At 45.8% G+C, this 70180-nt stretch overlaps 1 protein-coding gene across 35 annotated transcripts, besides 5 other annotated features; it reads left to right on the top strand.

Annotated features, from left to right (window-relative positions):
* Positions 12500-13244: an enhancer, noted in NCBI's record as "H3K27ac hESC enhancer chr7:30517896-30518640 (GRCh37/hg19 assembly coordinates)". NCBI's record gives its function as "activates a minimal SCP1, AML or CMV promoter by ChIP-STARR-seq in primed H9 embryonic stem cells {active_cell/tissue: H9 hESC(primed)}" and the evidence as "EXISTENCE:reporter gene assay evidence [ECO:0000049][PMID:30033119]".
* Positions 12612-12851: a silencer, noted in NCBI's record as "silent region_18067". NCBI's record gives its function as "represses an Ori minimal core promoter by ATAC-STARR-seq in GM12878 lymphoblastoid cells {active_cell/tissue: GM12878}" and the evidence as "EXISTENCE:reporter gene assay evidence [ECO:0000049][PMID:35858748]".
* Positions 12740-66997, top strand: NOD1 (nucleotide binding oligomerization domain containing 1). 35 transcript variants are annotated; one of them, XR_007059981.1, is made up of 16 exons: positions 12740-12918; positions 27826-27915; positions 31483-31623; positions 32284-32372; positions 34482-34803; positions 36213-36387; positions 38484-40308; positions 43143-43226; positions 44474-44557; positions 45300-45383; positions 53868-53951; positions 55443-55526; positions 58345-58428; positions 62067-62150; positions 62915-63020; positions 65814-66997. XR_007059981.1 is itself a non-coding variant. In XM_011515079.1 (16 exons), exons 6-16 carry the CDS (start codon positions 34603-34605, stop codon positions 65884-65886), a joined length of 2862 nt encoding a protein of 953 aa, XP_011513381.1. In that variant the 5' UTR covers positions 12740-12918; positions 15536-15676; positions 27826-27915; positions 31483-31623; positions 32284-32372; positions 34482-34602; the 3' UTR covers positions 65887-66997. The 35 variants fall into 35 exon arrangements, 31 of the variants coding, with proteins under 31 accessions (XP_011513381.1, XP_047275710.1, XP_011513385.1 ...); XM_011515079.1 differs by lacking the exon at positions 62915-63020 and adding an exon at positions 15536-15676; XM_047419754.1 differs by lacking the exon at positions 62915-63020 and adding an exon at positions 15536-15676 and having other exon boundaries at positions 27826-27988; positions 44474-44509.
* Positions 41498-41998: an enhancer, noted in NCBI's record as "H3K4me1 hESC enhancer chr7:30489142-30489642 (GRCh37/hg19 assembly coordinates)". NCBI's record gives its function as "activates a minimal SCP1, AML or CMV promoter by ChIP-STARR-seq in naive H9 embryonic stem cells {active_cell/tissue: H9 hESC(naive)}" and the evidence as "EXISTENCE:reporter gene assay evidence [ECO:0000049][PMID:30033119]".
* Positions 45526-45685: a silencer, noted in NCBI's record as "silent region_18066". NCBI's record gives its function as "represses an Ori minimal core promoter by ATAC-STARR-seq in GM12878 lymphoblastoid cells {active_cell/tissue: GM12878}" and the evidence as "EXISTENCE:reporter gene assay evidence [ECO:0000049][PMID:35858748]".
* Positions 57102-57241: an enhancer, noted in NCBI's record as "active region_25812". NCBI's record gives its function as "activates an Ori minimal core promoter by ATAC-STARR-seq in GM12878 lymphoblastoid cells {active_cell/tissue: GM12878}" and the evidence as "EXISTENCE:reporter gene assay evidence [ECO:0000049][PMID:35858748]".

Raw genomic sequence — 70180 nt, 5'->3', positions numbered from 1 at the left:
CAATATAGGCAATTTGGAAGTAAAAATGATGGAAAAAGATATACAATGCAAACATTAACCAAAGGAAAAAACAAGTGGCTATATTAATATCAGATAAAGTAAACTGTAGAGCAAAGAAAATTACCAGAGACAGGGAAGGGTATATGGTAACCCCCAACAATTCATTTAATGAAACTTGCATTGTTCTGATACCAAAATCAGAGACAATATAAACACAAGTAAACAAAAATAAGCCAACGGATCAATATCTCTATAGATGCAAAAATCGTTATCAATATATAAGCAAACAATTCAGGAGTACATAAAAACAATTATACATCATAACCAAGTGGGGTTTATTCCAGAGATGCAATGCTGGTTCAATACTTGAAAATCAATCAAAATATGCCACTTTTTTTTAACAGGCTAAAGAAGAAAGGCTATATGATCATATCAACTGGTGCAGAAAAAGCATCTGGCATAATTCAACACCGATGCATGATAAAAGTTCTCAGAAAAATAGGAATAGAGGGGAATTTCAACAATTTGATTAAGAGCATCTATAAATTACCTAGATCTAACATTATATTAATACATAATAATAAAAGACTGAATGATTTCTACCTAAAATTGAGAACAAGACAAGGATGTTTGCTCTCACCAGTCTTTTTTTTTTTTCTTTTCGAGACACTCTGTCACCCAGTCTGGAGTGCCGTGGCACAATCATAGGTCACTGTAGCCTCAAAATCCTGGACTTCAGCAATCCTCTTGCATCAGCCTCCTTAGTAGCTGGGACTACAGGTGCACACCACCACACCTGGCTAACTTTTGAAAAAATGTTTGTAGAGATGGGTCTCACTATGTTGCCTACATTGGTCTCAATCTTCTGGCCTCAGGCAGTCCTCCTGCCTCAGCCTCCCAAAGGAGTGGGATTACAGGTTTGAGGCACTGCACCCAGCCTGCTCTTACCCATCTTATTCAACATAGTGCTGGAAGTTCTAGCCAGTGCAATAAGGTAAGAAAGGGAAATAAAAAGCACACAAATCAGAAAGGAATAAATGAAACCATCCCTATTTTCAGATGACATTATTGTCTATGCAGAAAATCCCAAAGAATCTACAAAACATATCCCCTAGAACAAGTAAGTAAGTTCAGCAGCATTATGGGATACAATATAAACATAAAAAATCAATTGCATTCCTATATACTAGAAATAAATACATGGACACCAAATTTTAAAATGCAATAACATTTACAATTGCATTTTAATTGCATATTTATTTATAAGATGAAATTAACATAGCAAAATTAATTTTAAAGTAAACAATACAGTAGCATTTAATAAATTCACAATGTTGTGCAACCACCACCTCTACCTACTCCAAAAATATTTTCATCACCCCTAAAGGAAACCACATACCCATTAAGTAGTTACTGCCCATTTCTCCTTTCCCCAGACCCTGGAAACTTCTAATCTATTTTTTGTCTCTATGGATTTAGGTATCCTGGGTATTTAATATAAATGGAACCATACAATATGTGACCTTGTGTATGGTGTCTCTCACTTAGCATAATATCTTCAAGCTCCATCCACATTGTATCATGTATCAGTATTTCATTCCTTTTTATGGTTGAATAATATTCTGCTTTATGGGTATACCATAAATTGCTTATCCATATATCGATGGACATTTAGATTATTTTCACCCTTGATCATTGTGAATAGTGCTGCTCTAAACATTTATGTACATATGTTTGTGTGAGTACCTTTTTTCAATTATAGAGTCATACCAAGGAGTAGAATTACTGGGCTATATGGTAATTCTATGTTTAACTGTTTGAGGAACTCCCAAAATGTTTCCCACATTGGCTGAACCATTTTACATTCCTACCAGCAATATATACAATTGCTTTATTTAAAAAAAAAGAAATACATAAGTGTAACTCTCACAAAACATGTGCAGGACTTGTATGCTAAAAACTATAAAACACTAATGAAAGAACTCACAGAAGATCTAAATAAATGGAAAGGCATGCCATGTTCATGGATTGGAAGACTCAACATAGTAGAGATGTCAATTCTCCCCCAGATTGATATGCAGGTTTAACAAAATTCCTCTCAAAATACCAGCATAATTATTTTTCTAAAATTTATATGGAAAGCAAAGGGAACTCAAACAATTTTTAAAAAGAAGAATAAATTGAGAGGGATCACTCTACCCAATTTCAAGATTGTATGTTATTAGCATAGAGATAAACACATAGATCGATGGAACAGAACAGAGAATCTAGAAATAGATCAACACGAATATACTCACCTGGTTTTTTGGAAAGGTGCAAAGGGAATTTAATGGAGGAGGGACAGTCTTTTCAACAAATGGTGTCAGAGCAGCAATTAGACATCCATAGTCAAAAGAAAAAGACAAAAATAACCTTGACCTAAGTCTCACACCTTATACAAAAATTACCTCAAAGTCCATCTTGCGCTTAAATGTCTGACATAAAACTATAAAACTCCTAGTAAACATAAATAAATAAATAAATAAACATAGTAAAAAATCTTTGCAATCTAGGGCTTGGCAAACGGTTCTTAGATTTGACACCAAAAACATGATTCATAAAGGGAAAAATGGATAAATTAGACTTCATTAAAAAAACAAACAAACAAACAAAACCTTTGCTCTCTGAAAGACCCTAAGAGAATGAAAAGACAAGCTAGGAGAGGGACAAAACATTTACACACCAAATATAGAACTCTCAAAACTCAACAGTAAAAAAGCAAACAATCCAATCAGAAAAGGAAGCAAAAAGGCTGGGCATGGTAGTTCATGCCTGTAGTCCCAGCATTTTAGGAGGCCAAGGCAGGAGGATCACTTCAGCCTAGGAGGTGAAGGCTGCAGTAAGCCATGATCGTGCCACTGCACTCCAGCCTGGGTGACAGAGTGAGACCCAGTCTCAAAAAATAAAAAACAAAAAAAAAAAAAAATGAAGAAAAGCTACGAAGATACATTTCACCCAAGAGAAGACACAGCAAATAAGTGCATGAAAAGATGTTCAAAATCATTATTAGCAGATTAAAACCACAATGATGTATCAGTTGCTCTATACATATATCAGAATAGCTAAAACAAAAAATTATGACAGCACCAAATGCAGGTGAGTATGCCATGAAGTTGGACCACTCATACATTGCTGGTGGAATGTAAAATAGTACAGTCATTCTGGGGAAAACTTTATAAGTTTCTCAACTCAGCAGTTGCACTTCTGGACATTTCCCAGGGAAATGAAAACTTATTTTCACACATAAACTTGTATATGAATGCCTATAGTGGCTTTATTCATAATAGTCCAAATCTGGAGATAACCCAGATGCCTTTCAACAAACTATGGTAATTCACACCTAGCAATACTACTTACAATAAAAAGGAAAGAACTATTGATACATGCAACAGCCTGAATGAATCTTCAAAGAATTATGCTGACTGAAAACAACTATTCCAAAATGTTACATAATGTATGATTCCATTTATGTATGATTCTTGAAATGACAAAACTGTAGAAATGGATAACAGACAGTGGTTGCCAAGTGTTAAGTAGAGGAGGAGGTAGTATAAAGAGCAACATGAAGGAGGTTTGTGGTGATGGAAATGATCTGTATCTTGATGGCATTAATGTCTACCTTCTGGTCGTAATATTGTATTATAGCTTTGCAAGATGTTACCACTGAGGAAAATTGGGTTAGGATACATGGATCTCTCTTTCTTGCAACTGTATGTGAATTTAGAGTGATCTCAAAAGGTTTAAAAACAAACCAAATATATACATGACAGAATACTATTTGTCCATAAAAAGAATGAGATCCTGTCATTTGCAGCAACATGGATGGAACTGGAGGTCATTATGTTAAGTGAAATAAGCCAGGTACAGAAAGACAGATACTGCATGTTCTCACTTACATGTGGGAGCTAAAAATAAGTTAGTCTCATGGAGGTAGAGGGTAGAATAGCATGATAGTTACCACAGGCTGGGAATCGGGGAAGGGCAGGTGGTGGGGTGATGAAGAGCCATAGGTTAATGTGTACAAAAATAGAGTTAGAGAGAAGGAGTAAGTTCTAATGTTCTATATCAGAGTGGAGTGACTATAGTTATTGACAATGTATTTTATGTTTCATAAGAGCTAGAAGAGAGGACTTGAAATGTTCCCAATACACACAAATAATGAATACTCACGGCTGAGTGTGGTGGCTCAAGGCTGTAATCCCAGCACTTTGGGAGGCCGAGGTGGGTGGATCACCTGAGGTCAGAAGTTCAAGACCAGCCTGGCCAACATGGTGAAACCCCGTCTCAACTAAAAATACAAAGAATTAGCTGAGCGTGGTGGTGGGTGCCTGTAATCCCAGCTACTTCAGGAGGCTGAGGCAGAAGAATCGTTTGAACCTGTGATGCGGAAGTTGCAGTGAGCCAAGATCATGCCACTCACTGCAGTCCAGCCTGGGTGACAAGAGTGAAACTCCGTCTCAAAAAAAGAAAAGAAAAGAAAAGAAAGAAAGAAAGAGAGAGAAAGAAAGAGAGACAAGAAAGAAAGAAAGAAAGAAAGAAAGAAAGAAAGAAAGAAAGAAAGAAAGAAGGAAGGAAGGAAGGAAGGAAGGAAGGAAGGAAGGAAGGAAAGAAAGAAAGAAAGAAAGAAAGAAAGAAAGAAAGAAAGAAAGAAAGAAAGAAAGAAAAGAAAGAAAGGAAAGAAAGAAAGAAAGGATAAATACTCCATCTCAAAAAAACAGAAAAAAAAGAAAGAAAGTGGTGGACACTCCAAATACCCTGACTTGATTATTACACACAATCTATGCATGTAACAAAATACCACATGTACCCCATAAAAATACAAACATTATGTCTCAATAATAAATTATTTTAAAAGCAAAAACAACTATAAAATAGTTTTAAAATATAAAATCAACAAAGAAAAGGAGACTATTAAAAATGACCAAGAAAGCTAGAAAGACCAAAAAATATCTAAAAATCCTAGAAAATAAAGATATTATTGTTAAAATTAAGAACTTAAATAGACGGTGTATTACTTTCCTACTGCTGCTATAACAAGTTACCATAAATTTAGTGTCTTAAACAATACAAATTTATTGTCTTAGGGTTCTGGAGGCCAGCATTCCAAAATGGGTCTCACTGGACTAAAATCATAGTGTTGGCAGGTCTGCATTCCTTCTGGAGGGTCTGTGGGAGAATCCATTTCCTTGTCTTTTGCAGCACCAGAGGCCACCTGCATTCCTTGGCTCAGTCTCATTTCTCCATCTTCAAAGCCAGCAATGTCGGCCGAGTCCTTCTCAGGCAAGTCCTTCTCAGGCTGCCATCTCTCTGGTTCTCCCTCTTCTGCCTCCTTCTTCCACTTTTTAGTTCCCTTGTGATTACATTGGGCCCACCTCAATAACCCAGGATAATCCCTCCATCAAGATCAGTTGATTAGCAATCTTAATTCCACCTGCAACTTTAGTGTCCCTTTGCCATATTCACAGGTTCCAGGGGTAGGATGTGGACATCACTGGGGGGAGATTACTCTGCCTGCCATAGACAGGTTAAAAAGCAGATTCAAACATCTACAAAATAATTGCTGAGTCAAAAGACAGAACTGAAGTGACTCAGAATGCAGCCAGAGAAACAGGATAAGGAAAATAGAATGAGAGGTTACGACATGGAAGATAAAGTTCAGAATCCTAGAGGAAAAGAAAAAAAAAGTGTCTAATTTTTCTACCATAGGCTCATATAAGGATAGACTGGAGGAATTAGTATCTGTGAAGGAAAATAAATCTTGGGGCCCCAAAATCACTAAGCTAAAGGGAAAAGTCAAGTTAGGGCAAACCTGCCTCCCATTCTATTCAAAGTCATCCCTCTGCTCACTGAGATAAATGCATATCTGATTGGCTCCTTTGGAAAGGCTAATCAGAAACTCAAAAGGATGCAACGTTTGTCTCTCACCTACCTGTGACCTGGAAGACATCCTTGCTTGAGTTGTCCTGCCTTTCCAGACCGAACCAATGTTCATCTTACATATATCGATTGATGTCTCACGTGTCCCTAAAATATATAAAACCAAACTGTGCTCTGACCACCTTGGGCACATGTCATCAAGACCTCCCGAGGCTGCGTCACAGGTAAGCACCCTCAACCTTGGCAAAATAAACTTTCTAAATTAACTGAGACCGCCTCAGATATTGGGGGTTCACATATCCTAGCCATAATTCTGGTTCTTACTGTCACGCACGTCCGTGTGAAGAGACCACCAAACAGGCTTTGCATGAGCAACTAAGTTTTTTAATCACCTGGGTGGAGGTGGGCTGAGTCCAAAAAGAGAGTCAGCAAAGGGAGTTAGGGGTGGGACAGTTTTATAGGATTTGGGTGGGTAGTGGAAAATTACAGTCAAAGGGGGTTGTTCTCTGGTGGGCAGGGGCAGGGGTCACAAGGTGCTTGGTGGGGGAGTTTCTGAGCCAGGAGAAGGAATTTCACAAGGTAATGTCATCAGTTAGGCAGGAACCAGACATTTTCCTTTCTTTTGTGATTCTTCAGTTGCTTCAGGCCATCTGGATGTATACGTGCAGGCTTGGGCTCAGAGGCCTGCATTCCTGTCTTTTTATATTAATAAGAAAAATAAAACAAAATAGTGTTGAAGTGTTGGGGCAGTGAATATTTTGGGGGGTGGTATGGAGAGATAATGGGCGATGTTTCTCAAGGCTGCTTTGAGTGGGATTAGGGGCAGTGTGGGAACCTAGAGTGGGAAATATTAAGCTGAAGGAAGATTTTGTGGTAAGGCTGTTAGAAGGAACATTTGTCATATAGAACGATTGGTGATGGCCTGGACGCAGTTTTGTATGAATTGAAAAACTAAACGGAAGACACAGGTCCGAATAAGAGAAGGAGAAAAACAGGTATTAAAGGACTAAGAATTGGGAGGACCCAGGACATCTAATTGGAGAGTAACCAAAGGGGTTCAGCATAATTACTTGCTTGGTTGGCAAGTTTTTAGGTTCTATCCAAGTTTTTGGGGTGCAGTTCAAGTTGGGCTGGTATCTGGAATGAGACTGGGGCCTAATAAAAAGGAGTGTCCATACAGGAGCTCAAATGGGCTGTACCCTGTAGCAACCCAAGGACAGGCCCGAATTCTGAGAAGGGCAAGTGGTAAAAGTATTGTCCAGTTCTTTTTAAGTTGGAGGCTGAGCTTGGTGAGGTGTGTTTTTAAAAGACCATTAGTCCATTTTACCATTCCTGAAGATTGAGAATGGTAAGGGGTATTGAAGGTTTTACTGAATATCAAGAGCCTGAGAAACTGCTTGGGTGATTTGACTAATAAAGGCTGGTCCGTTATTGGACTGTATAGAGGTGGGAAGGCCAAACCGAGCAATTATGTCTGACAGAAGGGAAGAAATGACCGCGGTGGCCTTCTCAGACCCTGTGGGAAAGGCCTCTACCTATCTAGTGAAAGCGTATACCCAGACCAAGAGGTATTTTAGTTTTCTGACTCGGGGCATGTGAGTAAAGTCAATTTACCAGTCCTGGGCAGGGGTAAATTCTCGAGCTTGATGTGTAGGGAAGGGAGGGGGCCTGAGAAATCCCTGAGGAGAAACAGAATAGCAGATGGAACACTGAGAAGTGATTTTCTGAGGATAGATTTTTACAATGGAAAGGAAATGAGAGGTTTTAAGAGATGGGCTAGCGGCTTGTAACCTACATGGAAGAGGTTATGAAATGATGACAGAATAGAATGGGCCTGTGAGGCTGGAAAGAGATATTTTCCTTGGTCCTAGAACCATTTGCCTTATGTGGGAAGAGATTGATAAGTGGAAGTTTCAGTGGGACAGTAGGTGGGAGTGACCGAAGAGAAGGATAAAAACTGGCCATGAGGGACAGAAGTTGGAACTCTAGCTGCTTCTTTAGCTACCTTATCAGCATAAGCATTGCCCTGAGTGATGGGATCTGATGCCTTTTGATGGCCCTTGCAGTGAATGACTCCAGCTTCCTTTGGAAGTAAAGTGGTCTTGAGAAGAGTTTTTATTAAAGAGGCATTAATGATGGAGGACCTTTGCGTAGTGAGGGAACCTTTTTCTGCCTATATAACAGCATGGTGGTGCAGGATATGGGAGGCATATTTAGAGACAGTATAAATATTGACGTGTAGTCCTTTTGCAAGAGTGAGGGCTCAAGTTAAGGCAATGAGTTTGGCTTGCTGAGAGGTAGGGGAGCGGGGCAGAGTGGTAGCCTCAAGGATAGATGTGGAAGATACTACTATAGCATAGCCTGCCTTTGCTGGTGAATGGCAATTAGGCCTGGTGGAACTGCCAACAATAAACCAAGTGCGATCAAGGTGAGGAACAGGAAAGAAAGAAATATGGGGAAATGGAGTGAATGCCAGGTGGATTTAGAGAGATACAGTCATGGGGGTCAGGTGTGGTATCAGGAATAATGGGGGCTAGCTAAAACAGTAGGGTTAAGTTATTTGGACAGAAAGGCTACAGGGCACAATCCCAGCTCTTGTGTAAGAATTCTGACTGCACAGCCCTGCACTTCGGCTGTGTGTAATGAAAAAAGGGTTGGGATGAGTTACGGAGAGCTAGTGTGGGAGCAGCTTTTAGGGCTGTTTTTTAAGGAACGGAAAGAGGAGTGGGGAAAGGATTTAGGATTAATGGGGTCAGCTAGGTTTGCTTTTGTGAGTTTATATAATGGTTTAGTCAGGATGGTAAAACTAGGTATCCAAAGGCGGAAGTACCTACCCATGCCTAGGAAGGAAAGGAGTTGTTGTTTTGTAGAAGTGGCTGGGGTTTGGGAGATTAGCCAGTCAGGATCAGCAGAGAGAGCATGTGTTTTTTCATGAAGAATTATGCCAAGACAGGTAATGGATGAGGAAGAAATTTGGGCTTGACTGAAGCAATGGGGGCTGTCCATGAAGCCTTGTGGCAGTACAGCCCAAGTAAGTTGCTGAGGCTGATGGATGTCAGGATCAGTCTAAGTGAGAGCAAAGAGAGGCTGGGATGAAGGGTGCAAAGGAATAGTAAAGAAAGCATGTTTGAGATCCAGAACAGAATAATGGGCTATGGAGGGGTTGTGGAGGGAGGTATTGAGGATAGGAGAGTATATGGGTTTGGCACCACAGGGTGGATAGGCAAGACAATTTGGTTGATAAGGCGCAGATCCTGAACTAACCTGTAAGGCTTGTCCGGTTTTTGGACAGGTAAAATGGGGGAATTGTAAGGAGAGTTTATAGGATTTAAAAGGCCATGCTGTTAACAGGTGAGTGATAACAGGCTTTAATCCTTTTAAAGCGTGCTGTGGGATGGGATATTGGCGTTGAGCGGGGTAAGGGTGATTAGGTTTTAATGGGATGGTACGGGTTGCGTGATCGGTTGCCAAGGAGGGAGTAGAGGTGTCCTACACTTGTGGATTAAGGTGGGGGGATACAAAAGGAGGATGCAAAGGAGGCTTTGAACTGGGAAAAAGGGCAGCATTGAGGTGTGGCTGTAGCCTAGGAATAGTCAGGGAAGCAGATAATTTAGTTAAAATTTCTCGACCTAATAAGGGAACTGGGCAGGTGGGGATAACTAAAAAGGAGTGCATAAAAGAATGTTGTCCAAGTTGGCACCAGAATTGGGAAGTTTTAAGAGGTTTAGAAGCCTGGCCATCAATACCCACAACATTTATGGAGGCAAAGGAAACAGGCCTTTGTAAAGAAGGTAATGTGGAGTGGGTAGCCTCCGTATTAATTAAGAAGGGGATGGACTTACCCTCCACTGTAAGAGTTACCCAAAGCATCTGTGATGGTCCAGGAGGCTTCTGAGGCGATCGGGCAGCGTCAGTCCGAGAAGATCTGTAAAGGAGTCAGTCAGAGAGCCTTGGGCCAGACAGAGTTCCAGGGGCTCTAGCAGTGGCTGCTGGGCGAGTTGGACAGTCTGATTTCCAGTGGGGTCCTGCACAGATGGGACATGGCTTGGGAGGAATCCCGGGCTGCACACATTCCTTGGCCCAGTGGCCAGATTTCTGGCACTTGAAGCAAGATCCTGATGGAGGAGGTCCTGTAGGAATGCTTGACCACTGCGGCTTAGGCATTCTGATGTTCTTGTGTGCTGGAGGTGCGGCTGGGTTTTGTCTTACAGCAGAGGCAAGTAATTGTAACTCAGAAATGCATTGCTGTCTGGCTGCCTCCTTTCTATTATTGTACACCTTGAAGGTGAGGTTGATTAATTCCTTTTGTGGGGTTTGAGGGCCGAATTCTAATTTTTGGAGCTTTATGTAACGTCGGGAGTGGATTGGGTACTAAAATGCATACTAAGACAGCCTTCTGACCTTTCAGAGTCTAGGGCTGTAAAGTGTCTAAGGGTTGTTGCCAAAAGAGCCATGGACTGGGCTATGTTTTCATATTTGATGAAAAAAAGCCTAAATGCTAATTGATTTGGGAGAGGTTGGATAAAGAAAAAGGAGCATTAACCTTGAGGAAATTGTTGGGTAGGTAGGGGAGGGCTAGTTGCGGAACGAAACTGTAAGCTGGACCGGGTGTGAGGAGGTGAGGTGATAGAAGGATTATAGGGTGGGGGAGTGGAGGCAGAGGAAGAATTGGGACCTGGCTCAGCCTGGCGAGGAGCAGCCTGGGGAGGAGGGGAGAGGTTAGATGGGTCCATAGAAAAGGAGGATTCACAGGACTCAGAGCTTGGGGTGGAGACTGAAGGAACAGACAGGAGAGAAAGAAGATTTGGGATGAGTCACATTGGGAGCAGAGATTAGGAAGGGACCAATGTGTAAAAGAATGCCTGGACATCAGGCACCTCAGACTATTTGCCCATTTTACGACAATAATTATCTAGCTCATGTAGGATGGAGAAATTGAAAGTGCCGTTTTCTGGCTATTTGGAACCATTGTTGAGTCTGTATTGGGGTCAAACGGTATTGCAGAAGAAAATAAGGCGTTTAGGTTTTAGGTCAGGTGTGAGTTGAAGAGGTTTTAAGTTCTTGAGAACACAGGCTAAGGGAGAAGAAGGGGGAATGGAGGGTGGAAGGTTGCCCATAGTGAAGGAGGCAAGCCCAGAGAAAAGAAGGTAGAGACCCGGAGAAGGGGGGTGGTGAGCAGCCCTGGGCTGCAATGTGGCTGAGCAGCCAAAGCAGGCGACCCACAATTGACTTGCCACCAAGGGAATGTGGGTGAATGACCAAGGCAGGCATCCCCACGGTGATCAGACACCAATGAAATGTACGTGAATAATCAGGCAGGTGTCCCTGCAGTGATTAAACACCAAGGGACGACTGTTTTCCTGAGTCCGTGACCGGAGCTGGAGTTTTGGGTCCATGGATAAAATATGTCTCCTTTGTCTCTACTAGAGAGGAGAAAGAACTGGAATTGGAAATAGAGGGAGATTTAAGGGTAGTGAGAGAGGCTGGAGAAGACAGTGAAAAGACCGCTTACCCGATTTGAAATTGGTGAGATGTTCCTTGGGCTGTTTGGTCTGAGGACCCGAGGTCATAGGTGGATCTCCTCACAGAGTGAGGGTGAGGACAGGGGACTGGTCTCCTGAAGGAGTCCTCCTGTCCCGGGTCTTCGGCACCAAATGTCACACGTGTCCGTGTGAAGAGACCACCAAAAGGCTTTGCGTGAGCAATAAAGCTGTTTATTTCACCTGGGTGCAGGTGGGCCGAGTACGAAAAAAAGAGTCAGCAAAGGGAGTTAGGGGTGTGGTAGCTTTATAGGATTTGTGTGGGTAGTGGAAAATTACAGTCAAAGGGGGTTGTTCTCTGGTGGGCAAGGCGGGGGCCGGGGGGGTGGAAGGTCTACAAAGTGCTCAGTGGGGGAGCTTCTGAGCCAGGAGAAGGAATTTCACAAGGTAATGTCATCAGTTAAGGCAGGAACCAGCCATTTTCACTACCTTTGTGATTCCTCAGTTGCTTCAGGCCATCTGGATGTATACATGCAGGCTTGGGCTCAGAGGCCTGACACAAGTTGGCACATTTGATCCTATCAACTTTAGTTTGCACTTTCACTTTTGATTTAAGAACATACTTTCTGTTTCTCAGAGGGCAGCCTCTGATGGGAATTTTAATACTCACAAGCATCAGTGGCTATATGATTGAATGTACTTCTTCAGTGTGAGTAAGTGACAACTTTCTGTAGCATGATATCCCTTATGGACACGATCCCCATTCAAAACGTTTTAAAACTATTTTATTGGGGACATTTATTAGCATGTTAAAACTCTTTTACAACCTATTAGAGCATATGCATAGAACATAAAATGTACACTGCCAAGAACAAATTTAAGGATAGGAAGAAAAGCTTACATTTTTTAAAAAGTATAAATTGAAATGTATGCAGTGTAATTTAAATTTGATTACGTTAACCTCCATTTCATCAGGACCACGTGTCGCGTTTTAACAAGAGTTTCCCTATCATGTCCAGGCTTTGGCTCTGGTTGCAGGCGCTGGGTAGGCACTTTTACGAGGAGGGACCTGGCACGATGGCACCACAAATTCCCAAGTGTGTCACCTCTGGGCGAACTTGGGCCTGTCCACTCGGCCCTGCGCGGTGGCCAGGGGCTCACCCTCTCGCACCGGGCGTCCCTCTGCGCGCAGCTTCTCTCGCCCCCCCGCGCCAGACCCGGGCGAATGGCAGCACCGTGGGACCCTGCCTTGACCGCCCCCGCCCTTCGGCGGCCTCTCCCAGCAGCCGGCAGGCTCTTGGGCGCGCCAACAGAGGGGCGCGGCTGCGGCTGTAGTCGCAGCCAGTTCCCGTTCCGGGCCCGCGAGGCAGCCGCCCCGGTCCTGCCCCTCCCTCGCGCTACTGCGGGAGCAGCGTCCTCCCGGGCCACGGCGCTTCCCGGCCCCGGCGTCCCCGGACCATGGCGCTCTCCGGGCTCTTCTCTAGCTCTCAGCGGCTGCGAAGTCTGTAAACCTGGTGGCCAAGTAAGTCCCAGCGACTGGGGATTCGCGCGGGGCAGGCCCTTTCTGAGGTCCTGGGCGCTGCGAGTGAGGAGGCGCAGGGAGGCGGGATTTGCGTGCGGGCGGAACGCAGCGCGGCTCTGGAGGAGCTCTGGGTGGAACCAAGCGGAGAAACCCGCGAGTTTGAAGCATGTAGCGAAAGTTGAGAGGGATGAACTTCACAGTCAGCGGAATCGTTTATCCCACTGTGGTCGAACGCAGGGGTTCTCAATCGTGCCAGCAGCTTAGAACCACCTGGGGAGCTTTTAAAATCCAGATATCCAGGCTGCACCCTAGATCAATTCCATCAGAATCTCACGGAGTCAGACCCAGGCCTCCGTATCTTTTAAAAGCTCCCCAAGTGATTCCAGTGTGCAGCCAGCGTTCGAGGGTTTGTGGCAAAGGCTGGAAGGGCAGACAGGGGCCTTCATGGAGTCCCGCCTGCAGACGGGACAGCAGCTCCCAGTGTCCTGCTTGGTCCTGGAGAGAGGGTGAGAACTTCCCTTGGGTTTCATGCTCCACAAAGTAAGGAAATGAGACAATGCTTGGCAAGGTCGCCTGAATATCACATTCAAAAACGCCTCCAATGTGTGCAGTTGTTTTGGCACATTGTGAAAAACATAGGAAATGACAGAGGTTGATGTCTCATTAGCTCTGCATTCTAGGAAACATTTCGGTTGTTGGTGTTTGAAATTAAGTCTGGGGAAGCTAAGCTAGTAAACCCATGGCCTTGATGACTTCTGGCCTTTCTGCTTTAAGGGTGAAGCCAGGGCCGGGCGCGGTGGCTCACGCCTGTAATCCCAGCACTTTGGGAGGCCAAGGCAGGCGGATCACCTGAGGTCGAGAGTTCGAGACCAGCCTGGCCCAACATGGTGAAACCGTCTCTACTAAAAAAAAAAAAAAAAAAAATTAACCGGGCGTGGTGGCGCATGCCTGTAATCCCAGCTACTCGGGAGGCTGAAGCAGGAGAATTGCTTGAACCCGGGAGGCAGAGGTTGCAGTGAGCCGAGATCGCCCTGTTGCGCTCCAGCCTGGGCAACAAGAGCAAAACTCCGTCAAAAACAAACAAACAAACAAAAAACAAAAAAACGGTGAAGCCAGAAGTCGTGCTTGCCAAAGGGTCGAGTTTGTTCTCCCTCAAAGCCCCTGTTGAAGATTGAACTATCACTTTCAGGGAAGAGTAAAAGAGTAACTCCACGATGCATCTTAGAGAGGAGTGGATTCCCTGTTCTCACCCAGGCTTAGATGCCAGGGGCCAGGTAGCTGAAATCCAGGCAAACCAGGCATTGACAAAGTACAGACTTCTACCGAATATGCCAGACAGATAAGCAAGCTGTGTTTAAAACAAACAGCAGAGTGGTAGAAGAGGGCTCTTTCAAATATTGTAAGAAGAGTAGGTTTTATTTTTGTGGAGTGGAGAAATAAGTTCACGCTTTGGAACCCATCAAATCTGGGTCAAAACTCGGATTCTGTCACTTCTATGCTGTGACTTTGGGCAAGTTCCTTGACCTCTCCAAGCCCCTGTTTTCCCACCTGTAAAATAAAGAGCAACCCTCTCCTGAGGCTAGCATAGTTCAGCGAGATGATGTGCATCACACACCTGGAAGGTGGTGGCGCTGGCAGGTGCTCTGGCAGAGGTAGTTATTAGACACTGGAGTGGCAGTTTGTGCCCGTTAATTGTTTACTTAGTACAGCCACTATGAGGGAGAATGTCTATAAAATGTTCCCTTCAACGCTCCATTCCTTCTCCTGCCCTGCTGCCCCGCTCAGGGCCTTAGCGGGCTTTAAGTCTGAAATCTTAGGCTGCAAATCCCCTCAGTCCCCCAGGGCGTATTAATGGCTCTGGAATACAGTTTTACTGCATGTGATAGGAATGAATATTTTGACACACACACACTCAAAAGCTGTTCTTAATCTTGAGACTTCCTCCTCTCTGTTGCCACATATATATCTTTTAAATGGCTTTCCAAGAAAGCTGGGCTGTGCACAGTGTCTCAGAATTAGTGTATGTGCACACACACGCACGTTGCTCCCTGCTGACAACATCCTCAGACCATACCCTTGGTGTTCCTGTTTTGCTCCTGACTCTTGGCCTAGGGACAGTGAATCTTTCTTGAATGACCAAGGACAGTCAGGGATCTGAGGAAGGGAGAACCCAAATTCTACAATTGCTGATGCCTGCGTCCCAGCTGGAACTTTACCCTGGTACGTGCTCTGTGCATCATGGATGGTCACTTTGATCCTAACAGCAGTGCTGTTTAGATTAGACATCAGAAATAGAAACAGTAAGTAATATAGGCATAAAGATCAAGTGTTTTTCTAGTGTATGTGTGATCACTGATATTTGCTTACACAAGACTATCAAAGTCTTATCTCTTATTCAAAGAAAAGGATTCAATATTTGTTCAAAATCTAAGATATGAACGTAGGATTTAAGGTTTAAGTTACTAGTTTCTTCTATCATTCTTATTATTGGGGGGATTTTTTTTAGGCAAGAAGAAATTAGAAAAGCTAAAATGTGTACTTATGCTGAATTTTTGTCATGCAGAGGCTCTAGGTATTTTGCAAGTTTTCAGAAGTCCCATTTTCTTTTATCTTCTAGGGACAGTCAGTTGCATGTCACACAAGGGGCCTCCTTTGATTTATCCAAAAGGTCTGACCTGGTTTCTGGAAAAACTCTTTAGCGCATCAAATACTCGTTGAGGGCAAGTGTTGTTTCTAAACTTGACTCTTGTGGTGAGAGGTGAGTAGTCACTGGCATGTCAGTTAGCTGACATTTTTTACCCACGCTAGAAAGTTCATTCAGGCAAGACTTCCTGGCTTGAACTCTTATTTAAACATGTGTTTTATCTGGAACTGCCACAGTCCAAACTGTGGGCAGAGATTCCTGTGCAGAGTTGGCTAAGGCAGGCATGCCACCGGCCCTTCTCTTCGCCATCCTCCCTGTCTCTGGAGCCATTGAGCCAACCGGGGATGATGCCACTCTGAAGGGATCTCACCTTGGTCCTCTAATGGGGCAGAGTTCCCTGATGAGGGATGCACGTCCTTAGAGCCAACAAGGCAATTTTGTATTATACTGCATGGAAATTAAAAGTTACTCTCCAGTAAACTGCCACTTTAGAATTTGTTTTACTGAAGCGTCCTTTTCCTCTAAATTATAGAGCACTGTAGTAAGGGCCCAGATAATTTCAAAGTGAGCACCAGATTAGTGCCAGATTTTGGCAGATTAAGATTTTAATAAAACATGAACATTCACCTTGATTACATTTGTTTCAGAAAGTTGATGTCCCTTGGCCTTCTGTTCTGTCATTGCCACCATACAGGTTAGGGTCAGAATTGGGAGAATGTAGTCATTTGGTAGATATTTTCAGAGCCACATGCAACTGGGCCTGGCAGTCACATATTGCTAAGGAAACGCCTTACATGATAGCAGAGCTGAGAGCAGATGATGATTTACTTGGGAGAGTATTCGTTTTCTAATTCCCAAAAGATTAAAAGTCTAATGAGTAAGAACTTCCCCTGCTTCTTGTAACACATGCCCAGATTGCTGCCTATGACCTCAAAACCAAACCTTCTTGGAAGGAACTGGGGGAAAGCTAGGCTTTTTTGGCAGGGGATATCCTAACTCCTTACAACACAGGCCCCTTCAGTGAGTGGGTCATTTCTGGACTCCATTTAACAAAGCTAGTGTTTCATACTTAATATGAAAACAGGCGTGTTGATGATTTCAAATAGAGATGTTGGGTCTATAAAGTATACCAGACATGCAGGGCTGAAATGGAAGAAACAATGGGTTTTGGAGTCAGAACCAGGATCCAATTCCTGTTTTATTCCTTACTTCAGGGGTCCCCAATCCCTAGGCCATGGACCAATACCAGTCGGTGGCCTCTTAGGTGGGCCGCACAGCAGAAGGTGAGCAGCAGTGAGCAAGCATTACCGCCTGAACTCTGCCTCCTGTCAGATCAGCGGTGGCATCAGATTCTCATGCGAGGGGAACCCTATGGTGAACCGCACACGCGAGGGATCTAGGCTGCACATTCCTTATGAGAATTTAATGCCTGATGATCTGAGGTAGACAGTTTCATCCTAAAACGATCTCCCCTGTGCCCCTACTCGCCGCTGTCTGTGGAAAAATTGTCTTCCATGAAACCAGTTCCTCGTGCCAAAAAGGTTGGGGATCACTGCCTTAACTAACTGTGTGACCTTCACCAACATACTTAACCACTCCAACTCTGTGTCCTCCTTTGTAAACTAGTTACAATAATGCTTTCCTTGCTGGGCAGTTTTCAGTATTTGATGAGCTAATCTATGTAAAGTGCTTAGCACATCACCCAGCTTCTAGTAAGTCATGATTATGATGATAAAGATTATGATGATTACTTTGGTTCCAGGGCTGGTCTTTCCTTCTCCTAGTTGTGTGACTTCAGATAAGGTTTTTAATCTTCTTGAGCCTTGGCTTTTGAATCTGTAAAATGGGCTAACTCTACCTATCTGGAAAGATTGCTTTGAGGCTTGATTTGATTAAATGAAATGATGACAGGCCTGATCTGGTAGACCCTAAATAAGAATAGCATTTACATAGACTTCCTGTGTCCCACACTGGTCTAAGAGTTTAGGGTTTTTGTTGTTTGTTTTTAGCTCATTTTATCTTCCCAGCGCCCCTGTGCAGTGGTTATCATTTCCCTTGTTTTATAGAGGAGACAACTGAGGCTCAACAAGATTAAATAACTAGCCCAAAGTCTATCCCAGGACTTGAAGCAGAGTCCCTGTTCTTAACCACTGCCCCAGCTGCTCAGTGAGTACCCCCACCCCTGCTTATTCTACCTACCTCCTGATGCCCATCTCCTGCCATTAACAGTCAGATGTGCTTATGCTCTGTGTAGGGCCATATTTCTGGAAACAGAGCCCCTGCTTCCAAAGAGCAGCTTACTTAGGAAGTGAAAGTGGCAGCTCACTCCTCCTGTCGCCTCCTCCCACTTCCAGATAACATTAAACCTCATCCATTGCTTAGGCTGGTTAATATCAACTGGAAAAAAAAATCTGATACCGATATTGACTAACATTATTAGAGTGGGTTGCAATGTTAGTTTTGAGATAAATGTCATCTCGATGCACTGAGATTGTTAGCCTGTGTGTAATAAAACATGCCTTCACCCAGACAGATGTGGGGGGTGTTTGGAAGACAGAAACCAGGCCTAGGAGATCCCAGGTTGAGACTCAGGTGGACAGCAACAGTATTGAAAATAATATTACATCAAAGGTGCAGTGGTCTGTTCTAAGTACACCACCTTTTCTGACATTCCTTACTCATCCTCCCTCTCCTTTACCCCAGTGGCTTTGGCCTCTTCTTGAGTTCTGGCAATCTTCCCTGAGGTCTGGGTCAGTGGAATTTGGGGGCCCAGAAAGGCAAATTCTCAGTTGAGTGAGGTGTGGCTTCTTTAGCATTCCTGATAATGAGGTAGTAATTGCTTTTCTGGCTTTCTGTGTGTGTGAAGTGCTCTGCTGGCCCCCTACCCTGGTGTGGAAGGCTGTTAGAAAGCTATTTATAGCTCTTGGTTCCTTCTGGCACTTTGGGGCTTCAATTCTGCAACATGTTAATTCAACAAATATTATCAGAAAGTCTTGCTGGTGCCAGGAGTCTACTAAGTACTTGGATTACAGCAATGAATGAAACAGACCCTGCCTCTGGCCATATGGAATTTGGAGGCTGCCGGGTGGAGAGGATGTCTTAGTCAGCTTGGGTTGCTAAAACTATCACAGACTGGGGGACTTAAGCAACAAACATTTATCTCTCACAGTTCTGCAGGCTGGAAGTGTGAGACCTGGTTGCCAGCATGGGAGTTTGGTGAGGACCCTCTTCCTGATTTGTGAAAGAGGTTTCTCATGTCTCTTGCTATAAGGGCACTAATCCCATCATTGGGGCTCCACCCCCACGACCTCATTTAAACCTATTCACCTCCCAACAGCCCTATCTGTAAACACCATCAAATCGGGGGTTCTCCCTCACCATGTGAACTTTGGAGGGACATAAACATCAGTCCATAAGTAGGAGGTTAGGGCAGTAAGCACACAGGTAAATACATAATTGTAACTTGTGGAAAGTGCTTTAAGTGAAAACAACAGCATGTCATGAGACAGGAGATCAGAGCAGAACTAGAATTAGGAGAGTCTGGGGACGCCTCTCAAGGAATGAGCCTTTTCAACTAGGACTTGGGATGAAAAAAAGAGTGAAATCATGCTGGATGCAGAGAACAGTGGGTTCAAAGACCCAGAGGTGAATGGGAAGGATGTGGGTGTGTTGAGTGGCTGGTGTGGTAAGGCCCAAGCCCAGGAGGGTACAGAGCTAAATAATGAGACACACTCAGGCCAAGTAGGGCCTCCTGGGCTGGGTAAGGATTTGGGATTTTATTCTGAAGTGCGGAGGGAAGCTTTGGAGGAATTTCCCCTCCTGACTTTTTCCTGTCATTCATAATATACAAGAAAAAGATCATTAGTCACTTCTATTTATTCAGATAATGAACAATCTCTACTTCTTAAGCTATATAAACCTTGTCTTAGTGTGTGAAACAATTCTGGAGTGTCTAGTTTTCAATCTCCAGATGAGGGAACTGAGGCTCAAAACAAAGTGAAAGAAGGCAGAGGCAGGATTTGGAACCAGGCCTGCCCAGCCCACGGCACATGCTCTGTAGTTTTCTGGGACAGATGAGTGTAAATGCATATGGGCCTCCTAGGCACCCGGCATCCTTCATCAGGAGCTTCAGTGGATGGACTAGGGTGGAGTCCAGTCCTTCCTGGCTCTTTAGAAACAGGAACAAAAGACCCCGAAGAGTGGAGGGAGGTTGGGCATGTACAGGTCAGGGGGTCAGAATCTGTAGGCACCAAATGTCAGGGCCCCCTGGCTATGGGAAGGGCTGTCAGTTTTTCACGCTAGTCTGTTCTGCTCCGCCTAGCTGTTGCCCAGAAATCCCAAAGAGGGTGCCTTCCCAGCTCTGTTCACCTTTGAAAATCTGAATTCATCATTTGTGTGCACTTGAGAGACCCAGGGTTTGGTAAAAACAAAATTCTTTATTGGGTGTTTTCAGGTCACAGGAAAAGCCTCCACTGTGTGGGACCCACATCCTTAGCACTGCATGCTGGCTGCTTCCAGGCATCTGCACTGACCCTGTTTCTCCTTCCTTGCTGTGAAGCGGTCATGAGGTTGCAGTGCCAGATGTGTTGCAGGCCAGGTGTATCTCGGCTGGTTGGGCAGGCCTTCTGCTTAACATGGGACCTCACTTAGTGAGGGAAGAGAGCAGTCCTGGCCCAAGGGGTGCAGTGTCTGGGGCAGATGCTTTAGGGGTTATGGCTCTATCATCTTCTCAACCTCTTAATGCCACTCAGGGTCACCACACATAAATCCCTGGGTACTCTCCCACTTAGCTCTGTGACAGGTTTGTGTCCTAGATGCTTGCTGACTCTGTATACATGTTCAATGGGGTTAATAAACGTCTTCAGCTAAGCATTTTGGCCAGCGATCAGCAGAGTGTTTATTTGCTGTGGGCCCGGTTTCAACTCCCACTTTGGTGGTGACTAATATATTTTGTTCTTGTGGAGTGCTTTTCACTTGATAAGCCCCAGACACTTTCTGTGTCAGTCCTAAATGCCATATCCAGATGTCCTCCAGCTTCCAGATCGGCCACTTCTGTGGCACTTTCCTCTGCATAAACACTTCAGCCCTCTCGCAGAGTGGAGTTCCAGGAAACCGGTTTCCACTTCAAGGCTCTGTTGTTTTCTGCTGGCTTTCTTCATTAAGATATTTTTATTCACTGGCCCCTCAGAGATGAATATCAAGTGCAGTGTTTTGGGAACTTTGTTTTTCAAAGCCTGGATAAAACCAAGAAAATGTCAAGCAGTAGGTGATTAAGTACCAAGTGGTCGCACAGGCAATGCTTTTGACATTGACAGCTGGGCTCTGGTTAACCTTTTAAAGACAGCAGCGAAGATAAATGCCTTAGAGCAACAGAAACTATTGGTGATGGAAAGTTGAATTTATTCACCAATAAACTTGGTAAGTGACATTCCCTAAGTGAGCCTGTGAATTATGGAAATCCACGTATCAGTGGACATGATGAAGCACCTGCTATACGCAGTGCACCCGGCCAGATTCATTCATTCGACGGTTCCTATCGAGCACCCTCTATGTGCTGGAGATACGGTGACTCACCAGATGGTCGCCCTCCCTTGTCATCAGTGCTGGCCTTGAAGATGACAGATGGAAATGCTGGCCTAGGCTGCCCTCTTGTAGGTCACGGCCGGTGCTTACTATGTGACCAGTGCTGTTCTAAATACCGTATGTACGTGTATTAACTCACTGCATGCTCACAGAGATCCCTACATGGAGTAGGTGCAGTTATTATCTGTACTTACAGAGAAGAAAACAGAAGCACAGAAGAGAGCATTATTTGTCCAAGTCACATAGCTGGTGATTGGAACCAGATAGCCTGGCTTTAGAGTCTGTGTCCTTCACTGCCACTACCAACCAATGTGAAAGGAAAATAATCAACTTAGGACACAAAGTTGCACGCCCTCTGAGAGAGGCGGGGATAGAATACCATGGGCCTTCCCAGCAGGGAGAGATGGGCTTAGGGGAGAAACAGAGTAAGGTGGGAACCCTACCCTTTTCCCATTCTGACAGGTGACATCCCCGCTGGGGGGATGGAGGAAATGTTTGGCTACTGAGGAGGCTACTCTGGCCAGAAGTAGACAAAAGAAGCAACTGTCTCGCAGCCAGGAGACTTGGATGCTAGTTTTGATTGATCCGGACAAGTCCAGGGCCCTGCCCAGGGCCTCTGTTTTCCCATCTCTAAAATAGGTGGCTTGGACAACATTCTGTTTGACCTCAGGAGCCCAGGATTTCAGCAGAGAAGGGAGGAGCTGGCTCTCTGTGCACTCTGAACAGGGTTTCCTGACCAGAAGAAGATGTTTGGCTCTGAGAGATGTGGGGGCAGGCATTGGACTTCCCAGAAGGCCTTGGCAGCTGTGAAAGGATGTATGCGTTCCACTGTGGTCCCACCCCGAATGCTGACGTTGGCTGTGTCTGCATTCCTTTCTTTGTAGGCAGGATGGCAGTGTCTGTGTGTCTGGAGCTCACACTATAAGGTACTTTGTATGAGAGACAGAGGGAGCTAGAGGGAGGGAAGAGGGAGTAGGGAGGGGAAGGAAGCCGGGAGAGAGAGAGGTGATTCCGGGAGGGACTGACTTCCATCTGCTTTCAAATTCTGAGGGATTAAGTGCTTTCAGATACTTAAAGTCAGTGAGTGTCAATGGAGTTAAAAAGCTTCCAATAATAATTGTAGCTTCATCCATCTGCTAAATTGTCTCCAGAGTCGGCTGCCTATAGTGTTCTGGCATGGCAGAGGCCCACATGACCGGGCTTGTTTTCCAGGTTAAGTTCCTTAAGAAATTGTAAACCAAGCAAGAAAAACAAACAGACAACAACAGAACACAGATTGTTGTGGATCATGCAGCAGGAAAAGTAGGACACCATTTGAGCTGACCAAGCATATGTGTTCTCCGTGCAGCTCTGTCGAAGCTGTGTAAGGTGTGCTTGGTGCTGGCTCCTGCCAGATGCTGTTGGCATGGCTTCATCCACCCAGCTTGCTGTTGGGTAACTTGCAGAGTGAAGAAGTCTGTTGTTCACGTCATCACCACAACCCTGAACATCCAAGCAGTTCATGTCAACAACTAGAGTATAATTATCTTCTTTACTTGTAAAACTGTGGAGCCTGTGGATTAAATTCACCAAAATGAATCATATTCAAGAGAAGTCATTTCCTAAAGGAGAATTCAGATGTGGTCCCCATTCATGGGTATATGTGTGCCAGTTATGTTGGGGGTTGGTGGAGCCCACTCTAATTGACATTTGCAATCTGGGTTATATCACCTCTGAGGTAGGCAGGTACCTACATGAGGTAGGCAGGGAATGATGGCTTTAACTTAGTTCATTCAATAAATGAATATCAGTTATCTATTCCTATTGTCCAGGATGGTGGTGGGCAGAATGTCTGAGAAGCCCATGTTGTGTATGGCAGGTTGTGACTTTACCAGAGATGGCATTTTCTGGTTAAACTTGGGTGATAGGATGTGTTTTTAACAGAAAGGGAAAAAGAATCTGAACTAGTTTCCTTGGTAATAATAACCATTTGGGTTGGGGAGCTGATACTGGTTAGGAAAATGTGAGGCCCCTTTGACATCATCCATTTGCTGCTGAGAAATCAAAATTAAAACATCACTCGGTGTCAGAATGTTCCAGAAGGCAGTTGAGCTGCTAATGTTTTGAAGTGTTCAGAGGTATGTGTTTTATGAAAAAAAGAGGAAATACAAGACAAAGGAAATGAAACGTTTGGCAACCATTGAGCATTTCTTCAATATGGTATTTCTTGTGGCTCTGGGATTTTAAAAATCCACTTGAAAGCCAGTATTGTTGACTTTTGCTCTGTACTATTTTTGTGGGGACTGATTATTTTTCACTTTATATTCCTTATTTCTAACTAGGCTTAATGGTAATACCCTAAGTTGATGGCCTTCTACTAAATTTAAAACAAAATATAGGCCGGGTGCGGTGGCTCACTCCTGTAATCCTAGCACTTTGGGAGGTCGAGGCAGGTGGATCACCTGAGGTCAGGAGTTCAAGACCAGCCTGGCCAACGTGGTGAAACCCCGTCTCTACTAAAAATACAAAAATTAGCCGGGTGTGGTGGCAGGTGCCTGTAATCCCAGCTACTCAGGAGGCTGAGGCAGGAGAATCACTTGAACCTATGAGGCGGAGGTTGCAGTGAGCCAAGATCACGCCATCGCACTCCAGCCTGGGTGACAAGAGTGAAACTCTGTCTCAAAACAAACAAACAAACAAAAATAACAACAACAACAAAAAAAACTGTTCCCACCCACAATCCCATCAGATTTATTGTGATACTTTCACAAAACAGGAAGAGCTTTTTATTGATTTACAGGTGCACAGAAAGTCTTAACATCTCATCTGAGTTTGTTTGGTCTTAATGAACCATCGTTTAGTTTAATGAAGACCAAGCATTTTCTCTCTAGGGCAGGTGGGCCCTTTGAGTTGAAAGTCATAGTTCCTCAAAACAAGGCAGTCGCTGAGAATGTTGTGCTGGCCTGCCTCAAGATGTCCTGAGATGCCCTAATGAGGAAAAGGCCCTAAAATATTTCAATCATGCAAGTGTATAGCCTTCTTATAAAAAAAAAAACATTACGAATAAAAGTCCTACCCTACTCCTGGTGTCCTCTCCCTTTCCAGAAGTAATTTTCATTCTCACACCGTGTGTCTTCTCACAGGTGGTTTTCTTTGCATTTACATTCACGGGCGTATGCCTATAGAGAACGTGGAGTGCTTTGTGTATTTGGAGGGCAGGGGATGTGGGCAAGCCATATAAATGTTATTATACTCTATATTTCTTTCTGCAACTTACATTTTTCAAGTGACAGGATGTCTTAAGGCTCTTTCTATGTCAGTACATGCAGCTCCACCGTGTTCTTTTTCATCACTGGTCGGCTTGGCTTTTAGGGATACCAACCCAGTAATTCTAACAGAAATGATGGATGTGGTTCTGTGGAGCCAAGTGAGGGGTGGAGTGAGGTGGCAGGACCCAACACAAGTTGGGAGAAGGTGAATGATGTAACCCAAGGACAAATAAAGAAGGTGCATGTCCTGCCTATTTTTCTTCCTAGTAAAGCAGTATCTCCCTATATAGATTACTGCTGAGTCTGAGGTAGACAGGGAATGGTGTTATATTTTATCTTAAATCTTAATTCCATAAATAGTTATAGTATCTGAAAAAGGTTGTAGTGACTTTTCTGTGCTAAGAGGGATCCTTTAATGTAGTGGGCTCAGACAACGAAGGTTTTTTGTTTTGTTTATTTTTTAAGAAACAGGGGTCTCACTTGTCACCCAGGCTGGAGTACAGTGGTGTGATCATAGCTCACTGTAGCCTCGAACTCTGAACTCCTGGGCTCAAGTGATCCTCCTGCCTCGGCCTCCTGAGTCATTAGGACAGTAGGCGTGCACCACCATGCCTGGCTATCAAACAATCAAGGTTGATTTCTTCCTCATATCTTATGTCCTTTGCGAGTTGGCAAGAGCTACTCATTGTGGTTATTTGTGGGCCTGAGCTGATGCAGCTGCCCCCATCTTGTGCTAATCATAGTGCCAGAAGCAAAAAAAAAAAAATTGCACATTGATAAATTAAGCAGTGATGGCTAAAAGCCTCCTACCCAAAGCAACACATTCTGTTTCTGCTCATGTTTCATGAGTTAAAGCCTGTAACTTCAAAGGGGTAGGGAAGTGTAATCCTACCAGGTGTCTAGGAGAAGAACCTGAACTGTTTGATGAACTGAATACTTCTACCACTGTGTTGGTTTTCAAGGAAGGGGTGGGAAAGTCTTTGAAAACTCTCCTGTGACCCATAAAGTTATATCCTAGAAGCCAATCCTTTCTGTGTTCATAAAATCACTGGCCTTTTCCTGTGGCCGCCAAGGTTGCAGAGAGCAGAGCTGTTTGGGAACTCACTTCAAGAAGTGGTCAGAGCTTGAGGAGGGAGGGTCAGGACAGGAGCAGAGGCAGATGGCATGGCACTGGGCCAGGTTCCATATGACCTGGGTGCCAGCAAAGCTGGCCTTGGTTTTGCTTATGCTTGTATTTGTTACCAACCTATATAGCAAGTATCACAGTAGAAAAACTTACAGAATGGCCTGACTACACAGAGCTCACTGTTGAAAAACGCTGGGTTGTAACTCTAAGATAGCATCTGCTACATTGCTAAAGAATGTTTTATAACAGGGCTTAGATCTGTTAGGAATCTTAGCTGCTACTGTTGCAACACCAATTTATGGAAAGCTGTGTTATTTATTTTGAAATATAAACATGAAAAAAAAAAAGAGCGAATAATGATTCCCAACAATTGGGTGCCTGAAGAAAGAGTGAAATCATGAGGCCAGTGTTGATGATGGGAAATGACTTTCTTGAGGTTTCTGTTCTCAATCTGGCCCCATCAGTTGGGATGGAGTCTAGTCTTGTCTGCTCATGCTGGGAGGAAGGCGCTCATAGTCACAATGGAGCAGGGAAACCTCTGCTGGGTGATTCTGCACAGCATGAAGCTCCTGCTAAATGGATCATGTTTGCTAGTGTTTTTTAGGCTGCAGAGAACAGGGGCACACTGAGGCTATGTTCATGGGGGTTTATTATAAAGATACACAAAATAAGGGAAGCCGTGGCTGGTGGCCTCAGCTGTGGGCAGCCAAACCCACACCTCCTGTGGGTTTTTGGGACTCAGCATCTCTCTAAATGTCTCAAATTCAAACTCCCTGAGAGAGGAGCTCTAACTGGGTCTCCCTGTCACCTGCCATTACAGAGGGCTGCAGGGGAGCAGACACGTCTGTGATCATGCTGGCTGGAGCCCAAGGAAGCCCTTGAGAGCCACGGCACCCCCCTGTCTCTCTCTGCTCATTTCTGCTTCCACACATTCACCATACTTGTGATTCCTTGTTCTGTGTCTGTCTGTCCTGCCCAGTTGTAAACTCTGTGAGGGCAGGGAGCTACTTGACCTCTGTGTGCCTCAGTTTCCTCATGTGTAAATTGGCGGTAACAATGACCCCTGGCACCTAGGGTTGTTGCAAGGATTGAGATAACAGAAATTAGTAAATGATTCGCTCATTACTGAGTGCCAGCCCTGGCCTAGGCATTTTGTGCATATTAACTCACTTAATCCTTACAGCAACATTTTGAGGTGGAACTCTTACCTTGAGGCAATCACGGCACAGAAAGGCTGGCTAACTTGCTAACAAGTGATGGTCCTTATAATCAGTGATCTTATAATAAAGTCCCATGAACAGACATAAACTGAGAGTGCCCCTGTTCCCCACAGCCTAAAATCACCAGCAAACATGGTCCATTTAGCAGGAACTTCCCTCTAATTTGCTCATGAGTCAGAATTTGAACACTGCTGTCTCTAGAGATCCCAGACACCACAGATTTCACCCTTATGTTGTCCTGCCTCTCACCATGTGTATAAAGCCTTAACATCCATGCTGATGCCCTAGTACAACACTTGGTGTTAGCTATTATCAGACTAGGCCCTGCTGGGGCCCTTGCACGTTGCAGGGCCGGACATGAGGAAGTGCTCAGTGGATCTCTGTAGAAGGAATGAACAGCTGCAACCTCATGGAGTTGTCCCACCACTCTCTGCCCCTGCCCACCCCCTTGCAGCTATCCCACGGGTCACGCTGATGGTAGAGCACTGTCATGTGCCTCGCAGCTGGCAGAGGCTGCTGGGCAAGGTGTCCAGGTTTGCTTTAGCAGTTCAGGCAGGCATGGCCGGGCCGAGGAAAGGGAGACCATTTGCCATTATCTTTGAGCCTCCCTTTGGCACGTGGAATTTCTCAGATGCAGAGCTTTAAAGCAGCAGAGTGGCAGGTGAGTTCTTACCCTTCTTTATAAGAGAAAAACCAGGGAAAGCAAAACATTCTGCTTTCTAGAAGCCAAGTCATCCAGAAGCCAGCTTCTGCAGCTCCAAAGAGGGCCTTAGCAGTTACAAAGAAACACAAGATAACGGTAAGAGAACAACAAAAACATGGTGTAATGCCAAACATGCAAAAAGTCAGTGTGGGCGCAAATGCATGCAGAGAAAAGCTGAAAGGAAGTGCTCCAAAATGAGAATAGTGGTTATTGCATGTGGATAATAGGGAACTTAATTTATTCCTCTAATTTTTTTTTTTGCATTTCCCAAGTTTTCTACAGTGAGCAGGTATTGTTTTATACTTACAGAAAAAGTTATTAAAACATAGAAAGGTACATGTGGAGAACATCTTTATAAAATGTTTTTTTTTTTTTAATCTTAGCATCTCAGTTATAAGAAATGCACATCTCCGCTCAAGGTCCCCTGGGACAGTGCAAGGAAAGAAAGAAGCCTGCGGTGAAAGTGACACTGAGTGAGTGTGTATCTGTGGTTTCTCTGGGGCCACCCCAGGATTCAGGGACAGAGTCCTGGTTGCTCTCCAGGAGGTGAGACTCCTTTCTAGGTCAATCATTTCCTGAGGGGTCCTGGTGACCTCACGAGATATTAATATAATATAGTTCGGTTAGTACCCATTTCTGTTTCCCAGCTTATGAACACTTCCTGTTGCTCATCATTTTTGTTTTTGTCTTGGGATCATTTTTTTTCTACCTGAAAAACTCTATTTAGTGTTCATTTTAGTGCAGATACGGTAGCAACAAAGTCTCAGTTTTTGTCTGGAAAAACTTTATTTTGCCTTTCCTTAAAAGAAAATCAATTTCATGGAAGTGTAATTTCATACAATAACATTCACAGATTTCAAGCATATGGGTTGCTGACTTTTGACAAGTCGTATGTATCTATATGTATATTCATATATATACATACACACACATATGTGACTGTATACAAGGGAGAGAGCAAGCATGCAATCAAGACACAGAACATTTCTATCTCCCCAGAAATTTTCCTTATTCCTCTTTGCAGTCAATTTCTCCCCCACTCCCATCTGCCCCCTGCCTCAGGAAACCATTGATCTGATTTCTAGATCAGATTTTCAGAATCATATGCATGAAATCTTTTTTTTTTTTTTTTTGAGATGGAGTCTCACTCTGTCACCCAGGCTGGAGTGCAATGGTACGATCTTGGCTCGCTGCAACCTCCGCCTCCCGGATTCAACCAATTCTCCTGCCTCAGCCTCCCTAGTAGCTGGGATTACAGGTGTGCACCACGATGCCCTGCTAATTTTTGTATTTTTCGTGGAGACAGGGTTTCACAATGTTGGCCAGGCTGGTCTCGAACTCCTGGCCTCAAGTGATCCACCTGCCTTGGCCTCCCAAAGTGCTAGGATTACAAGCGTGAGCCACTGCACCCAGCCCTAAGTACTCTTTTGAGTCTGGCTTCTCTCACTCAGTGTAGTATCTGTGACACTCATTCATGATGGATTCTTGTTTCATTGGCATTTATTGTTGAATTGTGTTCTACTGTATGAATATGCTATACTTTGTCAATCCATTCACCAGCAGTTGTCCTCTGTGTGAGCTACAAGTTATTCTATTATAGCCAGGACTGGAAGTCCCTTGTTTAAAAAGAAAAAACAGCAAAAAAAAAAAAAAAACCCATCAGAACCCCTGATTCTTTTCAAAAGGCGGGTTTCTAGAAGGGGAAGTTACTAAATAGAAAGTTTTCAGAGTCTGTTGACACATATTGTGTCAAAGGACTTTCCAGAGACTTCCACAGATTTACATTTCCACCAGTGGTATAGGAGAGTCCTGACTCACCAAACATCAACAGCATTTTTGTATCTTACTCTCTATCTTTGCAAGGATGCAAAGCTGCAAAATTGTATGCAGCAGTGAAGAGAATTTTACATTGAGTATAAACCAGTAGGTCCAGTGTGTATTTTCTTCCTGAGTTTGCAGAATTTTCAGTGACCTCACGTCTTTAACCTCTGTCTCACTGAGTTGCCGATGAAACTGATCTGAAAAGCCAATTAAGATCATTCCTGGCCAGGCACGGTGGCTCACACCTGTAATCCCAGCACTTTGGGAGGCCGAGGTGGGTGGATCACGAGGTCAGGAGATCAAGACCATCCTGGCTAACACGGTGAAACCGCGTCCCTACTAAAAATACAAAAAATTAGCTGGGCATGGTGGCAGGTGCCTGTAGTCCCAGCTACTTGGGAGGCTGAGGCAGGAGAATGGCGTGAACCCGGGAGGCGGAGCTTGCAGTGGGCCAAGATTGTGCCACTGCACTCCCGCCTGGGTGACAGAGCGAGACTCCGTCTCAACAACAACAACAACAACAACAAAGATCATTCCTGGCATCAGTATTTCAAATGGAAGGGCAGCAGGCAGGAACTCTGATGTCTCAACACCCTAGCTTTTAGTGATTGCCCTGGAGTGGCACTGTCCACTTGAGTAGCCCCTGGCCGCATGTGGCTCTTGAGCACTGGAAATGTGGTTGATCCAAACTGAGATGTGCGATTAAAACACATGCCAGGTTTCCAAGCCATAGTATGAAGAAAAAGAATGTAAACTATCTCATTAATAAATTTTTTGTTGATGGGCTGGGTGCAGTGGCTCACACCTGTAATCCCAGCACTTTGGGAGGCTGAGGTGGGAGGATCACTTGAGGCCAGGAGTTCAAGACCAGCCTGGGCAATATGATGAAACCCTGTCTCTACTAAAAATACAAAAAGTAGCCAGGCATGGGGGTGTGCACCTGTAATCCCAGCTACTTAGGAGGCGGAGGCAGGAGAATTGCTTGAACCTGGGAGGCGGAGGCTGCAGTGAGCCGAGATTGCGCCACCGCACTCCAGCCTGGGCGACAGAGTGAGTGAGACTTCATCTCAAAAAATAATAATAAATAAATTTTGTATGGATGACATACTGAAATATTTTGAGTGTATTAGAATTAAAATATATCATTGAAATTAATTTCACCTGTCCATTTTTACTTTTATTAGTGTGGCTATTAGAAAGTTTTAAATTACTAGGAAAGCTGTGTCATATTTCAATTCAACAGAGCTGCTCTATGGTCTCCTTTTTCCCTTTGAAGATCCGCCATCCTGCAATCCCTGCTTCCTTTTCACCAGAGCAGCTTCCCTGAATCTTCTCCTGGAGGCTCTGCAGACCTTTTCTTTAGTTTGGAAGATCACATTGCAGGAGGGGACTTGGGCACTGGTTTCTGTGAGGAGCCCGGAGTGGTGAATTGCCCCTGGGATTCCCTTACCCTGGAAACTAACCCTCTCTGAGGGCAGAAAGCTAGAAAGAAGAGCGGTTGAGAGGAAATGCCTGTGCAACCCCCAGCTCCCTTCGGGGCTCCCTCACTGCCCACAGGCTCTACCCCCACCTGCCTTTGCCTCAGGAGATGGCTTTTGGTGGTGGACTCACCCTCCTCCGATCTCCTCTGCTTCATTTTTCCACTTGGTGATCCATCTTTTGTTCTGCGGTGTGTCCTGTTTTCTGGCTGCCTCCATTAGCTTGGTTTTTTCCTTTGGGTATCCCTGGAGCTGTCTTACCAGGATCTCCAACTTCAGTCCCCATTGGTCTGCACCACTGGCCTGGGAAAGCTCCACCCAGGAGAGCAGACCCAGCTCCCAGATACCTGGCCCCAGCCCAATCTCCGTCCTCTCTTTGCCTGGAAGAGAGGACCAGACCGTCTTCATCAACTGGACCCACCCTTTACCAAGCAAAGAAAGGAAAGGATTGCCCCCCAGGGCCAGCAGATCTCTGGCTGTCTGGTGTTTCTGGTAATAAGTGCCCATGAACTTCGAATTGATCTCCAGTCTCCCATGGTATGGTTTTGGTCTACCCTTAGATTCTGTTTACCAAGGCAGAGTTCAGTTTCTCTGCTTTCCCTTCCAACATCCATACCTTGTTAAGTTCTTGCTGAATTGAGCTAACTCTGCACACCTGATTAAATCTTCAGCCAGGGCTCTGGACATTATAAAGCAGCCTCCTTGCCAGATGGCTGTCATATAATATATTGCTTTATTTAGGTGATTGTAAGTCAGGAGACTTTCCTTCGGTTTCTGCCTTTGATGGCAAGAGGTGGAGATTGTGGCGGCGATTACAGAAAACATCTGGGAAGACAAGTTGCTGTTTTTATGGGAATCGCAGGCTTGGAAGAGACAGAAGCAGTGAGTAAAACGGGCCCCTCGTGGTAGGCGGGCAAAGGTCGGGAAAGGAGGGATGAAGGAAGCTGTGCAACACCCCTTCCCAGCTTTCTAAAGAATGGAGCATGGCATTGCAAAATGCTGAATCACAAAGTGAGAAGTGACTTCTTTCCAGTTTTCTCTCAGCCTTGTGATGATCTTAAAGAGAAAGTCTCAATTCTGTGCTACTGTGTCTTTAACATCTCTCAAATGCTTCCGAGAGAAAACAGGCCCCAACCCTGGAGCCTTTCCAGGCAGCAGGACTAGCTGGAATACAGTAACATTGTGGTATTTCTGGTGAATTAATTTTTGTGTTACTTTCTATGTATTGCAAAGGATATTTTTTTTCTGTTTCTAATGGTGACATTACATTCCTTTAAAATTATTAGAGTTTTCAAAACTCAATTGAAAGCAAAAGGTTAAGCAAATAAAGGACAGGTGTGACTCAATTATGGCAAGAACAACAAAAAAGTGACTATGGTGGGGACGTTGAACATTTAGAAAACACTGTCCTAAAAGAAGAAGGTACAGAGAGTAGTCTGATACCTGGGAGTACTAGATTTTAAAATTATTCTCTTGCCAATTTTATTCATTCATTCACCATGTGCCACAATAATTTTTTTAAGTCTTTCTTTGATTTTGCAGATTCCAGAAATAAATTGGAAATTGAAGATTTAAACAATGTTGTTTTAAAATATTCTAACTTCAAAGAATGATGCCAGAAACTTAAAAAGGTATTATTAACTGCTAATTTAAATTTAATATTGTCAGCTGGTATGCTTTAAATGAACCGATTTTCTAAAGCTAAGGATCCTAAAGTGGGTCATAGAATTGACTGCCATGGAAAATAGCCGGGTGTGGTGGCTCACACCTGTAATCCAAGCACTTTGGGAGGCCGAGGTGGGCAGATCACTTGAGGTCAGGAGTTCAAGACCAGCTTGGCCAACGTGGTGAAACCCTGTCTCTACTAAAAATACAAAAATTAGCTGGGCATGGTGGCACCCGCCTGTAGTTCTAGCTACTCGGGTGGCTGATGCAGGAGAATTGCTTGAGCTCAGGAGGCAGATGTTGCAGTGAGCCGAGATTGTGCCACTGCACTCCAGCCTGAGCCACACAGTGGGACTCTGTCAAAAAAAAAAAAAAAAGAAAAGGCTGGATTAGTATTTAATAACTTTTATTGGAACAATAACTAATATTTTCATACCTTTAAATTTTTTTGGTGAGGATCTCTTGCCCTTCTGTTGCTGATAATTTTAAATTTTACTCTTTCCTGCTCTATCATTTGGATTCTAAAAAGAAAGCTATTGTGTGGGGTCTGGCATTTGATAGGTTAAAAAAAGAAAACATAGAAGCATGTCAAAGAGCAGGAGACTCATGTGCCACTTGGTGGAAAAAAAATTGAGAACCACTGGACCTGAATGTTAACAGATGTGGCTTGTGAAACATATTAATGATGTGGATAGTGTTAAAAGATCTATGAGCTTTTTTTTGAACTACAAAAAAACCTTTTTTTTACTCTCTCTCTGAAATGCATGAGTTTTCCTGCCTAGACAAACGACAAAGTGGCCAATTCCAGGCCTTTCCACTTCCAAGATCATTTTACACACGCAAGTATTCCTGGACAAGAAGAGGCTGAAGGATCTTCTGTGGGATTTTTTTAAAAAATTATTATTTTTTGCTGTTATTGTTACAAGGAAGGTAGTGAGTGCAATTTTGGGATAACTCAGATGAACCCAAATGTTTTTTAATGCCCAAATAAAATAGCCTGGGTCCCTGTTCCTACCCAGACAAGAAACTCAGCACTTGTACCAGGTTTTCAAGGGTTTCCAGAGAGATACCTCTCTTGGGAATCTAATCCCAGGAACTCTGTGCCGGCTCTCCCTCTTCCTCCTGCCCCTCTGCCCTCCCTCTGTCCCACTTCATGCCACATGGGCTATTGCTTTTCCCTCCTTTCCCAGGGTGCTTGTGTATAACAGACTTTGCTGAAGGTCAAGGACACGGGGGAAGAGGTTATAGCACAACCCAAAATGGGCAACAGTGACTGAGACATCACCGTCCGCAGGTTCCTTGCCTCTGGCTACCACAGGAGACTTCATGCTGCTGTCTCTCTTCTCAGGCTATTTTGTGCTGAGACCGTCTCCCACCAAACCCCACAGGTCTTTCTTTCTCAGTTCTGGGCCTGTTCCCTGCTTGGGGAATGCAGAAACCTCCAAGCCCTGTTAACCTTATTATGTAAAATAAACACCTTTCCATCTCTATCCCAGTATAGGATCAAAGCACACTTTTGCTTTATAGTAATAATAAAGATGTTTTGATTTAAAAATAAAAAAGAGTTGGCTATCTCTGGTCACCTACCCTAGAGATGTAACCCTCAAGTGCAAACAATTAAATTATGATTTTTTTTCTTTAATGCATCTAAGATAAAAGTTTTTTTAGAGACAGGGCCTTGCTCTGTCACCCAGGCTGGAGTGCAGTGGTGTGATCATCGTTCACTGCAGCCTTGAACTCTTGTGCTCATGTGATCCTCCTGCCTTAGCCTCCCCAATAGCTGGGACTACAGGTGCGCCACCATGCCTGGCTAATTTTTTTTATTTTTGTAGAGATGGGTGTCTCACTATGTTGCACAGGTTGGTCTCAAACTACTGGCCTTACTTCAAGCTATCTACCCATCTCAGCCTCCCAAAGCGCTGGGATTACAGTCATGAGCCAACTTGCCTGGCCAGATAAAGGTCTTAAGCATGGTTCCTTCCTGCTCTAGGTAGAGAAACCCCACAACCAGTGGGAGGTGGGGTGAGCTCTTTCTGTAGCTTTTGCTTTGCTGATGATGTCATTGATCTCTTCAGGGGCTGCGCAGAGTAGCAGGGGCCCTGGAGGGCGCGGCCTGAATCCTGATTGCCCTTCTGCTGAGAGGACACACGCAGCTGAAGATGAATTTGGGAAAAGTAGCCGCTTGCTACTTTAACTATGGAAGAGCAGGGCCACAGTGAGATGGAAATAATCCCATCAGAGTCTCACCCCCACATTCAATTACTGAAAAGCAATCGGGAACTTCTGGTCACTCACATCCGCAATACTCAGTGTCTGGTGGACAACTTGCTGAAGAATGACTACTTCTCGGCCGAAGATGCGGAGATTGTGTGTGCCTGCCCCACCCAGCCTGACAAGGTGCCCCGGGGACAGGGACGGGCATGGCATTGTGTGGACCCCGGGAGCTAGAAGAGGCCTCTCCCTGCTGATCTGAGTGAAGAGCGTGGGAGTTTAGTCCAGCGGGCAGGGCTGCATTTTGGGGTACTAATAGCACACAAATGCCTGGGTTAGCAGGTTGCACAGTCAGGTATTTTACTTCTGTGTTTGTGTCTGGAGCAAACCCTGACATCTCAGTTCTCATTGCTGTGTGTATTGGTTCCCAGACACTTCATTTTTAGATCCCCTTTAAATTAGGAGGGAAAAAGAACATAAGCATAAGAGCATCCCCAGCAGCGATGTTCATTCAGTGCCTCTGAAGGCTGGAGGGCTGCTTGTTGCTGGGTGAGACTCGGAGGGGAACCGACTCAGGGTCAGGAATGATGACATCCCACGGTGGGTCCACAGTGAAGAATCTTCCCCGCTCCACTGTGGGACGCCTTAACAGCCCTTACTTCCACTTACGCTTTGCGTTATCTCCTGAAAAATAAAATGGAGACCACAAATTCCTTCTTGGTTAGAGGAATGACACAACTCATTTATGACATGACCCCGCTGGGACTCAGAAGAGACCAGGACGGTTTCTGGGGGAAGCAGTAGCACACTCGTGTGCTTTGTTCTCTTCTCTTGATTTGTTTTCCCACATTTTTAACAAGAAAAAAAGCCGTTTTTAATATATGGCCTATCGCCCTCCTACTGTGTGGCCCAGGTGCCTACCTCATTATGCCCAAGGGGTGGTTCTCACCTCTCCACTCTCATTCCTGCACAGCAGTTGTGTCAGGTTAAGAGGGACAAGGAGAAGGCTGGGCACCGTGGCTCACGCCTGTAATCCCAGCACTTTGGGAGGCCGAGGCAGGCAGATCACCTAAGGTCAGGAGTTTGAGACCAGCCTGGCCAACATGGGGAAAACCCGTCTCTAATAAAAACACAAAAATTAGTCGGGCATGGTGGTGGGTGCCTGTAATCCCAGCCACTTGGGAGGCTGAGGAAAGAGAATTCCTTGAACCTGGGAGGTGGAGGTTGCAGTGAGCCAAGATTGTGCCATTGCACTCCAGCCCTCCAGCCTGGGTGACAGAGCAAGACTCTGTCTCAAAAAAGAAAAAAAAAAAAAAGAGGTAGAGAAGTCCATGGCTATTTGTCTGTCCTTTTTATTTTTAGGCTCATGGAAGCCTCCTGGTTTCTTAGAGCTGAGTGGTTTTATTTCTTGCTCAGGAGGTCATTTCACAGATTTTCGGGCTCCAATATGTTGACTGTCACAGCAGCTGGGGGGATGGCATAGCTACCGGCTGTACTAAGAACTCAGAGCCCTGCCCTGAGCCTGCCTGAGGGTCCTTATGGTAGGAGGATGCCCCTCATGCCAGCCCGTGCCCTCATGCTTGTGTCACCTCCAGGTCCGCAAAATTCTGGACCTGGTACAGAGCAAGGGCGAGGAGGTGTCCGAGTTCTTCCTCTACTTGCTCCAGCAACTCGCAGATGCCTACGTGGACCTCAGGCCTTGGCTGCTGGAGATCGGCTTCTCCCCTTCCCTGCTCACTCAGAGCAAAGTCGTGGTCAACACTGACCCAGGTAGGAGTCAGCCCCAGCAAGACCGCAGGCACCAGTGCAAGCAGGGCCCTGGGGGGTTTGGTAATGGCTGGGCCAGCCCTGAGTGCCACCTCAGGAAGCAGGCCCAGGTGCTATTTTGATTTTAGAAAGGAACAGCTGAATCCTGTCTCCCAAGTGCAGCCCAGGTGGCTGCGATTGAACTGCCCACACCTCGATGGTCTGGTTTATAGAGGGGCCTTTGGAAGTATGGGAATGGCCTGTGTTCTGACCCCTTGCTTTCTTCCTATTCTGACATATGTAGACATTTTAATGGTTGCACAAATTCAAGGTTGTATTTTTTTTTCTTTTAAAAAAATCTTTAGCTGGACATGGTAGCACACACCTGTAGTTCCAGCTACTCAGGAGGCTGAGGCAAGAGGACTGCTTGAGCCCCAGAGTCTAAGGCTGCAGCGAGCTATGATTGTGCCCCTACACTCCAGCCTGGGTGACAGAGTGAGACCCTGTCTCTAAAAAAGGAAAGAAAAAAATTAAAAAGCCTTGCCAGGTTTGATTCTAGGCAAAGTATTCTGTCACCGTTGAGTGCCAGTCCTTATTTCCAAACTAATGGAAGACCCCATCAGTTAACTGATTAGTTCAATAAGTATTTTTTGCTGTATCCACCACATGCCAAGACCCTACACTGTGCTGGATGTCAGGGAGACAGTGGTGAGCAGACACAGACAGGGTTCCTGCCCTCAGGGAGCTTCAAGTCAGCTGGAAGAGACCACCAGTCAGCAATCTCAAAAATGTGTCAGGACAGCGGCAGTCCAAGGCATGTGAGAACATATCATTAGGGCCAGGATCTGCTCTGGGGCAGGAGTCTTCTTTCCCTGCTTTTGAACTCTCCACTTTGAGACAGCTGTTGGTAACATACCAGCACCAAGGACCTAAGTCCTGCCTTTTAAAGAATCCAATATGTTGTTGGAAACAGAAGCACAAGACAGGTGTGTGCTTAGGGGAAACAAGGCCAGCCGGCAGAGTGTCAGTGCTAGGCTCCAGCTTCCACAGCCCCTGCAGGTGCCTGCCAGCCACTGCTAGCTTCTGACTCTGTCTGCTCCTTCCTGTCTCCCCTTGTTTCCTTCCCCCATGAAAAAAAAAGAAAGTATTCCCATGAGGAATCATTCTTTCGAAAGACTTCTCTGTTGGTTCCGTTAGCCAGCTACTTTACTAGCTTTTACAGTGTAATTCACTCTACAAGCAGTCTCACACAAAAGACTACATATTGTATGATTCTGTTTATATGAAATGTCCAGAAAAGGTAAATCTATAGACAAAGCAAATCAGTAGTTGCCTACGGCCCAGGGATTGGCTACAAATAGGCTCCAGAAAACTCTGGGAAGATGGTAGAGATGTTCTAGACCTGGACTGTGGTGAGGTTTGCACAACTTTGTAAACTTACTAAAAATTACTGACAAATATATAACACTCCCTAACACTTTGGGAGGCCGAGGTGGGCAGATCGCTTGAACCCAGGAATTTGAGACCAGCCTGGGCAACATGGCGAGACCCCGTCTCTACAAAAAAACACAAAAATTAGTTGGGCTTGGTGGCATATGCCTGTGTCCCAGCTACTTGGGAGGCTGAGGTGGGAGGATTGCTTGAGCCTGGGAGTTTGAGACTGCATGATTGGGTCACTGCACCCTAGCCTGAGTGACAGAGCAGGACCCTATCTCTAACAACAAAAAAGCAGTGTTGGTGGAGGAGGGCCAGCGTGGCCATCTGGCCTGGCCCTCGAGTGCGAGGGGCTTCAGTGTTTAGCTGCAGTTCAGTGATGACACTGTGCGGAGGAATAAGGGTGGCCTGTCTCAGACACTGATCCCAGCTGAAGTTTGTCACCTTCTTTCTGGCAAATCTGAGGTCAAGCAGAGAGATCAAAGCCTGGGGCCCTCAGGGTCAGGAATGCTGGCTCTGTGACGCTCCCCAGGTCCTGCATCTGAGGAGTGGCTGCGCTGGCCTCAGGGCCCAGGTTGTGAATTTTGTTTATGCACTCGCCTCTCCTCTTTGAGACCTCCCTGTTTGATGCTGTTTCTGCCTCTCTCCTCACCCTGCTGCTGTGCCCTGCCACCCCCTCCCTCCAGTGAGCAGGTATACCCAGCAGCTGCGACACCATCTGGGCCGTGACTCCAAGTTCGTGCTGTGCTATGCCCAGAAGGAGGAGCTGCTGCTGGAGGAGATCTACATGGACACCATCATGGAGCTGGTTGGCTTCAGCAATGAGAGCCTGGGCAGCCTGAACAGCCTGGCCTGCCTCCTGGACCACACCACCGGCATCCTCAATGAGCAGGGTGAGACCATCTTCATCCTGGGTGATGCTGGGGTGGGCAAGTCCATGCTGCTACAGCGGCTGCAGAGCCTCTGGGCCACGGGCCGGCTAGACGCAGGGGTCAAATTCTTCTTCCACTTTCGCTGCCGCATGTTCAGCTGCTTCAAGGAAAGTGACAGGCTGTGTCTGCAGGACCTGCTCTTCAAGCACTACTGCTACCCAGAGCGGGACCCCGAGGAGGTGTTTGCCTTCCTGCTGCGCTTCCCCCACGTGGCCCTCTTCACCTTCGATGGCCTGGACGAGCTGCACTCGGACTTGGACCTGAGCCGCGTGCCTGACAGCTCCTGCCCCTGGGAGCCTGCCCACCCCCTGGTCTTGCTGGCCAACCTGCTCAGTGGGAAGCTGCTCAAGGGGGCTAGCAAGCTGCTCACAGCCCGCACAGGCATCGAGGTCCCGCGCCAGTTCCTGCGGAAGAAGGTGCTTCTCCGGGGCTTCTCCCCCAGCCACCTGCGCGCCTATGCCAGGAGGATGTTCCCCGAGCGGGCCCTGCAGGACCGCCTGCTGAGCCAGCTGGAGGCCAACCCCAACCTCTGCAGCCTGTGCTCTGTGCCCCTCTTCTGCTGGATCATCTTCCGGTGCTTCCAGCACTTCCGTGCTGCCTTTGAAGGCTCACCACAGCTGCCCGACTGCACGATGACCCTGACAGATGTCTTCCTCCTGGTCACTGAGGTCCATCTGAACAGGATGCAGCCCAGCAGCCTGGTGCAGCGGAACACACGCAGCCCAGTGGAGACCCTCCACGCCGGCCGGGACACTCTGTGCTCGCTGGGGCAGGTGGCCCACCGGGGCATGGAGAAGAGCCTCTTTGTCTTCACCCAGGAGGAGGTGCAGGCCTCCGGGCTGCAGGAGAGAGACATGCAGCTGGGCTTCCTGCGGGCTTTGCCGGAGCTGGGCCCCGGGGGTGACCAGCAGTCCTATGAGTTTTTCCACCTCACCCTCCAGGCCTTCTTTACAGCCTTCTTCCTCGTGCTGGACGACAGGGTGGGCACTCAGGAGCTGCTCAGGTTCTTCCAGGAGTGGATGCCCCCTGCGGGGGCAGCGACCACGTCCTGCTATCCTCCCTTCCTCCCGTTCCAGTGCCTGCAGGGCAGTGGTCCGGCGCGGGAAGACCTCTTCAAGAACAAGGATCACTTCCAGTTCACCAACCTCTTCCTGTGCGGGCTGTTGTCCAAAGCCAAACAGAAACTCCTGCGGCATCTGGTGCCCGCGGCAGCCCTGAGGAGAAAGCGCAAGGCCCTGTGGGCACACCTGTTTTCCAGCCTGCGGGGCTACCTGAAGAGCCTGCCCCGCGTTCAGGTCGAAAGCTTCAACCAGGTGCAGGCCATGCCCACGTTCATCTGGATGCTGCGCTGCATCTACGAGACACAGAGCCAGAAGGTGGGGCAGCTGGCGGCCAGGGGCATCTGCGCCAACTACCTCAAGCTGACCTACTGCAACGCCTGCTCGGCCGACTGCAGCGCCCTCTCCTTCGTCCTGCATCACTTCCCCAAGCGGCTGGCCCTAGACCTAGACAACAACAATCTCAACGACTACGGCGTGCGGGAGCTGCAGCCCTGCTTCAGCCGCCTCACTGTTCTCAGGTGAGGCTGCCAGGCAAGGGGAGCAACAGGTGGGCCGGGCGGGCCAGGCTCGGAGGGCATCGGGAATGGCATCATGGACCAGGATCCCCCAGGACTCATGACCATGGCCCTTGGAATGTCCAGACCTTTTCTTTCTTAGCAGGGCAGAGGTCAAGGTGCAAAGCTTCGAGGCAGGTGGACCTGGATCAGCCACAGCTGGGTGCCCTTGAACAAAGTGCTTAACTCTCAGAGCCTCCACGCCCTCATCTGGAAAAAGAAGATGCTCATAATCCTATCAATTATGGCCACAGGGACCAATGTTAGTTGAGAATGGGTGAAGTGCATTACAAATATTACCTAATGGAATGCTCTTTACAACCCTGTAACTTAGGTACTGTTATTGTCTCTATTTTGGCAGATAAGGAAGTAGAGGCACAGAGAAGTTAATAGCTTGCTTTAGGTCACACAGCTCAGACATAGCAGTGCCAGAATGCATAAAGAACCTTCCTTTTAAGATTAATGTAAGGCTCCGAGATAGCCCTCAAAAAGTTTCTGGAATATGGGAGCTTTTATTACTGCAGAGAAAGCAGACCTTGTGCCAGTTGGCACTGGTGACTTTCTGTGATCAACGCTAGCAGCCCTTCACACTGCTAGAGACCTCAGTTAAAATGCTGACTCGTGGTTGTTTTCCTGTTCCATAGTTTACGGGAAACAGAGCCCAGTCTGTTTTCTTCTATTAGCATTTCCTATGTAAAATAAACCTTGTAAATCTCTACAGGGGGTTAAATTTGCCATTACTTGACTCATGCATTTCTAAAAAGCAGTAGGGATTTGGAACTGACTCCCAGTGCCTGTCACACCAGTGTCAGAGTGTAAATAATTGCATGGGGACATGGGGTGCAGGGGGTCGAAGGCTGCCCTAGCCTGGGAATTGGAAAACCTGGAGTCTGTTCTCTGTACTCTCAGCCAGTGACTCTCCCTCTGTAGCCCCAGGCAGTCTCACACTCAGTGCCACCCTCTGTCCATCTTTTTTTTTTCTCCCCCAAATGGAGTCCCGCTCTGTTGCCCAGGCTGGAGTGCAGTGGCGTGATCTCAGCTCACTGCAACCTCCGCCTCCTGGGTTCAAGCGATTCTCTTGCCCCAGCCTCCTGAGTAGCTGGGATTACAGGCACACGCCACCATGTCCGGCTAAGTTTTTTGTATTTTTAGTAGGACGGGGTTTCCCCATGTTGGCCAGGCTGGTCTTGAAATCCTGACCTCAGGTGATCCGCCCGCCTCGGCCTTCCAAAATGTTGGGGTTACAGGCATGAGCCGCCGCACCCGACCCCTCTGTCCATCTTTTCAATGGGAAACTCCACACCAGTGTGGTGGCCCTGCCCTTCCTGCTGTCCCCAGGTGAAGCTTTCCTTCACACCAGTGCAAGAAAAAACAGCTTGTAGGAAAGCAGAGGATATGGGTAACCACGGGAAGCACACTCAGTTCTCTGGCTGCATCAGTTAGGATTAGTTTTAGCTGAGAGCGAAAACCCCAAATGTTGGTGAGTTACAAGCTTATTTCTCTCATGTAAAAGTCTAGAGGTAGGTAGTTCAGGACTGGTATGGAGTCTCCATGACCCTCCGGAGCCCAGGCTCTCTTCTGCCTTCCTGTTCTGCCATCCTCACTACCCGGCTTTCCCATCTTGGCCCAAGAGGGCTGCTCAAACTCCAGCCATCTAGTCGACACTCTAGCTATCAGTAAGAAGGAAGGGCAAAGATTGAGAGCATGCCTCAATCTTTTAAGAACACTTCTTGGCTATTACTAATTATATTGCTGCTTAGATTTCAGAACTTAATGGTATGGGCAGAATTTAATGAGATGGGCCCAGCTAAAAGATGGGGGAATCTATTGCTAAGAAAGTATAGATATTGGGAATGTCTAGCAGCCTGTGCTGTCTTGGGCTGGCCATGCCATGTACATACACACTATTTCCCAGCACCAAGCTGGGGACTCTGAGGGAAAGGGTCCAGAGTGTCTGACTTGATCATTTTGATGTGGCCTAAAAATCAAGCTTTTAATTGTTCAGCCTTTTACTTGTTATCAAGGTCAGCTTGTGGGTCTAATTGGGCCCAAGGCTTGTGTTTCTAAGTAAAGTTTTATTGGAACGCAGCCATACCCATTTATTTACTTACTGGCTGCTTCACACTACACAGTTGAGTAGCTGTGACAGAGACCACATGGCCCACAGAGCCTAAAATATTTGCTGTCTGACACTTTACAGAATGACATGAGCAGTCTCCTTTGACAGTGGGACTCACAGCCTTTTCCAGTGACAAATCAGGGTTAGCCCATGTGTTTCTGGATGGGGGGAAGCTGTTGGCATTTTGGGTATAACAGTTCTTGTGAGACCTGTCCAGCATTTTGCAGGACACCTAACATCATTGGCCCTGCCTGCAAGATGACAGGGCACTCCCTCCTCCAGTCACAACCACTAAAAGCAGCCCCTGACATTTCCAAACCCATGCCCTCCACCATACGAGAACCAGGTACAGGGTCTGGCTGACACATAGGTCACACGCAAAGGGTGGATGTCAGAGGTGGCTGGCCTCACACGTCCTCCCTGTGTCCTTCACGGTCGTGTGAGGAGCCAGGGGCTGTGCTGCAGCCTCGCTCATGGGCTGGTGCAGGATGGGTCTGGCGGCCCCACGTTGGCCAGGCTTTGTAAGGGGCTATTTGGCTGATTGCTGTGGCCATTCTCCAGGGGCGTCTATACCTGAGAAAACTCCAGGGCCTGAAGGCTTCTGGATCTTTGTAAGATTAATGGTCCTTCATAATGAGTGCCTGCCCTGACTCGTAATTTTTTTGCTGTTTTATTTCAGACTCAGCGTAAACCAGATCACTGACGGTGGGGTAAAGGTGCTAAGCGAAGAGCTGACCAAATACAAAATTGTGACCTATTTGGGGTATGTCTTTCTCCAGAACACTGGGCCAACTACCTAGTAATAATACAGAGCTGCAGGGAATTCACATTCCCATAGGTCCCTGGATGATCGGCACGGATGGCCCAGGGCTGGGAAGAGCGCTGGCCCAGGAGTTGAGAGTCCTGGGTTCTCTTTGTGGCTCGGCCAGTCATGAAGTCTTGCTGAGCCTCAGCCTCCTCACCTGTAAAACTGGGATCCCAGTATAGGCAAGTAGGCTTACAACTGGTTATTGGGGGATGCAACGAGAATATAAGGGGATATATTTAATAAATGCTAGAATCCTGTTTACATATTAGTCTGGACTATTTTGGGTCCATAATCCCTCATCCAGAGCCTTTGGGGCAAGACCCGAATGGGGATTCTGAGTGCATGCTATGGCATGACGTGGCCGCAGGGGTCTAAGGCAGTGCCCCATTTTCAAACACTTTCATATTTCTCCCGCAGAATGTATGAAACAGTCAAACCAAGTGTGGTAAGAAAGACTATAAGTAGCTCCACATCAGTTGCCAAAAGAATTGTGAGAAACTTTGGGCATTCAGAGCCTTTGAGGTTTTGGAGTCTGAGAGAAGGGATTGCGGGCCAGCCCCACACAACTGGTGGCTCTGCAAGCTGGAGCAGTTGTTCAGTTTCTTGGGGCCTCAGTGGCCTTCGATGTTAATGAGGACATGGACGCAAACGACCCCGGGCCACACTCGGCTCCAGGGCTCTGTGTGGCTGTGGAACCCTGGAAGCCTGAGCTTAGCTGCCTTTCAACTTCCATCTGCTGTACTATTGAATTGGCATTGAGCGGTGAGATGGCTGAAAGGTAGACATCGAGAAGTTTTAATATTCAGAATCTTTTCTTCTCAAGACGCTGAATGTAATCTTAGTTGTAAATACCCATCACCTGCCAGTCACCGAGCACTCATGCACCAGGGCTTTGCGTTATGTCCTAAGATCCTCATAACCACCCTGCAAGGGGACTATCATCATTACCTCTGTATTACAGATGGAGAAACTGAGGCACAGAGAGGTAACGTGACTTGTCTCAGGCCATAAAGCTGGGGAAAGTAGTGGAGCTGGTTTTGAACCTGAGCTGTGAGACCTCAGAGCCCTAAACTCTGGTGCCTGTGTGTTCCCCTTTCAACCCAGACTTTGGAAATCAGTAGACACCATATGCTTCAAAAAACAGGGGCTATTAAAATGACATCAGGAGCCAGAAAGTCTCATGGCTGTGCTTTCTCTTGAAGTTTATACAACAACCAGATCACCGATGTCGGAGCCAGGTACGTCACCAAAATCCTGGATGAATGCAAAGGCCTCACGCATCTTAAGTAAGTGGGGTAGGCACCAGGTTCCTTAGTATATTCTCTTGATCACCCCCTTCTGTTGTTCAAAGATTAAATGTCACAGTAAAGAGCTTTCATCCTAAAGCCTTCCACTTGTCCCAGGGCCATGTTGGTCAAGTAAAGATACCTCTGTGTGATCTGTGAGGCTTGGATTCTGGAAGGGCCTCCCGTTATTGGTAGGGGGAAAGGTTGGCATTTTGATTTCATTAACTACTAGGCCGAAGAAAGGACTAACTCTCACCCTTTCTGGTGGTCTTTTTGCCCCAAGGGAGTTTCCTGTCGGGTTGCAAGGAAGAGCTTGGGCCCTTGCCCTGCTGTAGGTGTGCCCTGCGCAGGGGGTGACAGTGCGCCAGGCTTGGAGCCTCTGGTCCTGCCCTGACAGTGGCCACATACCTTGACCCTTGGCAGTCAAAGTGGGACCTCCCAGGTCTCCCGAGGGAAGTCAGTGATGCTGCTGAGGTCAATTAGAGGACCCCAGGGAGGGCTCAGGTCCCTGAGCTTCTGCAGAGACTGTGGACCATCTCCTGGAGAGGAACCCTGACTGACTGTCCTCAGGGCTTCAGTTCCCTCCCTGACAGGAGGCCCAGGCCATGGCTCTTGTGGATCCCAGAAGAAAGTGTACGGTTCCCAAGATGGGGCTGGAAGGGGCTCTGTGCTGGGGAGGAGGGTGACCCACATTGGAGCCCCTGCATAGCTGGAGGCTGACTGTGTGTGACTCTCTCTGCAGACTGGGAAAAAACAAAATAACAAGTGAAGGAGGGAAGTATCTCGCCCTGGCTGTGAAGAACAGCAAATCAATCTCTGAGGTTGGGTGAGTAGAAGGGGATGGATGTATGTGGTACAACCTGCTGTGTGTGTGGGGGGCGGGCCTTGCTGTTCTTTTCATACATCAGTACACCAGAAGGACCACTGGGGCTCGCTGTCGGGGAGAGATAGTGGAGAGCTTTCACCATGCTGCGAAACTGAAACCGTGCCCATTAAGCAATAACTCCCCGGTCCCCCTCCCCCCTGCCTCTTGCAGCCACCCTGCTACTTACTCTCTCTATGGTTTTGACTACTCTACCTCATGTAAGTGGAATCATACAGTATTTGCCTTTTGGGGATGGCTGATTTCACTAGCATCATGTCCTCAAGATTCGTCCACATGGAAGCATGGGACAGGATTTCCTTTTTTTTTTTTTTTTTTTTTTTTTTTGACAGAGTCTCGCTCTGTTGCCCAGGCTGGAGTGCAGTGGCATGATCTCGGCTCACTGCAACCTCTGCCTTCTGGGTTCAAGCGATTCTCTCGCCTCAGCCACACGAGTAGCTGGGATTATAGGCACCCGCCACCAATCCCAGCTAATTTTTGTATTTTTAGTAGAGGCGGGGTTTCACCATGTTGGCCAGGCTGGTCTCAAACTCCTGACCTCAAATGATCCACCCACCTCGGTCTCCCAAAGTGTCAGGATTATAGGCGTGAGCCACCGTGCCCCGCCAGGATTTCCTTCTTTTTTAAGGCTGAGTAATACTCCATTGCATGGCTATGCCACATTTTGTTTACTCATTCATCCAAGAACAGACACTGGCTTGCTTCTATGCTTTGGCTGTTGTGAATAATGCTGCTGTGCACATGGGCATACAAATGTCTCTTCAAGGACTGCCTTCAATTCTTTTTTTTTTTTTTTTTTTTTTTTAGATTCTTTTTTTTTTTATTATACTCTAAGTTTTAGGGTACATGTGCACATTGTGCAGGTTAGTTACATATGTATACATGTGCCATGCTGGTGCGCTGCACCCACTAATGTGTCATCTAGCATTAGGTATATCTCCCAATGCTATCCCTCCCCCCTCCCCCGACCCCACCACAGTCCCCAGAGTGTGATATTCCCCTTCCTGTGTCCATGTGATCTCATTGTTCAATTCCCACCTATGAGTGAGAATATGCGGTGTTTGGTTTTTTGTTCTTGCGATAGTTTACTGAGAATGATGGTTTCCAATTTCATCCATGTCCCTACAAAGGATATGAACTCATCATTTTTTATGGCTGCATAGTATTCCATGGTGTATATGTGCCACATTTTCTTAATCCAGTCTATCATTGTTGGACATTTGGGTTGGTTCCAAGTCTTTGCTATTGTGAATAGTGCCACAATAAACATACGTGTGCATGTGTCTTTATAGCAGCATGATTTATACTCATTTGGGTATATACCCAGTAATGGGATGGCTGGGTCAAATGGTATTTCTAGTTCTAGATCCCTGAGGAATCGCCACACTGACTTCCACAATGGTTGAACTAGTTTACAGTCCCACCAACAGTGTAAAAGTGTTCCTATTTCTCCGCATCCTCTCCAGCACCTGCTGTTTCCTGACTTTTTAATGATTGCCATTCTAACTGGTGTGAGATGATATCTCATAGTGGTTTTGATTTGCATTTCTCTGATGGCCAGTGATGATGAGCATTTCTTCATGTGTTTTTTGGCTGCATAAATGTCTTCTTTTGAGAAGTGTCTGTTCATGTCCTTCGCCCACTTTTTGATGGGGTTGTTTGTTTTTTTCTTGTAAATTTGTTTGAGTTCATTGTAGATTCTGGATATTAGCCCTTTGTCAGATGAGTAGGTTGCGAAAATTTTCTCCCATGTTGTAGGTTGCCTGTTCACTCTGATGGTAGTTTCTTTTGCTGTGCAGAAGCTCTTTAGTTTAATTAGATCCCATTTGTCAATTTTGTCTTTTGTTGCCATTGCTTTTGGTGTTTTGGACATGAAGTCCTTGCCCACGCCTATGTCCTGAATGGTAATGCCTAGGTTTTCTTCTAGGGTTTTTATGGTTTTAGGTTTAACGTTTAAATCTTTAATCCATCTTGAATTGATTTTTGTATAAGGTGTAAGGAAGGGATCCAGTTTCAGCTTTCTACATATGGCTAGCCAGTTTTCCCAGCACCATTTATTAAATAGGGAATCCTTTCCCCATTGCTTGTTTTTCTCAGGTTTGTCAAAGATCAGATAGTTGTAGATATGCGGCATTATTTCTGAGGGCTCTGTTCTGTTCCATTGATCTATATCTCTGTTTTGGTACCAGTACCATGCTGTTTTGGTTACTGTAGCCTTGTAGTATAGTTTGAAGTCAGGTAGTGTGATGCCTCCAGCTTTGTTCTTTTGGCTTAGGATTGACTTGGCGATGCGGGCTCTTTTTTGGTTCCATATGAACTTTAAAGTAGTTTTTTCCAATTCTGTGAAGAAAGTCATTGGTAGCTTGATGGGGATGGCATTGAATCTGTAAATTACCTTGGGCAGTATGGCCATTTTCACGATATTGATTCTTCCTACCCATGAGCATGGAATGTTCTTCCATTTGTTTGTGTCCTCTTTTATTTCCTTGAGCAGTGGTTTGTAGTTCTCCTTGAAGAGGTCCTTCACATCCCTTGTAAGTTGGATTCCTAGGTATTTTATTCTCTTTGAAGCAATTGTGAATGGGAGTTCACCCATGATTTGGCTCTCTGTTTGTCTGTTGTTGGTGTATAAGAATGCTTGTGATTTTTGTACATTGATTTTGTATCCTGAGACTTTGCTGAAGTTGCTTATCAGCTTAAGGAGATTTTGGGCTGAGACGATGGGGTTTTCTAGATAAACAATCATGTCGTCTGCAAACAGGGACAATTTGACTTCCTCTTTTCCTAATTGAATACCCTTTATTTCCTTCTCCTGCCTGATTGCCCTGGCCAGAACTTCCAACACTATGTTGAATAGGAGCGGTGAGAGAGGGCATCCCTGTCTTGTGCCAGTTTTCAAAGGGAATGCTTCCAGTTTTTGCCCATTCAGTATGATATTGGCTGTGGGTTTGTCATAGATAGCTCTTATTATTTTGAAATACGTCCCATCAATACCTAATTTATTGAGAGTTTTTAGCATGAAGGGTTGTTGAATTTTGTCAAAGGCTTTTTCTGCATCTATTGAGATAATCATGTGGTTTTTGTCTTTGGCTCTGTTTATATGCTGGATTACATTTATTGATTTGCGTATATTGAACCAGCCTTGCATCCCAGGGATGAAGCCCACTTGATCATGGTGGATAAGCTTTTTGATGTGCTGCTGGATTCGGTTTGCCAGTATTTTATTGAGGATTTTTGCATCAATGTTCATCAAGGATATTGGTCTAAAATTCTCTTTTTTGGTTGTGTCTCTGCCCGGCTTTGGTATCAGAATGATGCTGGCCTCATAAAATGAGTTAGGGAGGATTCCCTCTTTTTCTATTGATTGGAATAGTTTCAGAAGGAATGGTACCAGTTCCTCCTTGTACCTCTGGTAGAATTCGGCTGTGAATCCATCTGGTCCTGGACTCTTTTTGGTTGGTAAACTATTGATTATTGCCACAATTTCAGAGCCTGTTATTGGTCTATTCAGAGATTCAACTTCTTCCTGGTTTAGTCTTGGGAGAGTGTATGTGTCGAGGAATGTATCCATTTCTTCTAGATTTTCTAGTTTATTTGCGTAGAGGTGTTTGTAGTATTCTCTGATGGTAGTTTGTATTTCTGTGGGATCGGTGGTGATATCCCCTTTATCATTTTTTATTGTGTCTATTTGATTCTTCTCTCTTTTTTTCTTTATTAGTCTTGCTAGCGGTCTATCAATTTTGTTGATCCTTTCGAAAAACCAGCTCCTGGATTCATTGATTTTTTGAAGGGTTTTTTGTGTCTCTATTTCCTTCAGTTCTGCTCTGATTTTAGTTATTTCTTGCCTTCTGCTAGCTTTTGAATGTGTTTGCTCTTGCTTTTCTAGTTCTTTTAATTGTGATGTTAGGGTGTCAATTTTGGATCTTTCCTGCTTTCTCTTGTAGGCATTTAGTGCTATAAATTTCCCTCTACACACTGCTTTGAATGCGTCCCAGAGATTCTGGTATGTGGTGTCTTTGTTCTCGTTGGTTTCAAAGAACATCTTTATTTCTGCCTTCATTTCGTTATGTACCCAGTAGTCATTCAGGAGCAGGTTGTTCAGTTTCCATGTAGTTGAGCGGCTTTGAGTGAGATTCTTAATCCTGAGTTCTAGTTTGATTGCACTGTGGTCTGAGAGATAGTTTGTTATAATTTCTGTTCTTTTACATTTGCTGAGGAGAGCTTTACTTCCAACTATGTGGTCAATTTTGGAATAGGTGTGGTGTGGTGCTGAAAAAAATGTATATTCTGTTGATTTGGGGTGGAGAGTTCTGTAGATGTCTATTAGGTCTGCTTGGTGCAGAGCTGAGTTCAATTCCTGGGTATCCTTGTTGACTTTCTGTCTCATTGATCTGTCTAATGTTGACAGTGGGGTGTTAAAGTCTCCCATTATTAATGTGTGGGAGTCTAAGTCTCTTTGTAGGTCACTGAGGACTTGCTTTATGAATCTGGGTGCTCCTGTATTGGGTGCATAAATATTTAGGATAGTTAGCTCCTCTTGTTGAATTGATCCCTTTACCATTATGTAATGGCCTTCTTTGTCTCTTTTGATCTTTGTTGGTTTAAAGTCTGTTTTATCAGAGACTAGGATTGCAACCCCTGCCTTTTTTTGTTTTCCATTGGCTTGGTAGATCTTCCTCCATCCTTTTATTTTGAGCCTATGTGTGTCTCTGCACGTGAGATGGGTTTCCTGAATACAGCACACTGATGGGTCTTGACTCTTTATCCAACTTGCCAGTCTGTGTCTTTTAATTGCAGAATTTAGTCCATTTATATTTAAAGTTAATATTGTTATGTGTGAATTTGATCCTGTCATTATGATGTTAGCTGGCGATTTTGCTCATTAGTTGATGCAGTTTCTTCCTAGTCTCGATGGTCTTTACATTTTGGCATGATTTTGCAGCGGCTGGTACCGGTTGTTCCTTTCCATGTTTACCGCTTCCTTCAGGAGCTCTTTTAGGGCAGGCCTGGTGGTGACAAAATCTCTCAGCATTTGCTTGTCTATAAAGTATTTTATTTCTCCTTCACTTATGAAGCTTAGTTTGGCTGGATATGAAATTCTGGGTTGAAAATTCTTTTCTTTAAGAATGTTGAATATTGGCCCCCACTCTCTTCTGGCTTGTAGGGTTTCTGCCGAGAGATCCGCTGTTAGTCTGATGGGCTTTCCTTTGAGGGTAACCCGAACTTTCTCTCTGGCTGCCCTTAACATTTTTTCCTTCATTTCAACTTTGGTGAATCTGACAATTATGTGTCTTGGAGTTGCTCTTCTCGAGGAGTATCTTTGTGGCGTTCTCTGTATTTCCTGAATCTGAACGTTGGCCTGCCTTGCTAGATTGGGGAAGTTCTCCTGGATAATATCCTGCAGAGTGTTTTCCAACTTGGTTCCATTCTCCACATCACTTTCAGGTACACCAATCAGACGTAGATTTGGTCTTTTCACATAGTCCCATATTTCTTGGAGGCTTTGCTCATTTCTTTTTATTCTTTTTTCTCTAAACTTCCCTTCTCGCTTCATTTCATTCATTTCATCTTCCATTGCTGATACCCTTTCTTCCAGTTGATCGCATCGGCTCCTGAGGCTTCTGCATTCTTCACGTAGTTCTCGAGCCTTGGTTTTCAGCTCCATCAGCTCCTTTAAGCACTTCTCTGTATTGGTTATTCTAGTTATACATTCTTCTAAATTTTTTTCAAAGTTTTCAACTTCTTTGCCTTTGGTTTGAATGTCCTCCCGTAGCTCAGAGTAATTTGATCGTCTGAAGCCTTCTTCTCTCAGCTCGTCAAAATCATTCTCCATCCAGCTTTGTTCTGTTGCTGGTGAGGAACTGCGTTCCTTTGGAGGAGGAGAGGCGCTCTGCGTTTTAGAGTTTCCAGTTTTTCTGTTCTGTTTTTTCCCCATCTTTGTGGTTTTATCTACTTTTGGTCTTTGATGATGGTGATGTACAGATGGGTTTTCAGTGTAGATGTCCTTTCTGGTTGTTAGTTTTCCTTCTAACAGACAGGACCCTCAGCTGCAGGTCTGTTGGAATACCCTGCCGTGTGAGGTGTCAGTGTGCCTCTGCTGGGGGGTGCCTCCCAGTTAGGCTGCTCGGGGGTCAGGGGTCAGGGACCCACTTGAGGAGGCAGTCTGCCCGTTCTCAGATCTCCAGCTGCGTGCTGGGAGAACCACTGCTCTCTTCAAAGCTGTCAGACAGGGACACTTAAGTCTGCAGAGGTTACTGCTGTCTTTTTGTTTGTCTGTGCCCTGCCCCCAGAGGTGGAGCCTACAGAGGCAGGCAGGCCTCCTTGAGCTGTGGTGGGCTCCACCCAGTTCGAGCTTCCCGGCTGCTTTGTTTACCTAAGCAAGCCTGGGCTATGGCGGGCGCCCCTCCCCCAGCCTCGTTGCCGCCTTGCAGTTTGATCTCAGACTGCTGTGCTAGCAATCAGCGAGATTCCGTGGGCGTAGGACCCTCTGAGCCAGGTGTGGGATATAGTCTCGTGGTGCGCCGTTTCTTAAGCCGGTCTGAAAAGCGCAATATTCGGGTGGGAGTGACCCGATTTTCCAGGTGCGTCCGTCACCCCTTTCTTTGACTCGGAAAGGGAACTCCCTGATCCCTTGCGCTTCCCAGGTGAGGCAATGCCTCGCCCTGCTTCGGCTCGCGCACGGTGCGCGCACACACTGGCCTGCGCCCACTGTCTGGCGCTCCCTAGTGAGATGAACCCGGTACCTCAGATGGAAATGCAGAAATCACCCGTCTTCTGCGTCGCTCACGCTGGGAGCTGTAGACCGGAGCTGTTCCTATTCGGCCATCTTGGCTCCTCCCTCCAATTCTTTTGGGTATATATCCAGCAGTGGGATTGCTGGATCACATGGTAATTTTTAATTTTTTGAAGAATCATCATACTGTTTTCCACGGCAGCAGCACCATTTTATGTTCCCACCAACAGTTCATTCTAGTTTCTCCACATCCTTGCCAACACTTGCTATTTTCTCTTTTTGACAGTACCCATCCTAATGAGTGTGAGGTCCTGTCTCATTGTGGTTTTGATTCTTGAGGCTTTTTAAAGCTTTTTGTTTCATTATAATTTTTATTGGATTACAAAAGGAACACAGGTAATTTTATTTGGAAACTATGAAAAATAATAAAAATTATCTTCTCAGAAAATGATTCTTGTTAACATTTAAGCTCAGTTAAGCTCTCTCACTTTCTCTCCCTTCTCTCTCTTTGTACAACTTTTAAAAAATATAGTAGGGGTGAGACTATATGTATCTATACTATAGTAGGGGTGAGACTATATGTATCCTTCCTTTTTCACTTAATCTCATGCCTTGAGTAGCTTTCCACTTTATTAAAAATGTGATGCCATTCAATTGTATAGTAAATACATATATGTAAGCAAAACACTGAAAACTCTTATTCTGGGTTCCAGCAAGCCATACCTGGAATGGTGTAAGCAGGTAGTTTGCTTGGTGTGAACGTGTTGTTGAGGCAGCTGCCATTGTGTTGTGAGTGGGCCACACGAACTTGTTCTGTTGTGTGTAGACAGTGTGTGCTGATCCTATTAGGAACAGCCAACGCTTTGTGTGAGCCACACACGGTTCTAAGTGCTTTGCTTCTGTTAACTCAGTGAATCCTCACAACTCCATGACGGAATGCTCTAATTATCCCCATTTTATAGATGGGGCAACTGAGGTCCAAGAGACTACATAATTTCCCGAAGTTCACACAGGTAGCAGATGGCAGAGCCGGGTCAGGAGTCCACCATCTTACCACGCAGACTGTTTTAGCCAGAGACTCTCCGGATCTGCTGTAGGGGACAGAATACAGCTTTATCGCCGCACCTGTCCACCAAGATGGCCGTAGCCACAGAGCTTGGTTGGGTAACGTCCTCTTTATGTGACAGGAACGTTGCTGATGGGGTTTCTGAAGGTACTTCCTGCTCTTTGTCTCCTGGAAGACTGTGTCTTCAGGAATGTCTCTGACCCTGCCCAGAGTTGAACGGATGCTGGGAACCCAGCACCTGCACACGGCCTTCCCTCCAGGACTCTGCGCACCTCTGTGCTCCACAGGAGACATGCAGGTGCTTTCTCTCATGAGCTCAGGCTCCTGGGCTGACAGCTCTCCGAAGCTCGTGGTGAGGCTCGGTCTCTAACTGTGCCACTTGCCGATGGCCTCTGTTCACAAGGCTTCCCCTGCTCTTCGATCTTGCATCACCCCTTGAATTTGAAATCCAGAGCAGCCCACTCAGAGACCAGTGTGAGGAATTAGTGTCCAGGCCACAGATCCAGGGACTGGGCACAAACATCTGCCTGTTGAGTAGGAACTGAGCTGTGGCCATTGGCAAAAAAGGAGGGGTGAGCATGGCTGTTTCTTGGGGAGCTAACATTCACTATCTTGTCTCCTCCCTCAGGATGTGGGGCAATCAAGTTGGGGATGAAGGAGCAAAAGCCTTCGCAGAGGCTCTGCGGAACCACCCCAGCTTGACCACCCTGAGGTAACTGTGGCCCTGCTGTCTCCAGGGGCCAACCTGGTCCCTCCCAGCTGCTCTAGGTTTGCTGGGGAAGGGTGATTCGTGCTCCTAATAGAAGAGGAATTTGCATGTGTGATTTTCCTTACTCTTGTCAAACCTTTCTTTGATGCATAAGAGGCCATCTAGTAAAGCACATTCTTCTCTTTTTTTAACTTTAAGTTCTGGGATACATGTAGAAGATGTGCAGGTTTGTTACATAGGCAAATGCATGCCATGGTGATTTGCTGCACCTATCAACCTGTCATCTAGGTTTTAAGCCCTGCATGCATTAGGTATTTGTCCTAATGCTTGCCCTCCCCTTGCCCCCCACCCCCAACAGGCCCTGGTGTGTGTTGTTCCCCTCCATGTGTCCATGTGTTCTCATTGTTCAACTCCCACTTACGAGTGAGAACATGCAGTGTTTGGTTTTTTGTTCCTGTGTTAGTTTGCTGAGAATGATGGTTTCCAGCTTCATCCATGTGCCAGCAAAGGACATGATCTCATTTTTTTTTATGGTTGCATAGTATTCCATAGTGTGTATGTGCCACATTTTCTTTATCCAGTCTATCACTGATGGGCATTTGGGTTGGTTCCAAGTCTTTGCTATTGTAAATAGTGCTACAATAAACATACATGTGCTTGTGTCTTTATAGCAGAATGATTTATAATCCTTTGGGTAAATACCCAGTAATGGGATTGCTGGGTCAAATGGTATTTCTGGTTCTAGATCCCTGAGGAATCACCTTAAGTGTTTATTCAGCTCAGTGAATTCTGCATGTGTCCCACACCAGCCAACCACCACCCCCATCAAGACAGAGGACATTTCCAGCCCCTCAGCCATCCCTGCATGTCCCTTGCTGGTAGAGGGAGGGTTTCCTAAGTGCAGATGAAACTTAATAAGATGCTGGCCAGCAGATTCCTGCCCCTTCCTTGTCCTCAGGATGATGCTGGAAAAGAGGGACTCTTCCTCTCTATAAATGGGGATGCACCTACCCAGCCCCCGCTTAGGCTGCTGGCCAAATCTTGGGACCTTGGTATGTCCACGGCTCTGCTGCTGTTCTTCCTACCACTGAAAAAGAGTCCAAGAAGGTGGGGACAGTAGCAGAAGAGACTTTGCCAGGTCTTGCAGATGGGGTACCTTGATGGGGCCAGCCTTTAGAAGGACAGCTTGCCAGGCCTCGCCAGCCTCCTGCCCATGTGCAGAAACCTGAGGTGCCGACCCCAGCCCACTGTTGTGTGAGCAGGCTGTGCTGATGACCCATTTCCCGTCCAGCCTGCCCTTGTGCTCTGTGTGTGGGCTCTGGGGCAGCAGCGCCTGGGCACTACTGCTGCAGCTGAACACTTCTGCATCCTGCCCCGAGTGAGCCTGGGCTGGGGCCACAGCCAGGCAGAGGCTTCCCAGCTGTTCTGATGTTGAAGCTAAGATTGAATGTAGATGTGTCTTTAATAATTCACCCCAAGTGTGTTCCTTCCTAGTCTTGCGTCCAACGGCATCTCCACAGAAGGAGGAAAGAGCCTTGCGAGGGCCCTGCAGCAGAACACGTCTCTAGAAATACTGTGGTAATAGCTCGAGTCATTTCATTTGTTTGTTTGTTTTTCTGTGATAGGGTCTTGCTTTGTCGTCCAGGCTTGAGTGCATTGGTGTGATCTCAGCTCACTGCAGCCTCCACCTCCCAGGCTCATTCGAACCTCCCGCCTTGGCCTTCCGAGTCCTGAGACTATAGGCATGCACCACCACACCCAGTTAATTTTAAAATTTTTTGTAGAGATGGGGTTTTGCTATGTTACCCAGGCTGGTCTTGAACTCCTGGGCTCAAGCAGTTCTCCTGCCCTGGCTTCTCAAAGCCCTGGGATTGCAGGTGTGAGCCACTGCACCTGGCACAGAGTCATTTTGGAGGGTTTAGGTCCCAGGAATTATCCCAGGGGCTGCACATGGCCTGGAATCTTAACAGAAAAGGTGTCTCCCAATTGGAAAGGCTCTAGGCCTTTCAGTTAAGTTGATAATTTCCTCCTAGAGAAGAGAATAGCCACTTCTACAAGCATAAACAGGTACAGGAGGAGGAAGTGGGCTCCGGGAGCCTGGATCTGAGGCCTTGGCCTTCTAGGCCCCAGGAGAACTAGAACGCTGGCCATGCAAGCTATCCAGGTATCCTTGGATACCTTCAGATGTGCTTAGCAGAGGCCAACTTCCACACACTTGGCTCAAAATTTTCTCCCTTCCTCCTCTTCATCTGCCTTCCCCCAGGCAGCCTCCTCCTTCCCCAGGTCTTCACATCAGGGTTTGGCCTTTATGCTCCATCCAGCTCATCTGTCACTTGTCACCTGAAGCCCACAGTCCTCGCTCCCTCTCTGCACTCTAGGGCACTTACTAAGTGGATGTGGCCTCCTGAGAGTGTTTTTTGTTGGTGTTCCCTTTTTTATGGCCACTTAATGTTTTATTTTGCTTTATTTGTATTTACATCTCTGTATCATAAATTCCATACAGGTGGCTGGGAGCAGTGACTCACATCTGTAATCCCAGTACTTTGGAAGGCTGAGGTGGGAGGATCGCTTGAGGCCAAGAGTTCGAGACTAGCCTGGGCAATATAGCGAGACCCTCTATCTACAAAAAAAAAAAACATTCCTTACAGGTTAAGTGAGGGAGTTGTATTACAACCCTCCCTATCATCTACTCAGAGCCCAGTGCTCATTTGATCTTGCTAAATTAGTTACTGAGAATAATGACAATATCCTCTTCATGAGAGAGTTTTGACATTAGGCCTGCTGTCCAGTAAGTGCATTTTAAATTCTTTCCCCTCAACAAATCATTTAACATTTTGAAAAGTAGTTTATGTTTTTTGGAAAAAATGTAAGACACTAAAGGAGGACATGAAAGTACCTCCTAAAGTTCCTGCTAAAAGGAGGAAGTGAAAGTACCTCCCTTTGTGTTTTCCAAAATAACCTTTCCTTTCTAGCCTTTTGTTCTATGTATGTTCAAAGATATGCAAAACAGAATAGCATTCAAGCAGTGGCTCTAAAAATATTGTAATCACATACTTTACATGTCTCCTTTAGGGTTTCTCCATCTTGATGCTGTTGACATTTTGGTCCAAGTGATTCTTTATTATGGTAGGGCTGTCCTGTGCATCATAGACGGTTTAGCCGCATCTCTGCCCTGTACCTCCCAGTGGTGAGGATCAAAAATGCCTCCGGACATGGCCAGGTGCCCCATGGAGAGTGAAATCACATGGATAGTAGTAATGTCAACACCTAGAAGCCCTCAAGTGCTGACTGCATGCCATGTGTTATTCTACACTTTTTCCCTGTGTTAACTCACTCAGCCTCACAACCACTCTATACGATCTCTACTGTTAACGTTCACCAGTGAGAAAACTCAGACCCAAAGAACTTAAGCCTGTTGCCCGAGGTCACCCTGCTGGTGGGTGATACAAACCTGCCCAGGCTGAGTCCGGAGTAGATGTCAATGCTGTGTTCTTCTCCCTCCTCATTCTACCTCATTCTCCCTACAAGCTGCACAACATCTCGAATAGATATCACAATATATTTCATCAGTTGTTTCTGATCTAAATTTGTTCAGATTTTACATTAGGATAATACCACAATGCATGCTGCAATGTATAAAGCTTTGTGTGTATATCCTTGCACACTGTAGGGTAAATTTCTAGAAGTCTGATTGTCTTAAAATGAAGCACATTAAAAATTTGGGCAGGCACATCCAAACTGCCCTTCAAGGAATTTTTTTTTTTAAATGTTCTTTCTGTTCTATTCTTCTTCCTAATGATTCTTTCGTCCACTGGCACAAGTGGGTCCTACCCTGTTTACACCAAGGAGCTTTGGTGCTTTATCCAGACCACTTCTGGTTCTAAGGACCATTGAGAGACTTCCTGAACTTTCAGTCACTTAACTTGGGTCCCTCACAAGTTAACTGAGAGCAAAGTACTGAACACATTTTAATGTGCAGTCAGTGACTGTTTCAGGTCTTCAAACTAACTTGGATAACACACTGTCAGTGGTGTTCAAGGGACCCTGGGACTAGAGGAGAACTGAGAAGCAGGCATTGGCCCTTTGTTTTCCGTGGGCCCCCATCTTCCATGAAATCTGAGGGCTCAGCAAAGGTGGGGAGGGAGGGTGGGCTCCTCTACAGGTAGCTGGGCTAAGAAATAGGAGCCCAGGTACAGGATTTGCATTAAAAATGAGTCCCATTGACCTTCTGTGGGGCTGACAGGCTGGGCTTGGAGCCTGGCTGTTTTCTGGGTTCTCAGCAAGTGATCATCTGCATAGCTGGAGAGCCTTGGGCTGAGCTCCCGCTCCTGTGAACTCTAAAACAATGTCTGCCAAGTAGGCTCTCTTGAGTAAATACTTCCTTTTTTTTCCTTAGGCTGACCCAAAATGAACTCAACGATGAAGTGGCAGAGAGTTTGGCAGAAATGTTGAAAGTCAACCAGACGTTAAAGCATTTATGGTAACTCAGAGAGCCTTACAATTTCAGACTGTGCTACTTTTCAAAAGTATTTTTTGAGATAAAATTTACATACTGTAAAATTCACTCTCTTAAAGTATACAATTCAGAGGTTTTTAGTGCAACCATCACCACCTAATTCTAGAACATTTTCACTCCTCCTCCCCACTCCAAAAAGCCCTGGTATCCATTAAGCAGTCACTCCCTGTCCTCCTCCCCAGACCCTGGCAACCACTAATCCGCTTTCTGTCTCTATGGATTTGCCTACTCTGGGCATTTCATATAAATGGAATCAAGCAATATGTGACCTTTTGTCTCTGTGTTCTAGCATGTTTCATTCCTTTTTATGGCTAAATGATAATTCACTCTAAGGAAATTTTGCAGTTTATTAATCAGTTGATGGGACATTTGGGTTGTTTCTACTTTTTGACTATTATGCGTAATGCTACTGTGAACACTCCTGTTCATGCTTTTGGGTGAACATATGTTTTCATCTCTTTTGGGAATATACCTGGGAATAGAATTTCTGGGTCATATGGCAATTCTGTAACTTTTTGAGGAGCCACCAAACTGTTTTCTAAAGTGGATGTACTATTTTACATTCTCGCCAGCAATGTATGTGGATTCCAATTTCTCCACATCCTCACCAACACTTATTATTGTCCATCTTTTAAAATCTAGTTATACTAGTGGATGTGAAGTAATATTGTGGTTTTGATTTGCATTTCCCTGATGACAACAATGTTGAATGTCTTTTTATGTGCCTACTGGGAGTCTGTATAGCTTCTTTGGAGAAATGTCTCCATATCCTTTGCCCATTTTAAAATTGGGTTTGTCTTCTAATGCTGAGTTATAGGGGTTCTCTATATATTCTGGGTGCTAGACCTTTACTAGATACAGGTTTTGCAAGTATTTTCTTTCTTTCTGTGGAGTTTTTCCTCTTTCTTGATAGTGACCTTTAAAGGACAACAGTTTTTAATTTTTGTTTTTTTTGAGATGGAGTCTTGCTCTTGTCACCCAGACAGGAGTGCAGTGGCATGATCTCAGCTCTCTGCAACCTCCACCTCCTGGGTTCAAGCGATTCTTCTGCCTCAGCCTCCTGAGTAGTTGGGATTACAGGCATCAGCCACCATGCCTGTCTCATTTTGTATTTTTAATAGAGATGGGGTTTCACCATTTAGGCCCAGGCTGGTCTTGAACTCCTGACCTCAGGTGATCCACCTGCCTCAGCCTCCCAAAGTGCTGGGATTACAGGCGAAAAGCCACTGCACCTGGCCAATAGTTTTTAATTTTGATGAAGTCCAATTTATCTATTTTTTTCTTTGGTTGCTTGTGCTTTCAGTGTCTTATCTAAGAAATGATTGCCTAATCCAAGATCACAAAGAACTCCACCTAAGTTTTCTGTTAAGCGTTATAGTTGTTTCCCCTCACATATAGGTCTGCAATCCATTTTGAGTTAATTTTTGTATAGTGTAAAGTGAGGGTTAACCTCATTCTCTTGCACGTGGATATCCAGCTGTCCCGGCAGCACCACGTGTTGAACAGATTATCTTTTCCTATTGAATGGCCTTGACACCCTTGTCAAAAATCAATTGACCATAAATGTATGGGTTTATTTCTGAATTCTCTGTTCTGGTCCATTGATTTATATGTCTCTCCTATGCCAGGACCATTGCTGTAGCTTTGTGTAGTACATTTTGAAATCAGGAGGTGTGAGTTCTACTTTGTTCTTCTTTCTCAAGATTGTTTAGACCATTCTGGGTTCTTTGCATTTCTTATGAATTCAGACTCACCTTGTCAATTTCTGCAAAAAGACTAGACTCTGCTACATATTGTTTTTTCTTTCCTTTTTAGCCTGCAGAATTATTTGATCCCATTCCCTAAGTGCAGGCCAGCCTCTCCAGGGAGAGCAGAGCTAGGACAGGGTCAGAAAGAGAGTCTTGGCTGCTTTGTGCATTCCCAACCTGCACTGGCCCTAGTGAAGGCAGCCCGAGTGGGTGGATGTGCCTGGACACTGCAGGCTTTTTAGGGGCATTAGGTGCTCTCCTTCCTGGCCTCCTGCCACATCTTGGTTGGAGGCTGCCTTCCCTGCCTTCAAAAAAGCCTAAGTGGTGACTAGAAAACAGCAGAGTGTAACTGAATACAGAACTTGGTGCCCACTTCCTGGTTCTATTTTTGTCCCTTTTGAAAGGGAAGGTCATTACCTCTGCCATTGAACCCAGGGGCCCTAGCCCTTGTGGGGTATGGCTGGGAGCACCAGATCCTGGCTGCAGCCCAGCCACCAGTGGTCCTGTGTGCTTGGGCAGTAACAGTGACAAGAGCTCCCTTCCCCCTGGACACTGTGCCTAATACCCTCCTCTTGAAATCTCACACACCCAGTGGATGGGGGGCACTCTTATAGTTATTCTCAGTTTACAGATGACACAACTGAGGCACAGACAGATGCGTTTATTTCTTCAAGGTTCTGTAGCTGAACAGTGGGGAGGGAGGGTTTAAGAGGAGCTGCACCCGCTCTGCAATACTGCCTCTCACGAGGGAGTCCTCTTCATTCATGACAGCATAGGGCCCTCGTCTTCCTGGTAAGGGCTTCCTTCTTGGGTCAGTGCCAGGATTTCTAAGGGTCATGTTTAGCAGGAGCCTATTCTACAAACAGCCAGGAGCAGGGAATGACTCTGTGATGAAGCGGAGACACTACAGCCTCTTGATGCATTTATTTCCTGGTTGGGTTAGAAGCGTAGCTGCCCAAGGGAGCATTTCAGGAGAGGCCTGGCTTCCTAGCGATAGCTGAAAACTTTGTTTCATTTGAATCACTGCTACCCAGAACAATGGGGTGCATTCTCAGAGTCCCCATTATTAAAGCTTTTCCACTGAGCCCCATGAGAACTATTCATGAGAACTATTTCATGGCAGCATAACTGTTTCTCCTCCCTCCCTCTTGCATGTTGGTAGCCTCTTAACTTTAAAACCTGCCTTGCCTTTCCCTAGCTACCTGGAAGGAGACGTCAGACTTCCTGTCCCATGGTGTGTTTCTTACAATTTGTTGTTCAGATTGGTGGTCTCCCAAATATATATAAAAATATAAATGGAGTCTCACTCTGTCACCCAGGCTGGAGTGCAGTGGCACGATCTTGGCTCACTGCAACCTCCACCTCCCAGTTCAAGCAATTCTCCTACCTCAGTCTCCCGAGTAGCTGGGAGTACAGGTGCACACCACCATGCCCAGCTAATTTTTTTGTATTTTTAATAGAGACAGGTTGGCCAGGATGGTATCGATCTCCTGAGCTCGTGATCCACCCACCTCGGCCTCCCAAAGTGCTGGGATTACAGGTGTGAGCCACTGCACCCGGCCCCAAATATTTTGATTATGCACCTCTGCAGTGAAAAATGCAAACACACACATCAGTTCATGTATTACATTATGTTCACTATAAAAACAAACAGAAAATTTAAAAAATATCAAGCTATCCTTTACTCTAGTGGATCTTACCTGGACACTTTTAGCCAGATACAAAGTCACATGGACTCAGTTCTTCCCCTGACCAACTTGTCTCTTATCCCAAAACACCCTTGCAACTCCCTTACGAAGGGGTCAAATTTGATCCAGTATTATGGATTTTATACAAGTTATGTTCTTCTTTCAGGCTTATCCAGAATCAGATCACAGCTAAGGGGACTGCCCAGCTGGCAGATGCGTTACAGAGCAACACTGGCATAACAGAGATTTGGTAAGATCCCAGCGTTTGTCACAGTAATAACACCAGTGACTGTTTACTCACCACCACTGACTGTGCAAGGCACAACGCAGGGTGGTTTCTGTTTATTCCTCCAGCAACCCTGCACAGTAATGGTATTACCTCTGTTTTACAGAGGTAGACAGAGGCCCAGACCAGTGAAATAAGGTTGCCCAAGGTCACTACGAGAGAAGCTAGAATTCAGCCCAGAATGCCTGATTCCATATTCTGTGCTCTCCTGCCCTGGGCCCCCGCCCTCATCTACCTTCATTGGGTGGGATGGGGGAAGTGGCCAGTGAAATGATTTCCTAGTGGAAGTAAATCCCCCTGGGACTCAGCAATTGAGAGATGACTGTGTTGGCCAGGAGTTTGGAGCTCATTCTTCCCCTTTTCTGGGTTCCGTAAGACATTTCCAGGCTGACTTGAACTGACCTGTGCTCTTTGTCTACTTCTTTTTTCTGCTTTGAGAACTTCCTTATGCTAATAGAAGAAAAAAAGTTTGCTTTACTGTGACATTGAGCGCCATGCCACTTCTTTCTTGCCTCCCATAAGGCACAGACACTCCCCACTCAGCAGCTCCCTTAACAACTTAATTGCCTGGGTGACGTGGGACTGGGTGGATGCTGGGAGAGGGGCCTTATTAACTATGTCCTCCTTTCATGACTGGGGAGAATTTCATAGCCAATTAAAAAAAAACAAAAAACAGCTCCTTGGCCAACACAGGCTCCTCATACAGTGTTTTTTAAACTTTGCTTTAGAACTTGTTTGGAACTTGTCATAAAATCGATCAGTTTGGTGAATTGCAACCAACAATATTTAAAAAGAAAACAGAACAGAACAAAATATCAGGATGCAATGTGCATGGTATGAAAGTATCATTTCATTCATCTTAGTTCATGCTTGCATGTGAGTGGGTGTGTGTTTGCATAAGTGTTGGTTCACAACATAAAATGTAATTCTTATTTAGGGTTGTAGACAAAAGGTTTTTTTTTAAAAAAAACACTGTTGGCTAGGCATGGTGGCTCATGCCTGTAATACCAGCACTTTGGGAGGCCAAGATGGGCAGATCTCTTGAGCACAGGAGTTTGAGACCAGCCTGGGCAACATGCGAAACCCCGTCACTACAAAAATTAGCCCGACATGGTGCTATGTGCCTGTAGTCCCAGCTACTCAGGAAGCTGATGTGGGAGGATGGATGCATGGGAGATCAAGGCTGCAGTGAGCCAGGATCATGCCACTGCAATCCAGCCTGGGTGCCAGAGACCCTGTCTCAAAAAACAAAAAAGAAAAAAAGAAAAACACCATCATAGAGAATAGAGCCCAGATCTAAACAGACACCTGTGGCCTGTGTGCCTGCGAAGCCCAGCCTGCCCAGCAGCCTGGGAAGCACTGGAGGGCACTGGAACTGTTTGCATGGGTGTTTGCCCTCAGGCCACTCCGTTTCTGCTGATTCTTAAGTTTTGAGGACAGCAGGCAGAGGGGGAGAGGAAGGAGACTGCCAGACTACAGAACAGTTTGCAGAGCACAGTTGGCTTCCACTTTTCTCTGTAGCTGGTCAGGCGGGTAGTAAAGACCTACAGTTGCTTTAATTCTGTCAAGTTTCAAAATCTGCATTGCTTCCCTCTTGAGGGTCACCATTCCTACACAAGGAACCATTTTAGTAGGGCCAGGAGACTTCAGCTTCAAGGCCTGCACTTGTGTCAGGGTGGAGAGGGGAACTGGCCACCAATTCAGAGAGGGCAGGACAGGCGGCATGGGTGCTGGTCTTGGGAGTGTCTTCACTTAGGTCCCTGGCTTGTTCTGGGAGCCTCCAGAGCATGCTCCTCTGTGTGTGACTTCATGGGACTGGGCTCTGAGAAGGCTGTGGCTTTGTTGGCCCTGCCAGGGACTGCCACACCAGGCCACAGGGTTGTGGTTGAGCTGGCCGGGGAGCCACGTTCAGGGAGCAGCTCTGCTTGGAGCCAACACTTACAGAGTAAGCCTTCTCCTTGGACTTGTTAACTGTACTGACACTTATTTCTACCTCATTCCTTTCTGAAAATAACTTGGAAGTCTGAAGTCCCTTGATGAGTTCTGTCTTTAAGAACAGAAATTAGAGGTGAACAATGAACACTGTAAATTACAGAAATGTATCCCACTCCAGTATAACAGCTTTCTGTGAGGCTATCTCCTCCAGACTGTGGCTCTGGGAGGGTGGGGCCTGAGTCAAGGTCCTAGGGACTAGTGCTGTGTCTTCATTTATTCCTTGAATAACGAAACGCTTGAGCATCAGGGACTGTGCTAGCACCAAAAATCCAGTGGTGAACAACATGGCTTCATGGGTTCACTGTCTAGAAAGGGAGAAGCACATTAAAGAAAAAATCATTTGCGTAATTATTTAATTACAACTGTGATGGGTACTATCACAAAGGGGAAGGCCAAGAGGGAACCTGATTTAGATGAGGTTGCAGGGAAGGCCTCTCTGAGGAAGCAGCACTTACACTAAGCCATGAAGGATGAATAGGAGCTAGTCAGCTGAGGTGAGTATTCTGCGTAGGGAACAGCATGTGCAAAGGGTCTGGGGCAGGAGGGAGTGTGGTGTCCTGGAAGAACTGCCAGAAGCTGCTGTGCCCCAGGGTTCAGACAGTGTGGAAGAGGGGACTACAGGAGGCTGAGGAGATAGGCAGGGACTGGACCATAAAAGATCTGTGGGTCATGATGTGCATTTTGGTCTTTATCCTAAAAGTGATGGAAAGTCAGTGAACAGTTTGAAGCAGGAGAGGCATGTGATCAGATCTGCAATGCAAAAAGACCAATTCTTGGCTCTTCTAGGAAACTGAATTGGAGAAGGCCAGAGTACGTGGAAATGACCTGTCAGTAGGACATTGTACTGATGCAGGGAAGAGATGATGGGTGCTCAGACCAAGATGGCCGGCCAAAGACATAGAGGTTCCAGGGAGGCATTCTAGATTCTTAGGAATTAGGGGAGAACTTTGTGATACAAGGAACATGGGGATGAGAAGGAAGGTGTCCAGGTTGACCCCCAGGTTACTAACCTGCTCAGCAGGATGAGAGTGGTCCATTCACTAAGCCAGGGGACCCTAGGAGGTGTGGCTACTTTGAGGTGTGGGGGAGAGGTCCAAGTGAGGATGCCAAGCAGGTAACTGCCTCCACGGACATACAAACAAGGCCGTGGCATTGATGAGATCGGGTGGGGAAAAGGGCTTAGCCCCAAACCTGGAGGAAATCTCAGATGTAGAGGTCACATGGAGGAGAATATAGGAAAGGAAATTGAAGTAGAGTGCTCAGATGCAGGAGAAAAATCAGCGCATATAACCAAGCCAAGGGGAGGGAGTGCCTCAAGAAGGAGGGAGAGGAGAGGTCAGGACAGCCAAAATCCTGAGGGCCAAGAAAGACAAGACCTGGAAAATGTCATTAAATTCAGGCTTATGGAGGCTACAGGTGACCTTAGTGAGACCCAGTGAACAGAGGGATGGCAGCTGGAGAGGATCCATGCTAATATGAAGGAACTATCTGCAAAGGGTATGTTCCTTAATTTCAGGGATACATGTGTATTGTGTGATACACGAGTGTGTGCTATGAACACACCTTGGGAAGGAGTGTGCGAGGATCCTTAACATTTTACCTGTGTACTTTTGTCTTCCTCCTTTTCAACAGCCTAAATGGAAACCTGATAAAACCAGAGGAGGCCAAAGTCTATGAAGATGAGAAGCGGATTATCTGTTTCTGAGAGGATGCTTTCCTGTTCATGGGGTTTTTGCCCTGGAGCCTCAGCAGCAAATGCCACTCTGGGCAGTCTTTTGTGTCAGTGTCTTAAAGGGGCCTGCGCAGGCGGGACTATCAGGAGTCCACTGCCTCCATGATGCAAGCCAGCTTCCTGTGCAGAAGGTCTGGTCGGCAAACTCCCTAAGTACCCGCTACAATTCTGCAGAAAAAGAATGTGTCTTGCGAGCTGTTGTAGTTACAGTAAATACACTGTGAAGAGACTTTATTGCCTATTATAATTATTTTTATCTGAAGCTAGAGGAATAAAGCTGTGAGCAAACAGAGGAGGCCAGCCTCACCTCATTCCAACACCTGCCATAGGGACCAACGGGAGCGAGTTGGTCACCGCTCTTTTCATTGAAGAGTTGAGGATGTGGCACAAAGTTGGTGCCAAGCTTCTTGAATAAAACGTGTTTGATGGATTAGTATTATACCTGAAATATTTTCTTCCTTCTCAGCACTTTCCCATGTATTGATACTGGTCCCACTTCACAGCTGGAGACACCGGAGTATGTGCAGTGTGGGATTTGACTCCTCCAAGGTTTTGTGGAAAGTTAATGTCAAGGAAAGGATGCACCACGGGCTTTTAATTTTAATCCTGGAGTCTCACTGTCTGCTGGCAAAGATAGAGAATGCCCTCAGCTCTTAGCTGGTCTAAGAATGACGATGCCTTCAAAATGCTGCTTCCACTCAGGGCTTCTCCTCTGCTAGGCTACCCTCCTCTAGAAGGCTGAGTACCATGGGCTACAGTGTCTGGCCTTGGGAAGAAGTGATTCTGTCCCTCCAAAGAAATAGGGCATGGCTTGCCCCTGTGGCCCTGGCATCCAAATGGCTGCTTTTGTCTCCCTTACCTCGTGAAGAGGGGAAGTCTCTTCCTGCCTCCCAAGCAGCTGAAGGGTGACTAAACGGGCGCCAAGACTCAGGGGATCGGCTGGGAACTGGGCCAGCAGAGCATGTTGGACACCCCCCACCATGGTGGGCTTGTGGTGGCTGCTCCATGAGGGTGGGGGTGATACTACTAGATCACTTGTCCTCTTGCCAGCTCATTTGTTAATAAAATACTGAAAACACTCTTACGGGTTGAGTCTGGAGTTTTTGAAGGGACTTGGCTTGGTAAGCACTCATTGACTCCTGAGCCCCATCCTGATTCACTCCACAGTGGGGAAGGGGCTCTGGGGTGATGTGCTATGAGGAGAGCCTGATGAAGGCCAGGGGTGTCACCAGTTTGATCCTTCACAGGCCTCTCTGCCTACCAAGGGACAGGAAGCGGCTGTGGCAGCCTCTGAGGTCTCTCCATCTGGCCTCTGAATCTCTTCAGGTGGCTTCTCAGAGGAAATAACTTGTGAGTAGGGGGTGGCTGGTGCCAGGACAGGCCAAGTGGGCCAAAGTTCATGCCTTCATCACCATGCCATGGTAGAGCCCACGGGCCAGGTTCGACGTCCACTACCTTCCTCGGCTGTTCACTGCTGAGTGGCGGATCCAGGTAGGCCCATGGCAAGAAGCACCGAGCTGCCAGGGGCAGCACGTGACAGAGGAAGGCATGCAGGGCCTCCAACGGTCCACCTCTGAGTTCTTATGAGTCCAAGCCTGGCTTTGTAGAGCAGCCTGTTAGGAAGGGGACCGTTGCGGGGGAAATCCTGTACAGTTAAGCAACTACAAGGCGGCAGTTCCTTAAAGGCTCGATTTTGGTGGTTCCTACGAGGTCCCTCCCAACCCCAGACCTGAGTATTCACCTAATAATCACCCCAAGGCAGCCACTCTCTCCTTACTGCAGAATCTGGGCAGCAAATATGCCCAGAAAGAAGAAAGAAGGGAATGAGCATGGCCCACTGAAGGCCAAAGGGGGAGTACCACAGACCTCAGACTCGCCAAGTCTTACCACAAAGTTCACTTCTCAGCAGACAAAATTCACATTTTATTAAACTGCTAAAACTAAACCCTTGAGAGTCTAAAATTTACTCAGAAACTACCAAATGTTATTGCTTTTAGAGACTATCAAAATTAAAACTGCTGCTTCTAGGGAATTAGAATTTGTGTGGTATTGACTTAAATTCTATTTGGAAATACTTTGATCTTCCAGATGGCAAGTGGTAGATTTTCTATTCCTCCTGTAAAACTGAGACCAGGCTCCTAATTTGATGGAAAGGTTCTCTTATTAGAAACAGGTGAGCTTCTGAGCAGAAACATGGAGACTTTTCCTAATCAAGAAAAAGACAATTGAAAAAAAAAATTCTGTAAACGAGGGCTATATCTCTTTCTTTCCACAGGACATCTTGATTGATTTTGGGAAAGAAGCTACAGCTCCCATATTTCACACCTGCACTTGTGTCATGTCCATGCTGACATGGAACTTCTTTAAAAAGCCATGTGGAGCCACTGTGTGGCCATGTGGTATTAGCTCTCTGGAGCGCCCTAGCTGTGTGGCTTTGGAGCACTCTTAAGACGGCCAGAATCTTGATTTCCTCCTTGGAAAAACTGAGAGAATCTGACTCAAAAGGTTGTTGAGAGGATTAAATGAGTCATGGAAAGTAGCTGGCACAAAGCCTGGCACAGAGTCCTGCTCAACGTATGGCAGTTAGTTACTATCAAGCCAGCGGGTCTCATTTCCGCTCACCGTGGGACTCCCAAGTTGTCCCCTTCTCACTCATAGGCTCAGGGAACTTTCCAACAAGGTCCAATACAGGACTAGGAGTTCTCAAAGTAAAACCCCAAAGTATTCAACATCAAGCTTCCTGCAATATCCTACCTTTGTCAGTGAAAAGCATAGCTGTTAGTTTTCATTATTATTACCAAAGACCATACTGCCATTTAAGTGTCAAGTCACTGAACATAGGGGGCACCTGTGTCTTCACAGCACAAAAGAACAGGGCAGGAGCTGGCACCACCCTATGGAGCCAGGCCCATGAGCCTTTGCCAAGCGGGAAAGCGCTTTCTGCTCATCCATATTTTGGTTCACTTCCAGGTGGACCACAGGTCTGTTTCCAGTAACCAACTGCTTACTTACAAGAAAAAAACCTTGCTCTAGAGCTGAAAGGCAAAACCATGACCATTAACCCAGGATCATGAAGAAGAATTTTAATGAAAGTAGAATGGCATTATGAGGAGGCTGAGACTCATTTTACCAGAGGACATCCCAACACTACTCTCTCAACCTTAAAATGGAATGAACTGCACCCAAGACCAGCTTAAGACTCTTAGAGACATTAAGTACTGAAAAGGTTATAGGCCCCTCTGGATCTATAATGAAAATATTTAAATACTAAATTATAAAGTAAGTGCAAAGATGTTAAACAAGTTTCTAATCTTTCCCATGACTACTTGGGTGTTTTTTCAGACCAATAACAAATATTAAAGTGTCTCAATTTTTTCCTGGACTTTTTTCTGTTATAAAGTGCATTTATTTTTGTTGTCAAAGTAATGTTGTTACCCAGTGTAACGTCTGTGTGACCTAAGTAAATTTCTTCCCCACCTTAACTCTGGTTATCTTTAGGAAACGGGATGTCTGTGGTCAAAAGCTCCCCATCATGACACCAAACCAGCTAAGAGTGGTGGGAACCAAGATGGCAGCTCACTTGACCTCTGAAGAACCTCTAACTTCATTATAATCTAATTTCCATGCTAAATGACCCTCCCCCCAGTGCCAAGACAGCTGACAATCACCATGACAACGACCAGAAGAAACCATAAAAGGACAAAAAAGGGGGACAAAAACTCTGGTTCTGAGAAGTTATCTACCTAATTCCCAGAAAAGACATGAATACTTTTCCCCTTGCTTTTAATTCCCCAACCCCTTCATTAAAGATGCTCCATATCTGTGACTTCCTGGCTCTCATGGGGAATGTCCTATATTTGTGATTTCTTGGCTGTCATAGGGGGATGCCCTATCCCTCATGGGCTGAGAAGTTGATTTGTGAGCCAGGCTCCCACATCTCAGTTCTATGGGCATCAAATAAAGCCTGCACTGCTAGATGCACACTTTCAATTTTGTGTATTGGCTTTGTGGCACCAAATAGGAAAATACTCCATTTTAGGGGGGATTAGCCTTGTCAGTAATGTCATAAAGGGAAAAATTTAATGTTTATAGTAACACAACACTAACACAGCTATTTTAATTTTTGTATGTAATCTTCCATGCTCTGCCTACTTTGAGACATCTTTTTACATAATTATAATCACAGAGTACATTAGCAGTTCTTTTTGTCATTTTCCCACACTGTTAGTCTCTATTATTTATTAATATATTCTACCAGTTTGAGAAT

Source organism: Homo sapiens, chromosome 7 (assembly GCF_000001405.40).
Source record: "Homo sapiens chromosome 7, GRCh38.p14 Primary Assembly".
Lineage (NCBI taxonomy): Eukaryota > Metazoa > Chordata > Mammalia > Primates > Hominidae > Homo > Homo sapiens.
The sequence above is the reverse complement of the archived record's forward strand: the minus strand, read 5'-3'. Positions and strand labels throughout refer to the sequence as shown.

Excerpts from the sequence above, each read along its gene's own strand:
- NOD1 (XM_005249572.1), top strand. The coding sequence starts at position 34,603 with ATGGAAGAGCAGGGCCACAGTGAGATGGAAATAATCCCATCAGAGTCT. Across the intron at positions 44,558-45,299 it reads AAAGGCCTCACGCATCTTAA|ACTGGGAAAAAACAAAATAA; the intron begins GTAAGTGGGGTA and ends CTCTCTCTGCAG. Across the intron at positions 55,527-58,344 it reads ACGTCTCTAGAAATACTGTG|GCTGACCCAAAATGAACTCA; the intron begins GTAATAGCTCGA and ends TTTTTTCCTTAG.